The sequence below is a fragment of the Cherax quadricarinatus genome, chromosome 79, assembly GCF_038502225.1.
Source record: "Cherax quadricarinatus isolate ZL_2023a chromosome 79, ASM3850222v1, whole genome shotgun sequence".
NCBI lineage: Eukaryota > Metazoa > Arthropoda > Malacostraca > Decapoda > Parastacidae > Cherax > Cherax quadricarinatus.
This window is the reverse complement of record NC_091370.1, coordinates 7,205,194-7,277,282: the sequence shown is the minus strand read 5'-3', so window position 1 is coordinate 7,277,282 and position 72,089 is coordinate 7,205,194. Positions and strand designations below refer to the sequence as shown.

General features: G+C 39.3%; 4 protein-coding genes across 4 annotated transcripts; 1 reads left to right on the top strand and 3 right to left on the bottom strand.

The window, feature by feature from the left end:
- Positions 1 to 23,392: 23,392 nt before the first annotated feature.
- On the bottom strand, positions 23,393 to 24,509 carry LOC128702638 (uncharacterized). The gene is made up of 2 exons (XM_053796974.2): positions 24,368 to 24,509; positions 23,393 to 24,258 (listed from the first exon to the last, which is right to left on the bottom strand). Exons 1-2 carry the CDS (start codon positions 24,422 to 24,424, stop codon positions 23,449 to 23,451), a joined length of 867 nt encoding a protein of 288 aa, XP_053652949.2. The 5' UTR covers positions 24,425 to 24,509; the 3' UTR covers positions 23,393 to 23,448.
- A 2,311-nt stretch (positions 24,510 to 26,820) lies between these two features.
- On the top strand, positions 26,821 to 50,174 carry LOC128702787 (keratin, type II cytoskeletal 2 epidermal-like). Its single transcript, XM_070101811.1, has 9 exons — positions 26,821 to 26,843; positions 26,951 to 27,535; positions 27,848 to 27,978; positions 29,869 to 30,059; positions 32,186 to 32,305; positions 37,031 to 37,141; positions 42,524 to 42,691; positions 49,363 to 49,421; positions 49,576 to 50,174. The coding sequence occupies exons 1-9, from the start codon at positions 26,832 to 26,834 to the stop codon at positions 50,092 to 50,094; spliced, it is 1,896 nt and encodes a 631-aa protein (XP_069957912.1). The 5' UTR covers positions 26,821 to 26,831; the 3' UTR covers positions 50,095 to 50,174.
- LOC128702762 (neuropeptide-like protein 33) lies at positions 34,038 to 45,276 on the bottom strand. The gene is made up of 2 exons (XM_070101870.1): positions 45,143 to 45,276; positions 34,038 to 34,379 (listed from the first exon to the last, which is right to left on the bottom strand). Exons 1-2 carry the CDS (start codon positions 45,203 to 45,205, stop codon positions 34,107 to 34,109), a joined length of 336 nt encoding a protein of 111 aa, XP_069957971.1. The 5' UTR covers positions 45,206 to 45,276; the 3' UTR covers positions 34,038 to 34,106.
- LOC138855057 (glycine-rich protein-like) lies at positions 38,322 to 39,167 on the bottom strand. Its single transcript, XM_070101869.1, has 2 exons — positions 39,012 to 39,167; positions 38,322 to 38,773 (listed from the first exon to the last, which is right to left on the bottom strand). The coding sequence occupies exons 1-2, from the start codon at positions 39,021 to 39,023 to the stop codon at positions 38,417 to 38,419; spliced, it is 369 nt and encodes a 122-aa protein (XP_069957970.1). The 5' UTR covers positions 39,024 to 39,167; the 3' UTR covers positions 38,322 to 38,416.
- Positions 50,175 to 72,089: the final 21,915 nt, after the last annotated feature.

Sequence of the window (72,089 nt, the reverse complement as noted above, 5' to 3'; positions counted from 1 at the left end):
ACGTCTGATCACAATTGCAATGAGTTAGTAATGAAAATATTAGCTTTGTTTACAGTGAACAAAGTCAGGGTATTTTTCCAGAATGGTTTGTAATTTACCACTGTGGATAAAATACTTTGACATATCTTGAACATTTCTGAGTGAGTTGTCTCCGAATTCATTAATTTTATCGCACTCCAGTATATAATGATGCAAGGTGTGACAATAGTCCATCTGGCAAAGGTTACATTTCGTTTGGTCTACATCTGGTGGTGGTGATTTAACCTGCCAAAGACACTTGTAACCCAGCTATGTAGCATTGCAGTTGAACACACAGCTTTTCCACTCAAAACAGAATAAAAATATTATAGGTTCATTCTTTGTTTAATATTCAACACTCATTTTCCTTTTTGACGAAATCAGTGTACAAAGAATACTCACACTTCACGGGTTATATGTCCAGTGATAAAAAGTGTTTACTGACGCTGGTCTTAGTCATATGATGACTGGACACTGGAGCTTTTGGTCATCTGACCGAGGCTTTCCGCTGGCTTACCGGTCCACCCCTTTAAAACTTATCGTTTTGATTATAACCATTTAGTTATTTTCGCATAGGAAGAGTTAAAACCGTAAGTCATACAGATCCTGAGGACTGGAAGGTATTCAGGCTTAAGCAGAAAGGAAAGAGTACTTTCCAATTTCATGGATCAATGTCCAATCAGAAGCAAAAAGGTACCTCTATGAAAGGGAAAAAAAGGTAAACAAAATATGTAAATATACACATAAGTAGGTCTGAAATGTAAACCGCCATTAATTTACAAGGTAATGGCTGTTATCCTACCTCAGTTCATGTCAAGGTATAACCAAGCCCGGTGGCCTGGTGGCTAAAGCTCCCGCTTCATACACGGAGGGCCCGGGTTCGATTCCCGGCTGGTGGAAACATTTCGACACGTTTCCTTACACCTGTTGTCCTGTTCACCTAGCAGCAAATAGGTACCTGGGTGTTAGTCGACTAGTGTGGGTCGCATCCTGGGGGACAAGATTAAGGACCCCAATGGAAATAAGTTAGACAGTCCTCGATGACGCACTGACTTTCTTGGGTTATCCTGGGTGGCTAACCCTCCGGGGTTAAAAATCCGAACGAAATCTTATCTTATCTTCTTCCTATGATGCAGCTCACAGCACTCGACTAACTCCAAAGTATGTAATTCTAGGGCCAGAAGGGTAACAAGTATAAGGAGATTTTTCCCAGGATGCGACTTAATAATCAACTAATACCCGACAAACAAAACAATACATAGTGACTACTAGGTGAAGACAATCACCAGCAGTAGGCGTATCCAAACTTGTGCATACGTTCCTGCCCAGGATGGTATTCAAAACAGTCAACTAACATCAAGGTACTTTTTATTGCTAGGTAAATAGAGGCAGCAAGTGTAAGAAGGTTTGACAAGGCTGTAACCCACAGTAGTCAATTAATACAAAAGGTATTATTTACTGGTAGGGGAACAGGGGCAGCAGGTGTACGAGAACTGCCTTCGTAAGATACTACCTATAGTAGTCAACTAAAAATCAAGTTCTTGTTTACTGATTGTTAAATACTGCATTAATTACTATCATATTTCTTCGTCCTAGGTTGTTCCTTACGTCAGGATTGGTTGGTTGGCTTGGTGAGTTTAAAGCTAATCGGCCTTACGAGAGTCATCAAGGCAATATATAACCTATTCACCACTAGCCAAGAATACTTAACATTAAAATAGCACAAATAGACTGAGAGACCAACACCTCTTGGTGTATATCATTTTCGCCAGGATTAATTGGTTGGTTATTTGGGCTTAAAGCCTATCGATTGTAATCGATAGGCTGTGTAATTACTCAGGGGTCATCAAGCTGCATGTGAATCTGTTAACCACCAGTCAAGAATATTTTATCTCCCGAAAAATAAGGATTAAATTGTCAGTGTATATACAACACTGGGAGACATAGATCTTCCTGGGTATGTGAGTGTGTTAGTGCTGCTACTGCCGGTGCTTCAGATCTCCCAACAGGATCAGCAAAAAATTCTAAATTCGGCATGAAATTCTCAAGACATTTCTCAAGTTAATAAATACTATTTAAATCGTTGTTGCATATAAGGCTGTTAGTTAGGTGGACGAGATTGACATCTCGAAAACATAAAGAACGAGATTCTTATATTTTTTTATCTATTAAACAGTCACACTTACACAAACTCTCGGACAGGGTGTCTATCGAACACCTTCCTAATAGAAACATGTATTTTTCCAGGAGAATCTGCTTTGTTTCTAAGAGCTGGTATATATATGTACATGGATAACCACCCCAGGTAGATCTGTTTGTGACTTGAAAAAGCCCACTGTGTGGGCGAAACGTAGTCAATAAAGGATCACATTATACTGCATATGTGTTTATATTTCCACCCCACATATAGCCAAAAAAAAGAAGGAAAAGAATAAAAAGGCAGAGTACCGTGACTAGTGTGGCTAGTTAATGGTACAGTCGGACCGAAACGTCGTTATAAGTTTCATTCTCCCTTGTGTGGGTTGTTGTTGTTAAGTTTCATTCTCCCTTGTGCTGGTTATTGTTAAGTTTCATTCTCCCTTGTGCGGGTTATTGTTAAGTTTCATTCTCCCTTGTGCTGGTTATTGTCAAGTTTCATTCTCCCTTGTGCTGGTTATTGTCAAGTTTCATTCTCCCTTGTGCTGGTTATTGTCAAGTTTCATTCTTCCTTGTGTGGGTTATTAAGTTTCATTCTCCCTTGTGCGGGTTATTGTTAAGTTTCATTCTCCTTTGTGTGGGTTATTGTTAAGTTTCGTTCTCCCTTGTGTGGGTTATTGTTGTTAAGTTTCATTCTCCCTTGTGTGGGTTATTGTTGTTAAGGAATACAAAACATTCAGTTGCAATTTGCTATATAGTTCAATACACCGTTTATAAAGCTTAATAATGACCTCCACAGCGAAGCGCATTTAAAATTTTGCACTCGTGGGTGACGATATATGTACGTACAACTGATGTGACGTGTGGTACAAAAAACACATCTCATCTGAATGTAGGTTTCGTAAGGCCTCTCATGTCATGTGTAGCGGTGCACACACTCCACTCCTTTAATTTCTTATACTGTATCAGTGATTATGTGCATTGCATATCACAAAGGCATTAGGCAATACTATAATGGATGGTAACGAATTCATAACCAAGGGTTAAGTTACCCGAAGTTCTCGCTACAGTGACACTGTCTCAGAGTTTGTTCCACTCACCTCTAACGTTATTCAAGTTCTTAAATGCATTTGAAACGAGTCTTGTCTCATAAGAATTTTGTTGTTGTTGATTTTAATGAGCGTCAGGAAGAAGGTATATATATGGTTTGTTCGTTTTTAATGTTTTCTGTTACTATGACTATACGATTGCAATAAAATATTTTAATAACAATAAGTAGCTTTTTAAATTTATATTTAGCAACAGCTTTTTTATTAATGAAAGAGTTACTCATGCTTATTTGCTTCATGTAATTTGTTTCACAAAAAGGTTTCTATGATTAAAAAGATTTTAAAAATTAGTGTATAGGGTATATACAATAAAGGGTTTATTTCCTTCAGTATATACTTGCTGAGAATTTAATTTAGTCCTTAATTTAGGGATAAAAATATTCTTGTGTGATGTTGAAAAGTTACTCTTAATCCTCGTGTAATTTATAGGTTTCTAAATCCCATTAACGAATCCCTTGTGTCACAGGATATATATCACAATTGCTTACTTTGGAAAAAAATACCAAACTCTGGGAATTTTGAGGCCAGTTCTTGACAAGTAAGTATTTTGGGAGTTTCTTTAAAAATGCTAAAAATCTGGAAATTTTTATCAATGAAGACGTAATTTATCGCATATCAGCATTATTGTAAATATATATATACTATATATATATATATATATATATATATATATATATATATATATATATATATATATATATATATATATATAAGATCACAGTAAACAGGTGATTTTAAAATATGCAAAACAACCACTGTGAAAGAGTAGTGAAAACCAAGCGCTTTCGTGACTACTCACATTGTCAAGGAACTTTGAAAGTAATACATCAGAGGAAGGCAATTAAAGGGCTTAGACTACACCTCACAGTCAACTCCCACAACAAAGAAACACCTGACGCGGGACAATACCGGACTCATAAGAAAAGAGGAACACTGCAGTAGGTCCACTGGTCCAACTAGACAGGTCCTCACGACATCCCACTAACAAATTATTCTACCCAAGAAATAAGGTTTATTATTTGTCCAATGTATTATTAAACTCTAACCAAATTTTATTAATTATAAATGAATCTAATTTATACAAACCTAAGGAAATATTCATATTATTTTCAAAACTGCTTTTTATGAAACAAGATTCAAGTCCATGGTTGACAGAAACATAATTATATATATATATATATATATATATATATATATATATATATATATATATATATATATATATATATATATATATATATATATATATATATATATATATATATATATATATATATATATATATATATATATATATATTTATTTATTAACACATCGGCCGTTTCTCACCAAGGCAGGGTGGCCCGAAAAACAAAAAGTTTCACGATCATTCACTATAATTGTCTTGCCAGAGGTGCGCTTACACTACAGTTATAAAACTGCAACATTAACACCCCTCCTTCAGAGTGCAGACACTGTACTTCCCATCCCCAGGACTCAAGTCCGGCCTGCCGATTTTCCTGAATCCCTTCATAATTACCCTGCTCACACTCCAACAACACGCCAAGTTCTAAAAACCATTTGTCTCCATTCGCTCCTATCTAACACGCTCACGCATGCTTGCTGGAAGTCCAAGCCCCTCGCACACAAAACCCTCCAGCCTTTCCTAGGCCGACCTCTACCCTGCCTTCCCTCCAATACAGATTTAAACACTTTCAAAGTCAATCTATTTCATTCCAGCCTCTCTACATGTCCGAACCACCTCAACAACCCCTCCTCAGCCCTCTGGATAATAGCTTTGGCAATCTCACACCTCCTAATTTCCAGACTACGAATTCCCTGCATTATATTCACACCACACATTACCTTCAGACACGACATCTCCACTGCCTCCAGCCTTCTCCTTGTTGCAACATTCACCACTCATGCTTCGCACCCATATAAGAGTGTTGGTATAACTATTCTCTCATACATTCCCCTCTTTGATTCCACGGACAAATTACTTTGTCTCCACAGACACCTAAGTGCACCACTCACCTTTCCCCCTCGTTAATTCTATGATTAACCTTATCCTTCATAGACCCATCTGCTAACACGTCCACTCCTAAATACCTGAAAACATTCACCTCCTCCATACTCACTTCCTCCAATCTGATATCCAATCTTTCGTTATCTAATTTATTTGTTATCCTTATCACCTTATTCGTTCCTATGTTCACTTTTAATTTTGTTCTCTTACATTCCCTACCAAACTCATCCACCAACCTCTGCAACTTCTTTTATATATATGTCGTGTCGAATAGGTAAAACTTGCAATTTTGGCTTAAATAACAACGCTCTTCTTGCCGAATAACACAAGCGAAAATTATGATTATAGTCATAATTTTTTAAAGGGGTGGACCAGTAAGCCAGCGGAAGGCCTCAGTCAGATGACCAAAAGCTCCAGCTGCAGGTCATCATATGACTAAGACTCATTTCAGGAAGCAATTGTCCTGTTTCCTGACAAACCTCATACCTCCCATTTATTTCATGATCATCAACATCAATATTCATCATAAAATCATTTGATCAATCAATCACTTTCTACTCTAAAGTCACGTGTTTTTCTAATTATTAACAGTCTAACAACGCATTACATATAGGTTGGACGGGTGTATGTGTGAGAGTGAGAGTGTTGTATCTGCCTAACTTTTTCTGTAATATTCATCAGGACAGAGTTCTGACTCGGGCCTTGATCTTCCGGCGACCCATTAGTTATACTACCTACCTAGCATGGGCCAGTAAGTTAACATGATTAATGGACTGAATGTATCATCTCTATTCTGAGGGACTGTTTACCCCAAACTACTTATCATCTTCCACCGTTCTTCTCTGCATTGAACTGATGAAGCCACTGGTAGGCTATATTACCCAAATGTTGCACAAGTGTTTCACACAATTTGTCGTTTTCTTAAACTTTTTATATAATAAAGCCTAATGCTCTTTGTTCTTATTTCGGTAATGAAGCAAGAAAGTTAAACTTAATAGCCTAAACTAATGAAGCAGAGTAAACAGTATTTAACCGTTAGTTTAATGTTTACAAGAGATACTCTCTGTCTTGATGTGAGTGTCGAATTTTGGATATCTCGCCATTCTTATTGAAATAATGTAAATATATATTAAAGATCCTCAGCCCTGAATTTTGTTATCACAGAAAAGGCAGATCTTAGATACTAAAACTATCTGACCCATTTTCTAATTTCTTCTGAAAAATTTACAGAACCCCCCCAAAAAATTGAGATGGAGATCTAGCTTTCCGCCAAGCCAGTTAGTAAGAGTCTACTGCACGGAAAACCACGGCTTTCTTCCTCATGGTGGAACAAGTATAGTGATACTGACATGTTTGATCAGTGTATAAGTGTCTGTATAATAATGAAAATTCTATACAATACCTACAAGATGAGTAAGACATGTGTACCAGTGGGATGCCCTTCTAATATGTCTGCTTCCGCACCAAACACCAGGATTATCAAAACTCACGTAGGCGAAACGTCTCACTAATAAAGGTCTACATTTTTCCTCATGTCATTTTACCAACTCAAAAAGGTTAACACTCCGCCCCAACACTAAAGTCACTCTTATACCTGTCATCGCATTTCCCTTAGCGAACACTTTTTCTTTAGTTCTTCCTCCAAGGTCTCGTGTTGACGTTGTTTATATAAGCTTGGCCAGGGAGAGGCAGTTTTTATGCTTTCATAACAGTTATCTATAGCCCGTCAGCAGGAAATGCCTTGAGACTAGTGAAGGGCTCTTGATCCAAGACATTGGAGCTACCCTTCGGATCAAACCTGGTTTCCTTATTATTAGTATAATAAAAATAATAATAATAATAATAATAATAATAATAATAATAATAATAATAATAATAATAATAATCTTTATTTCTACAAGTATATGTACAAGGTATATAGACATACTACTATACAGAAACCCCCTTGTTATGCAGAAAATTTCGGGTAAATTATGTTAATTTTGTCCCCAGGATGCGACCCACGTCAGTCGACTAACACCCAGGTACTTAAGGAAATTCGTCCTAATGTTTCCACCCATGGACTTCATTGTGTGAGTATATCCATAAGAAACCGCTTAAAGCGTACGGATCATATTACTTTGTTTTCCCAGACGCTGTATGACCCTTGCGCATTTATCGCTCCCATGTACATGTAATAATAATAATAATAATAATAATAATAATAATAATAATAATAATAATAATAATAATAATGTTCCCTAAACAGGCAGCAGGTGCCAATAATCGGTTGATTAAAAAATTATATAATGTAATAACATTCATAAACTTGGAGGTAAAATGTGACATATTTTAAAAAAAATTTGTTTACAAAAGACAAAAACAGCGGCGAGTGGCTGCCAAAATGTTGTAATCCTTGAGTTTTTGCCTTTTTTGTTGTGCGAACTTAAATCTGTCAATATACTGACTCACAACCGAGGTACCCGGGTCTGAGACTGGGGCGGGTGGAGACTTTGGGTGTATGTTGTCCCTATTGATCTAGCATTAAGTAGGTACCTAGTATTACCCTGTAAATTATTATTATTATTATTATTATTATTATTATTATTATTATTATAGTAAACTGTTATTCATTGTGACAGAAAAATACTTTTGTTATGCAGTTATTATTATTTTTATTATATTTAAGAGGAAGCGTTAAACTCGGCGGGTCTGAAGAGGAAAAAGCCTGGCATCCCAGGTAGCAAGTCTGTCTGGCCTCATTTAGCGGATGGAGGTTCGATCCTCCAACACTCCGTGAGGTCAAAGGCCCACACGGGTTTAGCGCTTAACGTGAAGATCCGATAGATTTTTTTTTTTACGTTTTACAAAACAGCCAAAAATGTTGGGACTGATAATTTTCAGTCAGATTACTTAATAAAAAATGCTTGATCCATGGAATTTGAAGCTTCTCCTGCTCTTCGTCGGATCAAACCCGATTGCCTACCCTTACATTATTACTCCACTAGTTCAGTGACTGTATTATTATTATTATTATTATTATTATTATTATTATTATTATTATTATTATCATATTCATGGCGAGTGCCAAATCTGAATGGATCATACAGCGATAGGGGGGGAGGTAATCAGCTTTAATCCGAGGAAAGGGAGCGTATCTTATGCTCAAATCAAGATCCACTCATCAAGGCTCATTTCCCACACATGGGAAAATGGAATTCTTTAGCTCAAGTACTTTCACGCTTCTCAGTGCATCGTCAGATGTGCAATGTTGCAAGGGAGCAACCAAAGCAGGGAGAGAGGTCTCAGAGTAGCGTAGGTGTCACCGTCCACGGTTACCCTTAGACTGGGTTAATGGTCGGTGCCAACCCCACCCTACCATCATCCCCCTGCTCCCCATATGGGGTAGGAGGGTTTCTGAGATGTCAAGTATAAAATTATAAGATATAAAAAGCCAGCCATAACAAGTGGTCTTGAATCATTAACAAACTGCGGCATGGCTAGGGATCGATCCCGTGTTACTTTGGCCTGTCTCGTGTAAAGCTAGACAAAGTTCACGATGCTTTAACCACTGGATTGTTGCTCCAGTGGTTAGATCATCGTGAACTTAGTCTAGCTGTGATATAGAGCCTGAGGAATGGGAGATAATCTTCAGGGAAGAATAGTTTTGATTCCTTTAATCAAAAGCCCTTCACAAGCGTCATATGTTGTAAATGAAGCTGTTGTTTGTACTGATAGTGAGAACAGCACGAGGTGGTCCTGGTGCTCATAACAGTGTTCGTTAGAAACAACCACTGCTACTGTTAAAATCTGGGTCAGTGAACGCATCGATTCCTTAATGGTACGTCTGTTTGTGGGAATGCGTAATTATTCTATTTCTCATGTATAAGTCTGGCTCAGAGCCCCCTGACAAAGTATACGTACGGTAACATGAGCTTCATATCTCAAGCGAAACTTTACCTGAGTGTTTCTCCAGTGTTTAAATTTAGCATTTATTCCGCGAAAGTCCTCGTATCCTAGAAGTAGATATATTGTTTGGCTGTTATGAATGATTATTTTTACGGCGCTTCTGAAGACAGTGATCTGAATTCACAGCAAGTTGTAGTATTTACATTCTTAAAGTAAGAAATTCTTCAAGAAAATCGCTAACTACATGAGGATGTTCCTAAAGAGCAGATTATGTTAATTAGCACTTCAGTTTACACGCTAAAAGCTGTTATTCTATCTACTCTCATTTCAAAGCTAGTATCTATATAATGTATAGAGTTTACTTAAATCCATGCTTGGAATTAGAGTATTCTTGACTGGTGGTGAATAGATGACACGCAGCCTCAATGACCTTTGTGTATTTGATAGGCTTTAAACTCCATTAAGGAACCAATCAACCCAGGACGACCCCCAGAATATTCGAGTAACATTAAGGTACATGTTTTCTGCTAGGTAAACAGGTACAACAAGTGAAAGGTAATTTCCATAGCATGCTCAACCAGGGAATTTAGCCGTTTCTCTTCGGTTGTCAGACGAACAATCTACCATAAATATATAGCTAGCTATTTCTCTGATGAGATAAGAGGTTAAACGAAATCTTCGGATCTATTGTAGTTTTAGATTAGATTAACGAAATCGAATAAAATTCCACTGGGATGCTACAGCAGATTTAGGATTATACTCAGGAATTTCCTTTTCTTCTGCATTTTCTGAGATAATAACATTGCATTCTTGAATTCTGAGAAGACTCATTTCTTAAGCAAGAGGAAAAAACCTCGGCCTCTTATAAAAATTGCCAATGACGAAGTGACTGTAATTCAAACACGACAAGAGTTCCTGGTTCGGCAATAATTCTACACAAAGTGGTAGAACACGGCAGCTTTTGATTGTCATGCTCGTGGAGGATGACAGGAGTCAGAATAAGCAAGTTCATCATCATTGGAAAAGTTATTTTATTCGTCCTGAAACTGGTGTTAGTCATATTTTGATTTGCTCAGCGGATCCTTTGGTCATGGAGCCGAGGCCATCAACATGGAGGATTCTGACTCAGAGATCACTGGTCTCAGTAATATGTTCCACTATTAAGCCTTTTGAGGTCTTTACTTTCTACATAGTTTTCTGTCATTGGTTTACATATTTTACATTTTTTCTTTCGTTACCAACAATTGCTGTAAAAGACACAGCAATTAGAGATTATTATTTGGAAATAATAAATATGCTTTTGAGGTGACCAGCAAGGTACGCATTTGAACCAATACGTCAAGAATACTGCGGTAGGTATTGTCCTGGACGCACAGAAACGTCTAAAAATTCTTCTACAAATCATGGGTTAGTTGTGAAATGAGTCGCAATCGTCGGAATATATTTTACAGGCAGTGTTTCCTATGTATAACCCAACCAAAATATCTCATATTGTTTGCCTGGGTGATTGCTCACTCAGAGGCAGTGCTGGATAGGACACTCGTGGGCGGCGAGAGAGTGCAGACTCCCTTTGCTATCAAAGGCCTGAGCTTGCTACCATCTGCAGCTCATAAGACTGCCATCCCCACGAGCCCCTTTGAGGCGGGGTAGATGGCAGACCAGAGGCCTAGCTTCTCCCTACGAGCCCCGTGAGGGCGGGGAATGTGGCTAGGCCTGGGGACACTTGGTCCCAAAGATGAGGAGGTACTGTACCTCCTCCCATGGGAGACTTAAGTCTCGAGACACTCCCCAGATAGGGAGCCAAGGCCGGGTCACCACTACTTGGAAAAGACCCGGGCCGGGAGAATACCGGCGAATAAAAAAAAAAAAAAAAAAAAAAAAAAAAAAAACTTTGCGGCCCAATCCCTGGACCCATTATGTACCTCTGTATTCTTTTGACTACCGCCCGCGGAATGGGTATGGGGTGCATAATAAAGATATTAAATTAATTAATAAAATGAACAAGACGATCTTTAAGTTCAACTACTAAAATAACCTATAAAAATGTATAGTATAGAATTGTGGCGAAAACTCAACATTAGTAAAACAGCATTTTCTTAAACGATGATAACCCTGATCAGTAAGATATCGTTAGAATAATACATGATGCTCAGTACCAGTACGTAGGTAGTTTCCAAATGTTGATACCCAACACCGGTACGCCAGTCTTCGTTTTAATTTTAAAAAGGGTGGACCGATGAGCCATTGGAAGGCCTCGGCCAGATGACCAAAAGCTCCAGTGGCAGGTCATTATATGACTAAGACCCTTGTCAGAAAGCACTTGTTCTGTTTCCCGACGAATCTTACCTAACCTAACCTAACGACAGCTTTTTATTAATCATTAATTCCCAACATTGTTACGCTAGCATTTGTTAAATAATATCTGGCACCGGTACCCCAGCGTGCTTATAAAAATCGATTTATCAAATGAGTAAGATGCTCTTTCCCTGCTCCTCAAAGAGACAATATCAGTACCGATCTTCGAGAGACCATTCGCGTGCGTCGTGTGTGTGTAAAGCATCAAGGAGTTCCGTGTTCCACGGCTAGTGCAATTCGTGCGAATAAGGAAGTCACTCGGAATGCGTCTCGGCCGCACGACTTGTGTGAGACAGATTCGATCTGAATCATTTTGTCCATGATATATAAAGTCAGCCCCGCCCTAAACACTCCTTGTGTGGTGATGGAGATAGGGAAGGGAAGCTGACTGCGGCTGGGGTGAGAGAGAGAGAGAGAGAGAGAGAGAGAGAGAGAGAGAGAGAGAGAGAGAGAGAGAGAGAGAGAGAGAGAGAGAGAGAGAGAGAGAGGAGTAATGACTGTTGCTGTCTTGGGCATAATTACGTGAGTCAGTGCATGTTATCTACTTCCACATTGAACAAATGTAACACCACCTATGACTGCTACACCTCTCCTGCCATACGGTTTATAAGCTGCTTCTCCGCTCATCTGCCGTATTCTACTCAAGATTGATGGACTGAACACATCGACTCAAGGTTGAGGGACTGATTACCTCATTCTCCTCCTGTTCTTCAAGTTTCTCCTATATATGGACTGATGAAGCCACTGTGTGGCGAAACGTTTCCTCAATAAAGATACCCAAGAGTTGCACATGTGTCTAATTTATCAACATGTCGGTTCTCTGAACCATTCATCTACAAACCTGTCAGACACTGCAACTTCTTGGGATCTTAATACTTAGGAATTCTTCGCTTGCCTAATTCTTGGGCACAACCTACTTCCACATTGAACAACTGTAACACCACCTATGACTGCTACACCTCTCCTGCCATACGGTTTATAAGCTGCTTCTCCGCTCATCTGCCGTATTCTACTCAAGATTGATGGACTGAACACATCGACTCAAGGTTGAGGGACTGATTACCTCATTCTCCTCCTGTTCTTCAAGTTTCTCCTATGTATGGACTGATGAAGCCACTGTATGGCGAAACGTTTCCTCAATAAAGATACCCAAGAGTTGCACATGTGTCTAATTTATCACCTTACGGTGCATACTGGGCAAGTCTTATTCTCAAGTCTGTATTTGTTGAGGCAACTTTTTAAACTGCTCCAGTGACGCTGCTGAACACTGTCACTCATCCACAACTCTACTGGAGCTGGTGCTTTCTATATCTTTTTATAAGTTTAAATTTATATATTTTCGTACACTGTTGGGAGTTCTGCTTTGGTCAGATATTTTCAGCACTCTGTTCCCCTTTATTTATTCTTCCATTTGAACACAACCACTCAGATGGTAAATAAATGTTTACTAGTACATACAAATATACTGGAGAATTTTATTAGCAGATATTTCACTCTCCAGGACTGTAATCAGTACAATGTGGAGTACATAAAATTACAGAATATAGAGATGAAGGAAATCACAGAACGAGTGTGACTCAAACCTACGGAAGGCGAGTACCACAACTCGCTGGCCACTGAGTGTTAAGATTCGTTTGAAAGGGGTTCCAGACTCACCCGTTCTGTGATTAAAGAGTTGAAGGATAGCCAGATGCGGCGAAGACATGTGCAATATAAGTCAGATCACTGAGGGCAGTGTCATGTAAGAATAGCTTGGCCAACACTTTAGAGCTGCTGAAGCTTCTGGTATTTTGCACATTCTGCATTCCCAGGCAATATACCGATTGATCCTAGTCAACGACACCTGTAACAATCCTTTCCTTAAATAAGAAGTTTTATTTTATTTCATTAGTATTTCTATGTATGACACGTGTTATTATTTTCAAGATGGCATGTATATTTATGCTCACTGATCCTCGTGTTTAGGTTTCTCGCTAGACACGAGAATCAATTAGTCATCAAAGAGGAAGACCTGTGATAACATTCGCCTGCATCGCCTTAGCGATGTAGTTGTGCCAAATACAGTGAGATTTAGCACCTCAAAAGTATCGGTCAAGTTAATCCTGAATTTGAAAATGGTATACAGTACCGACAGGTTGATAAATAAGACATGAGCAACGGTGTACTCGACTGAAGAAGCCTACCGTGTACGCTTCTTTAGTCGGGTACACCGGTACCTAACTGTTGCACATGTCTTACTTATCAAGTCAATCCTGCAGGAAGCGACCATCAGTTGACCTGACATCTCATATTTCATTTGACCTCACTACATCTGACCTTCCTTAGACTGATTTTGTGCTTTGTATTGGGTTAGAAGAAACCTAGTGAGCAAAACATTTGCAAAATACTTCATATTTTGCACGTTTCTTCTTTGTGTATATATACCTAATATATGACGTCTATAAACAAATGAAACATATATTTATTAAGATGATACATTGTATAAAACGCTGAATGATATAAGGTAGTGTATTTTCCGGCATATAAGGCGCACTTTTTTTCCACAAGTCTTGAAAAATCACCCTGCGCCTTATATGCTCAACGTCAGGGTCAAGGGTAGGCTTTGGGTTACGCTGTAGAGTAACCCAAAGCCTACCCAAGCAGTTGTGACATTACTTTACAACTGCTTGGAAACATTGTCTTATATATCTCTTATGATCGTGCACCTTATATGCCGGAAAATACTGTATCATGCCTGGTAAAGTCCTTAGTTTTGCGAGGCATTTTAAAAAGATATACGTACGTGATATCTTAATTTTTAGTCCAAATTAATCTGAAAAAAGTGCAAAGAAGACTCAAATTCTCATACAAAAACAGAAGAATGGTCATATCTTCTTGACTAGTTACTTTCTATTAACCTATTAAATTGTTGCATTTATTGGGATGCGTGATATCATAAAGACTGGGCAGCGGTGGGCGTTGACCCTCGGAACGAGCACCAGGTAGATAGCGTAAACTTATGAAGATACTACTGTCCTCACATGTGAATGGAAAATAGCAATGTTAAATATTTTGCACTTTAGCACGATTCTGCTTTGTGAACATTAAAGATCGCAAATAAATCATGCCAACTTCTATTTACATTCACTACGTACTTATATTTACTATCCATCGTGTTTAATAATAGTTCATAATTCTGTAACTTTCCCATTTCAGATTTTGTGAAGAGGTTCAGAATCCCTCTGATACACCCATATTACAGAGGGCACATGAAATACCAGAATGAAGAATGGCAAACTTTTTTTTATTGCATGCAATTAACAATATATATATATATATATATATATATATATATATATATATATATATATATATATATATATATATATATATATATATATATACAATAAGATCACAGTAAACAGGCGATTTTAAAATATCTGAAGAACTCGTTAATTATGATTTACCATTGCCATTTCCTACCATCATTAAACTTATTAAACTTTGCATTGTTGATGCAAAATTTGTATTTAATTTGTATTAAATGATAAGTGGGGAAGTGGAAAAGAATCTTTCCTCCGTAAGCCATGCGTGTCGTATGAGGCGACTAAAATGCCGGGAGCAATGGGCTAGTAACCCCTTCTCCTGTAGACATTTACTAAAAAAGAGAAGAAGAAAAACTTTATAAAACTGGGATGCTTGAATGTGCGTGGATGTAGTGCGGATGACAAGAAACAGATGATTGCTGATGTTATGAATGAAAAGAAGTTGGATGTCCTGGCCCTAAGCGAAACAAAGCTGAAGGGGGTAGGGAAGTTTCGGTGGGGGGAAATAAATGGGATTAAATCTGGAGTATCTGAGAGAGTTAGAGCAAAGGAAGGGGTAGCAGTAATATTGAAGGATCAGTTATGGAAGGAGAAAAGAGAATATGAATGTGTAAATTCAAGAATTATGTGGATTAAAGTAAAGGTTGGATGCGAAAAGTGGGTCATAATAAGCGTGTATGCACCTGGAGAAGAGAGGAATGTAGAGGAGAGAGAGAGATTTTGAAAGATGTTAAGTGAATGTATAGGAGCCTTTGAACCAAGTGAGAGAGTAATTGTGGTAGGGGACGTGAATGCTAAAGTAGGAGAAACTTTTAGAGAGGGTGTCGTAGGTAAGTTTGGGGTGCCAGGTGTAAATGATAATGGGATCCCTTTGATTGAACTTTGTACAGAAAGGGGTTAGTTATAGGTAATACATATTTTAAGAAAAAGAGGATAAATAAGTATACATGAATGAGCCTCAAAACTCCATAAATGTATGCCAGATTTCCGACATTACCCTAACTCCGATAGATTTCGAAAAAGCCATTGACAACATGCCTATGCACTCAGCCCCGGGCCCAGACTCGTGGAACTCTGTTTTCATTAAGAACTGCAAGAAACCCCTCTCGTGTGCCCTAAGTACACTATGGAGGAGGACCTTGGACATGGGTGAAATTCCACAGTCACTTAAAACAACGGATATAGCCCCACTCCATAAAGGTGGCAGCAAAGCATTAGCTAAGAACTATAGACCAATAGCTCTGACGTCCCACATCATAAAAATCTTTGAAAGAGTGCTAAGAAGCAGGATTGCAAATCACCTGGATTCCCAAAATCTGCACAATCCAGGGCAACATGGGTTCAGGGCAGGTCGCTCCTGCCTCTCACAACTACTGGATCACCATGACATGGCCTTGGATGCACTGGAAGATAATCAGAATGCAGATGTAATATACACAGACTTTACAAAAGCATTTGACAAATGCGATCATGGCGTAATAGCCCATAAAATACGTGCTAAAGGAATAACTGGGAAAGTGGGGAGATGGATCTTCAACTTCCTAACAAATCGAACACAAAGAGTAGTGGTCAACAGAGTTAAATCGGAGGCTGCCATAGTGAAGAGCTCTGTTCCACAAGGCACAGTACTCGCCCCCATCTTATTCCTTATCCTCATATCAGACATAAACAGAGATATACACCACAGCACCGTATCATCCTTTGCGGATGATACTAGGATCTGCATGAGGCTGTCATCTGCTGAGGACGCGGTTAACCTCCAAGAAGATATAAACAAAGTTTTCCAGTGGGCAACGGTAAACAATATGATGCTCAATGAGGACAAATTCCAACTACTCCGTTATGGAAAACTGGAGGAGATAATAACTAGAACAGAGTATACTACTGACTCTGGCCATACAATAGAGCGGAAAAATAAGTAAGGGACCTGGGAGTAGTAATGTCTGAGGATCTCACTTTCAAGGATCACAACAGTGCCAAGATCGCACGTGCAAAGAAAATGATAGGATGGATAATGAGAACTTTCAAAACGAGAGATGCCAAGCCCATGATGATCCTTTTCAAATCACTTGTTCTCTCTAGGCTGGAATACTACTGTACATTAACATCTCCATTCAAAGCAGGTGAAATCGCAGATCTAGAGAGTGTACAGAGATCCTTTACTGCACGTATAAGTTCTGTCAAGCACCTTAACTACTGGGAACGCTTGGAAGCACTTGACTTGTACTCGTTGGAACGCAGGAGGGAGAGATATATCATAATCTACACTTGGAAAATCTTGGAAGGAATGGTCCCAAATCTGCACACAGAAATCACTCCCTACGAAAGTAAAAGACTGGGCAGGCGATGCAAAATGCCCCCAATAAAAAGTAGGGGCGCCATTGGTACACTAAGAGAAAACACCATAAGTGTCCGGGGCCCAAAACTGTTCAACAGCCTCCCATCAAGCATTAGGGGAATTGCCAATAAACCCCTGGCCGCCTTCAAGAGAGAGCTGGACAGATACCTAAAGTCAGTGCCGGATCAGCCGGGCTGTGGCTCGTACGTTGGACTGCGTGCGGCCAGCAGTAACAGCCTAGTTGATCAGGCCCTGATCCATCGGGAGGCCTGGTCATGGACCGGGCCGCGGGGGCGTTGATCCCCGGAATAACCTCCAGGTAACCTGCAGGTAAGATATGATGTAAGGTGAAATGACAGTAGTTTGTTGAATTATGTATTGGTAGATAAAAGACTGTTGAGTAGACTTCAGGATGTACATGTTTATAGAGGGGCCACAGATATATCAGATCACTTTCTAGTTGTAGCTACACTGAGAGTAAAAGGTAGATGGGATACAAGGAGAATAGAAGCATCAGGGAAGAGAGAGGTGAAGGTTTATAAACTAAAAGAGGAGGCAGTTAGGGTAAGATCTAAACAGCTATTGGAGGATAGATGGGCTAATGAGAGCATAGGCAATGGGGTCGAAGAGGTATGGGGTAGGTTTAAAAATGTAGTGTTAGAGTGTTCAGCAGAAGTTTGTGGTTACACGAAAGTGGGTGCGGGAGGGAAGAGGAGCGATTGGTGGAATGATGATGTAAAGAGAGTAGTAAGGTAGAAAAAGTTAGGATATGAGAAGTTTTTACAAAGTAGAAGTGATGCAAGGAGGGAAGAGTATATGGAGAAAAAGAGAGAGGTTAAGAGAGTGGTGAAGCAATGTAAAAAGAGAGCAAATGAGAGAGTGGGTGAGATGTTATCAACAAATTTTGTTGAAAATAAGAAAAAGTTTTGGAGTGAGATTAACAAGTTAAGGAAGCCTAGAGAACAAATGGATTTGTCAGTTAAAAATAGGAGAGGAGAGTTATTAAATGGAGAGTTAGAGGTATTGGGGAGATGGAGGGAATATTTTGAGGAATTGTTAAATGTTGATGAAGATAGGGAAGCTGTGATTTCGTGTATAGAGCAAGGAGGAATAACATCTTGTAGGAGTGAGGAAGAGCCAGTTGTGAGTGTGGGGGAAGTTCGTGAGGCAGTAAGTAAAATGAAAGGGGGTAAGGCAGCCGGGGTTGATGGGATAAAGATAGAAATGTTAAAAGCAGGTGGGGATACAGTTTTGGAGTGATTGGTGCAATTATTTAATAAATGTATGGAAGAGGGTAAGGTACCTAGGGATTGGCAGAGAGCATGCATAGTTCCTTTGTATAAAGGCAAAGGGGACAAAAGAGAGTGCAAAAATTATAGGGGGATAAGTCTGTTGAGTATACCTGGTAAAGTGTATGGTAGAGTTATTATTGAAAGAATTAAGAGTAAGACGGAGAATAGGATAGCAGATGAACAAGGAGGCTTTAGGAAAGGTAGGGGATGTGTGGACCAGGTGTTTACAGTGAAACATATAAGTGAACAGTATTTAGATAAGGCTAAAGAGGTCTTTGTGGCATTTATGGATTTGGAAAAGGCGTATGACAGGGTGGATAGGGGGGCAATGTGGCAGATGTTGCAAGTGTATGGTGTAGGAGGTAGGTTACTGAAAGCAGTGAAGAGTTTTTACGAGGATAGTGAGGCTCAAGTTAGAGTATGTAGGAAAGAGGGAAATTTTTTCCCAGTAAAAGTAGGCCTTAGACAAGGATGTGTGATGTCACCGTGGTTGTTTAATATATTTATAGATGGGGTTGTAAGAGAAGTAAATGCGAGGGTCTTGGCAAGAGGCGTGGAGTTAAAAGATAAAGAATCACACACAAAGTGGGAGTTGTCACAGCTGCTCTTTGCTGATGACACTGTGCTCTTGGGAGATTCTGAAGAGAAGTTGCAGAGATTGGTGGATGAATTTGGTAGGGTGTGCAAAAGAAGAAAATTAAAGGTGAATACAGGAAAGAGTAAGGTTATGAGGATAACAAAAAGATTAGGTGATGAAAGATTGAATATCAGATTGGAGGGAGAGAGTATGGAGGAGGTGAACGTATTCAGATATTTGGGAGTGGACGTGTCAGCGGATGGGTCTATGAAAGATGAGGTGAATCATAGAATTGATGAGGGAAAAACAGTGAGTGGTGCACTTAGGAGTCTGTGGAGACAAAGAACTTTGTCCTTGGAGGCAAAGAGGGGAATGTATGAGAGTATAGTTTTACCAACGCTCTTATATGGGTGTGAAGCGTGGGTGATGAATGTTGCAGCGAGGAGAAGGCTGGAGGCAGTGGAGATGTCATGTCTGAGGGCAATGTGTGGTGTGAATATAATGCAGAGAATTCGTAGTTTGGAATTTAGGAGGAGGTGCGGGATTACCAAAACTGTTGTCCAGAGGGCTGAGGAAGGGTTGTTGAGGTGGTTCGGACATGTAGAGAGAATGGAGCGAAACAGAATGACTTCAAGAGTGTATCAGTCTGTAGTGGAAGGAAGGCGGGGTAGGGGTCGGCCTAGGAAGGGTTGGAGGGAGGGGGTAAAGGAGGTTTTGTGTGCGAGGGGCTTGGACTTCCAGCAGGCATGCGTGAGCGTGTTTGATAGGAGTGAATGGAGACAAATGGTTTTTAATACTTGACGTGCTGTTGGAGTGTGAGCAAAGTAACATTTATGAAGGGATTCAGGGAAACCGGCAGGCCGGACTTGAGTCCTGGAGATGGGAAGTACAGTGCCTGCACTCTGAAGGAGGGGTGTTAATGTTGCAGTTTAAAAACTGTAGTGTAAAGCACCCTTCTGGCAAGACAGTGATGGAGTGAATGATGGTGAAAGTTTTTCTTTTTCGGGCCACCCTGCCTTGGTGGGAATCGGCCGGTGTGATAATAAAAAAAAAAAAATAACTGTTAACGTTTTTAGCGCAAAGTGGACAGATGTTATAGCAGTGAGTGAAGACAATATAAAGAGTGGGAAGGTTGGATTGAGATTAGATTGAATTAAGAGCTAAAGAAAGCGTTGCTATAATGTTAGCTGAATAATTATAAAGATAAAGGAAAGGAAAACTTGATTAATTTAATGGACTTAGCTGTTCTGAATAAATGAATAATGTGACATGTAGTTAATAGTCATTATTTTTTGAGTGTGGAAGCAAGATGAGTGTAGAGGAGAAAAACAAATACTGTACAGGGGAATTTTGAGCCTTGTGAGAGAATAATTTTTTTCAGCGTTGAGGAAATCATAGTGATAATGTGAAAGCCACTGTTGTTGGTGTAGTAGGAAAGTTTTGAGTGATGAATGTAAATAACAAACTAAGACATTTAAATGAGTAATACTCATTTATTTAATAGTAGGCAAAATGCGTTTTAAGAAAAGTAAAAAAAAAAAGATACAGAATATGTTACATTACCTTAGCTGGAACAATTCACAACTAGAAACACGGAAGAGGAACCTTCAGACGACGGTCTGGTCTTACCTGAACCTTTACCAAGTTATAGCTGAGAGAAAACATTGGTAGAAAACAAGAAGACAGGTCAGTTTGAGAAGTGAAAAGCCAGAAGACGAGTCAAGCGAAAACAATTCAGAAAACAGCTTAGGTGAATAAAAATTAAGAAAAGAGATCAGGAGAATTACGAAAATCAAGGTCAGGTTAATTCAGGTTAATTCTACTAAGAACGACAAGGATCAACTGCAACAAAACAATGGTAAAGATTCACGACTCGGTAAATCGTAATAACACGAATGTATATAAATCAAAGAATGGGGATTCGAACCCATAGCAAACCAGTCTTAGAAATAGCAAGCCAGGTCTCTAATCATTGCAACATGCTAGCCTAATAATATTCGCCCAACAAGGCGTATTTTTATACATTAAGAAGGTTAGCATGGGCTCCATTGTGACCATATATAGAAGAGGTAATATGAATCTCACACTAAAATGACCGTGGCAAGATCGAGTTGAAATTCTTTCAAAGCAGTTATCAATGACTCGCAAAATCGTATTAACACAATTCTAAACAACCCAGAGAACGGGAAGAGTTCGAACCTATTGCAAGTCAGTCCTAAAACCAACGGGTCAGTATTCCAACCACTGTACCATGCTTACCTAATACGATACATCTCCATCCAGGTGTTATTCTATACACATGAAAGGTCAACAAGGTAGTGATTATATCACTGGCATGCTAGTGTTGGGCCTGGTTCGAATTCTGTCCAATCTATGAATTAAGATTCAAGTTGTTGGTAATGTTGTGAGCGAGGTCCGATTCAACACCAGAACACTTTATAAATGTTAGAAGACGGAGAGATATTTTTGTCAGTAGATTAGCTTAATGGATGTTTAACTTGGGAGAAAAAAGTGCTGTTAGTGAAAGCCTTGCACTAACAATCCTTTAATGAATTTAACGATTTTTTCTTTAGCTTTTGTTAATTTATTTTTCTTTTTGTAAAGCTAATGCTTCATCCAATAAATGTTTCTGTCACTTTACGACTTCGTCGATCACTTGCAATAAAAAGAAGAGAAATTATAATGCTGAATACAATGGGAATACTGACACATTTTAAGTGATAAAGACACAGACAGTAAAGGAAAAAATAATATAAAGAAGAGGATATAAATTTTATACTGAAAACATCATGTCAAAGCAAAACTCAAAGCAATAGAATCAAGTTCAATAAATGCTTATTTATAAAGGACATAGAAAACACGTTTTGCAATTAGACATAGTATACAGACTTGATAATAAGTGAGTAGTATTGTATGTGATTAGAGTATAGATTAAGTCGACTGCAGTTGATCACTTAATTAAGATATAAAAATATATATTCAATGACAAACTTTAAATCCAATGGAGTTTAGTCAAGGGAATGTGTGTTGTATAAGTTTAATTTACAGAAGTAGAGAGTAGCTCCATTCTTTGGATAAGGAGCCTCTTGCTGGCATCAGTAAATGTATGTAAGACATATGAAAGTGTTAGGTACTTTTATTATGAAATGTTTTGCTTACACAGTAGATTTCTTCAGTCGAATGCAGAGGTGACAAATATGGAGACAGAAGAAGCAGTAGAGAGGTTAAGATACTATCAGTCCAACAAGCTTTGAAGCAGTTTTGAGCTGGTCAGTCCATGTGTAGAATAGAGGATGAATGTGGGTGTATGACTGATCAGTTAATTATCAAGTGAAGTAATTAATTGAATCCAGTCCAAGAAACCTGCCATCCCATTCCCAGATAACTGGATTGCTTACTTCCGATTCCACACAGGGTAGTGCATGCCGGTATAGTTGTATCTCTGGTGAACTGAAGGCCAGTGGAAGGTCTTTCATACGTGGGCAGTGCTCAATAACATACATAAAAATTTACATTGAATAGCACCGTCAACAAGCACTTACAGTCGTGAAGTGTGGGGTCTGCAGGTTAACTTCAGTTATGAACACCACGAGATACGTCTTGAGTCAACGATCTACTCCCGGCTTAGCAGACGAGAGACAGCGCCGAGTTGTTACGTTATGTGTCAGTGAAGGGTGGTCTTATTCACGGTGTAATGTAATTAGCGAATGTTAGTGTGCTGCACTGTACTAGGCTAGAATAGGTTAAGTCGCCCTCTTTAACTAGGCTTGTTATAAAAACTCCAGCTCTAAGGGACATTCTGTTACTTGCCATCTTACCTTCCCATGATTTCATTGTCAGGTTTCATCATTAAAGTAGTCTCATAATTTATAGTTGGTAGAAGAATGTGATAATGTCAGATGTAGACATATATATATCATGATATGGCCTACCCACGATTGTCATGATACAATCCTCCCACGTCTGAATTTGGTGAGAAAATGGCATATTAATGCTTGATTTTTCCACAGTCCTCAGCCTGGAGATATTCTCACCTTCATAGCCTGGAACAATGCTATAGGCTGAGGTGACTAACCTCCTCAAACTACTTCATCAGGATTGATGGACTTATCAAATGTGACTTACTTGGTATTATATACCAATTCAAAAGTGGTATTACATACCATTTTTAAATTGGTCAGTGAACCTCTCTTCAGGAAGTCTATCCCATAGTTTTTATTCTTGTAATTATCCATTTCTACTGTATTTGTCCTGGTCTGAGACAGAGCCATGAAGACAATTTTATACAGAATTATAAAGAGATCACAGATTAAAATGAATGTTTCTTATGTGCATTGTTGGTATCTTAAAGGAACATTGAAATAAATTATTGTGAAAATGTGCTTTATTATGTGCTTTATACTGAGACAAAAAAATAAAAAATTATCGTCCATATCCACCGAAGCTACGACCAAATCCTCCAAAGCCACCACCTATTCCTCCGATCCCACCATAACGCCTGTATCCAGGCTCAGGATCTGCCTCAGCACTCCTCTTTCCATAGTGGTGAAGGCGGCCAACGCCTGTGAATCTTCCAAAGCCACCACTTAATCCACTAATCCCTCCATAATGCCTAAATCCAGGCTCAGGATCTGCCTCAGCATTCCTCTTTCCATAGTGGTGAACACGGCCAGCACCACTGAATCCTCCAAAGCCACCACCAATCCCTCCATAATGCCTAAATCCAGGGTCAGGATCTGCCTCAGCACTCCTTTTTCCATAGTGGTGAACACGGCCAGCACAACTGAATCCTACAAAGCCACCACCAATCCCACCATAATGCCTAAATCCAGGCTCAGGATCTGCCTCAGCACTCCTTTTTCCATAGTGGTGAACGCGGCTAACACCACCGATTCCTCCAAAGCTACCACCAATCCCACCATAATGCCTAAATCCAGGCACAGGATCTGCCTCAGCACTCCTCTTTCCATAGTGGTGAACGCGGCCAACGCCTGTGAATCTTCTAAAGCCCCCACCTAATCCGCCAATCCCACCATAACGCCTAAAGCCAGGCTCAGGATCTGCATCAGCCAGAGCCTCTGCCACAGCACTTCTCTTGCCACGGTAGCCACCAAGTCTTCTGTTGAATCCTCCACCATGACCTCCAAAGTTGCCCCGGAAACCTGGGTCAGCTTCCGGAAGAGGTTCAGCACTACCAGTGGCTGCAAGGATGACAAGGGCTGCTGCTGCTGCCTGTATGGGAAAATATTCTTTTTTAGTATAATTTACACATGTGACAATGCTTGAAAATAACAGAGTCACGAGGAGAAATAAAAATAAAAAAAACTAGTGTAAGACTTACCAAGACCTTCATGCTGGTCAGCTTCAGCGTGAACTGTACTGTGAGGAAAAATGACATTCCTTTATACCCCCCTGGAGCTGCGAGACGCTCGCCTTCAGGCTGCACTGGGCATGACGTATGAAGGTCTTATGAAGAAATCCTTCTCGACAGCATTAGGACGATATGCATGACTTTTCTGAAAGATTTTAAGCCGATCGACTGTACGAAGTCCATTAAGTCTGTATATCCAGTAAACACAACCAATTAGAAATACTTTAATCTGTAAGAAATGTTTTAAAATAAGATTTCCTTGTACACTCATAGAAAACTGTCTGCGAACTGTATATATCCATTTCCGAATATGACTCCAGTTTATTGGAAATAAATTATATTTTTGAATAAAACATAATGGAAGGAAAATTTTATACAAGTTTTATGCCTTCTTAGCTATATAAATTTTGCAGTGTAATACAAATGTGTACTTTTAATACATACTTCCAATGTGATCTGCTTCTCAGCATAAAATTAACTTGGTACATAATTTTTTATTGCATAGGTATAACCAGCTTATATCTCGCAATCCGTGTAACAGAGGTTCTGATTTTTTTGGTCATATTTTTTTGTTCCTGAACAACGTGCATGTATGACCAGTTGTTTATTCTTGTGTGTATGAATTTACGAGCTTATGAACAAGTATCACAACTGTCAGTAGATTTTGGCTTCTGTCTGATTATTTTCTGTGGACTCTCTTTGCCATCTTCCTCTTTTTTGTTGATAATTAAAATGCAAGTAGTAGTTAGAAGCTTAATTTAAGACAACGTTTCGACTGCCCAGTAGGCTTTTTCAAGACTGATAGAATGTGCTGTTGAAAATGGTATAAATACCGACATGCTGAAGATTCAGACACGTGTGCAACAGTTGGGTATTTTTACTGATGAAACTCTACGCCTACATAGTAGGCTTCTTCAGTCAAATACAAAGGGACCAATAGAAATGAAATAATACTGTCAGACGCTGCAGCACAACTGTATCTTGGTACAGAGGTCATCTTCCATTCTTCATCGCTTATCTACTAGTTATGAGTGAGGAAAATTGGATTCCAGATGGACCTGCCTTCTTACTTCCACTAGTGGATCCCGTCCCTTACAACGTCGTCGAGATCTCCCTCCTGCTTCATCTTCATACCGTTCCAGACCATGGAGCTAAACTCTTCTCCAGGCTGAGGGACTGACCATCTCAAGGCTGATGGACTGGTTGCATCATCTTCATTTCATTTCTTCTGGTCCTTTTATATTTGACTGAGGAAGCCCACTGTGTAGGCGAAACGTTTCATTAATAAAGATGACCAACTGTTGCACGTGTGTCTTAATCTTCAACTGATAGAATGTGCCTGGTTGTAGTACAACATATAGCAATTAGGTGATAGAATTAGGTGATAATATAAAAGTACAGTGAATATAGAGGAGCAGTACAGTCGGTCGAGGAAACTCTCGACTGGTCAATAGCAATACACTGGTTCAACAAAAGATGCCGTCGTGAACCATGCACTACTAAGCGCACTAATACCACTGCTGTTACCACTAACACCCAATGCCACGGCACTTCTCTATATGTTGTTACATATCAATTTTAACTAAGGTGGACATGTAGGCCGTCTGCGGTTCCCCTCTATTCAGTATTTGCTTGACTAGTGTATACATACCTGACTGTTGGTATATATTAACAACAGGTACATTCTATCAGGCTTAGCATGCTGTGCAGGCTAAGCGTCGTCTTAAATAATGTTTCCAAATACTGCTTGAGTGTCTATGAACCACAAAAAAATAAAAGAAATGGCAAAGAGAGTGCGCAAAAAAATCAAAACAAACAGAAACCAGAAACTACTTACATTTAAGACGCATGTTCATAAGTTCGTAAATTCACTTACAAGAATAAACAGCTGTCTTATATTCTCATTGTTAAAGAACAAGACAATATATAAAAATAGAACTGTTATATTGATTTTGGAGTCTGAGCTGGTCATGGTTATTTAGTAAGAAATTAAGTGCCAAGCAGACTTTATGCTGAGAAGCAGCAGAACGTATTTTAAATATGCATTAAAAGGACATGTATATATGACACTGCAAATTTATATAGCTTATATAGCATACAACTAGTATAAAAATTTTCTTCCGTTATGTTTTACCTAAAAAATATTAAGAAGAACTGGCGTCATGTTTGGAAATGGATATATACAGTACACTGATTGCTTCCTGTCTAATTAATTGATTACAGATGAAATCCAGACTTAATGGTCCTTGTACAGGCTTAAAATCTTCCAAATCAACCATGTATTTCGTCCTAATATTGTTGAGAAAAATTTCTTCGTAAGACCTTGAATATGTCATGTCCAGAGCTGCCTGGAGGTGAATGTCACGCAGCTCTAGGGGGTATAAAAGGAGCGTCAATTTTTCACACCACACAGTTCACGCTGAAGTTCACCAGCATGAAGGTCTTGGTACGTTTTACACTAGTTTTATTCTCATTTTTCCTTATAAATATTTAATCTTCAGACAATATCTCATGTGCATCCTTTACACTAAATAAGAACATTTCTCCATATAGGTAGCAGCAGCAGTCCTTGTCTTACTTGCAGCCACTGGTAGTGCTGAACCTTTCCCGGAAGCTGACCCAGGTTTCCGTGGCAACTTTGGAGGTCATGGTGGAGGATTCAACAGAAGATTTGGTGGCTACCGTGGCAAGAGAAGTGCTGTGGCAGAGGCTCTGGCTGATGCAGATCCTGAGCCTGGCTTTAGGCATTATGGTGGGATTGGTGGTGGCTTTGGAGGATTCACAGTCGTTGGCCGCATTCACCACTATGGAAAAAGGAGTGCTGAGGCAGATCCTGAGCCTGGATTTAGGCGTTATAGTGGGATTGGTGGGATTGGTGGTGGCTTTGGAGGATTCAGTGGTCCTGGCCGCGTTCACCACTATGGAAAAAGGAGTGCTGAAGCAGATCCTGAGCCTGGATTTAGGCGTTATAGCGGGATTGGAGGGATTGGTGGTGGCTTTGGAGAATTCAGTGGTGCTGGCCGCGTTCACCAGTATGGAAAAAGGAGTGCTGAGGCAGATCCTGACCCTGGATTTAGGCGTTATGGAGGGATTGGAGGGATTGGTGGTGGCTTTGGAAGACTCGGTGGTGCTGGCCACGTTCACCACTTTGGATAAAGGAGTGCTGAGGCAGATCCTGAACCTGGATACAGGCGTTATGGAGGGATCAGGGTAACAGGTGGTGGCTTTGGAGAATTTAATCGTAGCTTCGGTGGATATGGACGATAATTTTTTGTCTCAGTATCACTCTGATGAATTCTTATTGAAAAGTTCATAATAAAGCACATTTCCTAAACAAATTATTTCAATGTTCCTTTAAGACACCCAACAATGCACAAAAGGAATACTCATTTTAATCTGAGATATCTCTCTATAATTCTGTATAAAATTGTCTTCATGTCTCTGTCTCAGACCAGGACAAATACAGTAGAAATGGATAATTACAAGAATAAGAACTATGGGAAAGACTTCCTGAAAAGAGGTTCACTGACCAATTTAAAAGTGGTATGTAATACACTTTTTAAATTGGTATGTAATACCACGTAAGTCACATTTGATAAGTCCATCAACCCTGATGAAGTGGTTTGAGAAGGTTAGTCACCTCAGCCTAGAGATGCGTTCAACTTTATGGTCTGGAACATTGCTGAAGGTTATGAAGGTGAGAGCATCTCCAGGCTGAGGACTGACCACCTCACAACTACTTCAAAGCTTGTTGAACTGATCACATCGTCTTTACCTCACCACGACTTCTTCTGTCTCAGTATTAGTCAACTCTGCAGTTGAGTGAAGAAATCAACTGTGTAGGCTAATCATTTTTGAATAAAAATACCTAGCACTTGCATATTTCTTACATACTTTCATTGATGCCAGCGGAAAGCTCCTCATCCAAGAAATGGAGCTACCTTCTACTTCTGTAGAGGGTAGCTCCCTCTACTTCTGTAGAGGGTAGCTCCCTCTACTTCTGTAGAGGGTAGCTCCCTCTACTTCTGTAGAGGGTAGCTCCCTCTACTTCTGTAGAGGGTAGCTCCCTTTACTTCTGTAGAGGGTAGCTCCCTCTACTTCTGTAGAGGGTAGCTCCCTCTACTTCTGTAGAGGGTAGCTCCCTTTACTTCTGTAGAGGGTAGCTCCCTCTACTTCTGTAGAGGGTAGGACCTTCTACTTCTGTAGAGGGTAGCTCCTTCTACTTCTGTAGAGGGTAGCTACCTCTTCTTCTGTAGAGGAACTCCATTTCCTAAACTCCAATGGATTTAGAGCTTGTCATATTATTAAAGAAGGCACTAACATACATAGAGAGAATTACCGAAGTCGACTTTATGTAAACACTAGACAAGGGGAAAAAATATTAACTTCTGCTAACTTCATTACACTCTCGTGTTATCTATCTTGCGTATTTCATCACAATTCTAAATTCTGTGAAAAAAAAGTTAGCATCGTTCTATGCCTAAAGCGCTTGAAGAAAGCCGTGGTTGCCTTTTTTCACTGCATTTCACAAAATGATAAAAAAAAAATTTAATTTGGGTTGCCTGAATGTGTTTGGGTGCACAATGTTTATTAAGAAAGAATCGTGTGTTTACTTTCTGGACGAAAGGAAGTTGGATGTGTTACCAGTGACTGATTGGAAGATAAGAGAAGTAAAAGAGATGGAATGGAAAGGAATTAAAAATATTAAGAAGTAAAGAAACTCGCAATAATATTTGCTCAACTTCTGCGGTAAGAAAAAAATGAGTATAAGTGGTAAATGTAGTATAAAACCGATTATAATGAAAGTGTTTCAGTGTGTGAGGTTGTAAGAGTGATGGGGAGAAAGATAAAATTATAGATGTAAAGTGACTAAGACAACTCATGCAGTCAGAAGAAACTTGTAACAGATTATTTCTATCCTGAAGAGGAAGAACCAAGTGAGGATGCGAATATTTACTTCGATATTAATAATTATTATTAATATTAATATTATTAATATTAATATTATTAATATTAATAATAATTAATATTAATAATTATGCAGAAGGTGTGGTAGGAAAGTTAGGGGTGTTAAATATGTACCATGACATTAAATTATTATTATGTTTAGAAACGTTTAGTAAGAGGCTATACACGTTTCCAGAAGAAAATTTTTAATATATAAAGAATAGCAGTTTAAACTCACTTTGAAGAGGAAATCTTAGACAACGTTGAATGTCCGTACTGGATCATTATCAAGAGGAAGCCTTAGACAACGTTGTATGTCCGTACTGGATCATTATCACGTTATAAATGAGAGAATGATAAGCTAGAAATTCAGAAGTCAAGTAGGTACACAGTTTAGGAGGATATCAGAAGAAAAGTAAAATGTAAATGATAGTTTAGGTGAAGAATTTCAGGAGAGCTTCAAAAAAGAAGTAAAGGTGAATAAAATGTTCAAAAACAGGTTAGGAGTAAAATTATTGTTATAGTTATGAGGATGAGTCAAACTACTGGAGGTCACACAGCACCCGGGAAAGGGGAAGCAATCAGCCACGAGCCATGGAAAGGAAGGGTTGCTCACATTCCTTGTATAAAGAGTCGTCCCTTGAAGCTAGGCATCCATTCGAAGTAACATGTGAAGAAAAGATACGATTAGAAAATAAAGGTCAGGTTAAGCCAGGTCAGCAATTGACTATGTATAGAGAAAGGTAAGCAAGAGTAAAAACAGAACAATCCTAAAGATTTATATCAATAATGTTGAGTATAAGGGCCGACTCAACAAGATGGTCTCTGTGAAGGCTAGAAAAGGAATAGATAATGATGGCAGAGGATCAGTTTACAGGATGACACTAACCTTGAGTAAGACATGAAATATACGTTCTTAGTGTCTGCTTGGCACTTAAAATGCTTTAAATGATATTAATGAATTTCTCAGTTTCTCTCTTTCATTTATAGATATTTTGCATTGCTAAGAGCAAGTACCAGGAGTTGCAGTGTGAATTAAAGACTTTAGCGTAAGTGAGTCACAGGGGTGTTACGAAGTACTTTTTCAGTCTCAGGGTAGTAGATGTTGAAGTGGTTGGTGGGAAACTCCATACACGTTTTCAATTGTATGTATGATAAGGCTCAATAGGTCAGAAACCAGTAATGTCGGTCGATGAAACTTGAGAGTCGGGGCCAGGAGCTAAGCCTGGGTGACCCTCGAGTCCAGCAAACACAAATCTGTGAGTGAATGCTCTTCAGCTTCCCTCCTGCCATAAAATTATACAATTCCGTCAAATTAAAGTGCAAAATTAGCCACTAAATAAAGTACATATATTGAAAGTCTTGAGAGTTGACGACCAGTGTTAAGAGGATAAATAGAGCAAATTTTGTCTTTTTTTTTTTTTTGCTATAAATGAGGACTAGATGAGAAACGATTATAACATATAAAATATCTAAAGTAACTGATAGGTCAGACCTTCTCTATCCTACTCGATACTACTAACAACCTAAGCCGATACTACTGACCACCTAAACCGATACTACTTACAACCTAAACCGATACTTACAACCTAAACCGATACTACTGACAACCTTAACCGATACTACTGACAACCTAAACCGATATTACTGACCACCTAAACCGATACTACTGACCACCTAAACCGATACTACTGACCACCTAAACCGATACTACTGACAACCTAAACCGATGCTACTGACCACCTAAACCGATACTACTGACCACCTAAACCGATACTACTGACCACCTAAACCGATACTACTGACCACCTAAACCGATACTACTGACAACCTAAACCGATATTACTGACCACCTAAACCGATATTACTGACCACCTAAACCGATACTACTGACAACCTAAATCGATGCTACTGACCACCTAAACCGATACTACTGACCACCTAAACCGATACTACTGACCACCTAAACCGATACTACTGACCACCTAAACCGATACTACTGACCACCTAAACCGATACTACTGGCAACCTAAACAGATACTACTGACAACCTGTTACAAAAAACGCGATATCTAATAATGATAGAGATCTCCAGTGAATACTGGAAAGGACTGCCATTCTAGCATCCAGCCTGTTACTGGGTTTTTATAACATGTAGTCAGTATCCTGGTCCAATTATCCATTAATAAGTTTATTAATAAAGATAAAGTTGTCTAGGTGGCCAATATCAAAGTAAATCAAAGTAATCAATTTAATATAATATAGGATACAAGTTCCTATACTTCTCTCGTGTACAGTAGTATTGTGCTGAAGGCACATCTCTTTATGGCTTTTAAGTACTGTCTGGTACATTGTCAGCTTTTAAGAACATAATACTAATACGTATATACAAGCGAGTATGTGTGTAAGTGTGTAAGTGCTCTAAGTAGTTCACTGTCTCAAGACTCGACTAGACTTAACCAGTGACTGATTGAAAGTTCTCACATAAACTAACTTCTTGACCAACCTGGCAATCAGAACAGCTTGCTTGAACAGTAAAACGACTGATTCGCCGAACAGGAATATAACAAGCAGCAGCAACACAGAATCAGGAACAAGGAGATAATATAACGACACTAAGTAGGGACCATCAGCAGATCCTCCACAAAAGTCACAAAACTCCCATACTACTGAATCTAAGTTCAGCATAAGAAAATCCCCGACTGTAACAGTACACAGATACCAGCACAAATTAGGTCAGAAGCTACAGCTCAGGACCTGAGTTTCTCAGAGTATCTATGCAACACATAACCTCAGTACAACGTCGAAAATCACTAAGTCTAGGCCATGTTCTGTGAACAGTTACACAGAACCAACAACAAGAAAGCGACAGAGACGATGTTCCAACAAGGGCCAGCAAGGGAGAGCTGGAGAGGCACGTCTTGTTGGAATCATCGTCAACCAAAAAGAGAGCGAGCGAAGGTAAGACAATCTCCTCACCCAGGTGAGGTGTGATCACCCCACCCTGATCACGTGACTCTCCGAGGACTGCTGCTGCCCAGCAACTACAGAGAAGCCAGCAGCGAAACAAGCAGAGTGGTAGTTAGACAAGGCCGTCAGCTACTTAACACTCTCGAGCAATGAACACTGAATAATATATAAATGTTACATCCTACCTAATAATATAACTAAGTCAAATAATAAAATAAAGCAATAAATTTATGATTTAGCAAATATTGCAAATATCAGCAATATAAAATTATATGAACAAGTAATATACATTATATACATTGTGACCCATTCAGGGGTCGCAATACAACCTAAACCGATACTACTGACAACCTAAACCAATACTACTGACAACCTAAGCCGATACTGCTGACCACTTAAACCAATACTACTGACAACCTAAACCGATACTACTGACCACCTAGACCACTTCTACAGACCATCAAAACCGTTAGTACCTACTATCTTACCTCCCATCCTAGGCACTGCTTTATCTCTACGAGTTTCGAGCCAGTGACTAATATTAATTCACAACTGCAATTTTGCACTTGAGTCTACTAACCATTTTGATTATTCATTTCACTGGTCACCAGCATATATATTCTTTATATTGATATGCTCCTTATATGATCATGTTTCATTTGTCAATGTCATTGATAATGTGCACTTGTTATTTGTAGATATAATTGTTGGATAGGAAAAGCATTGTGTTAAACATGACTCACGAAATCGTAATGACACGATTGCAAACAAACCATACGCGGGTGGGGTTAGAACCCGCGGTTAGAAAGTCATAAAACTCCAGACCGACACGTTTGCCACTGAGCCAGCTAGCCACGATAAGATTCATTCAACTAGGTATATTTACACAAGATGGGAAGGTTAGGATAGGCACCACTGTGACAACAAATGCAAGTTTTTACAGACGAATCTCCAGCTAGCGTGGCCGTGACGAACTCTAGCTCAAGTCCCCCCAAAGCCGTCAACATGACGGCTTTGTATACGCAGTAAGGGTTATAAATGTTACTGCGAGGATGAGGTTGGAGGTAGTGAGGTAGTGTTTGATGATAATGTTGGGTGCGAATATTATGCTGAGAATTCGGGGCATTGGGAGTAGAAGTGTGGGGTTACCAAAAGTATTATTCAGAGGGCTAAAAGGGTAATACTTAAGTGGTGTGGACATTTAGAGAGGACTGAAAATATTATAGAATGACTAGGAGGATGTATAAATGTTTGTTGGAGGGAAGGAGGGGAAGGGGTCAACTCAGGAAGGGTTGGAGGAGTATAAGTGATTTAGAGTGCTAGTTGCCTTGTATGAAAAAATAAACTTTTATGAAGGGATTCAGAGAAACCAGTAGGCCGATCTTGAGTCCTGGAGGTTGATAGTAGTGTCTCTTATCTGACGTAGGAGGTGGGAGGGGGGTGTTACAATTCAGAGATCATTCGAACTTATGTCAGCACACTGCGGAAGACAGCGACCGAATGAGTGAAGGTGAAAGTGATTCCTGTACTTCGGGTCACCCTACCTCGCTGGAAGACGGCTGATATGTTAAGAACAGAAGTACGCCCAGGTGGAGCACACGTTTCTCATTTACAGGTAATCTATATTCAGTTAAAATGCGTATATTGGAGGTTCGGGCGATGAAAATAATTGTTTTTATTATATCGAAGGCAATTTTTTTTCACAGGAATAATAAATTACATATGAAAATGATTGCTATTATATTTATCATATTTTAAAGTAATATTGGAAATAAAACGAAGTTATGTATGTTCAGCCGTAGTATCCGTAGCCTCCATATCCTCCTCTGAAGCCTCCGAAGCCACTAAAGCCTCCATAGCCTCCAAAGCTACCGAAACTTAGACCACCAAAGTAGCTGGGGTTGGCATCAGCGCTCCTTTTTCCCCTATAAAATCCATAGGGAAGATATCCTCCACCATAGACTCCGTAGCCTCCAAAACGTCCCAGGTAACCAGGTTCGGCATCTGGGGAAGGTGAAGCAGATGTGGCAGCCAAGCAGAAGGCAGCCATAACGGCAACAATGACCTGTTGGACAAATAAATATTAACAGACGTGCACCTAACATGAACAGTGAAATATAGGAAATTTTCCATACAGTATTTAATATTTTGCTAGTTTTTAGAAAATTATACTTTCCAGATCAAGAGTTTCAAAATATTGATGTATTTTACCAAAATGACCACTATGAATTTAATTTATAAATAACCCGATATTTTTTTTCAGAATATAAGTGACTAAGAGAGCAGGGAGCAACTCACGAAGGTCTTCATTGTTCTGGTGATTCTCAGTGTCGACTGTGTCTAACTTGCAGTTGGCTCCTTTTACACCCTTCAGAAGAGGCACACCCCACACCGTCTTAGTGCTCACGTATTTTCATGGTCACCTGACCGTGAAAATACGTGTGCATAACAAGTTTCGCATAGTAAGTGATGTAGTGGTATAATTTTGTTTGCCTTTTTAATCCCGTTCAATTAGATTGATGAAATATATTTTTACTTGAACATATTTAGAGACTGTCTAGAAGACTGTTCCCGAGGCTCAAAAAATTTGAGCTACGCTGATGGATTAAATGATCTGAATATAAAATAACGGAGAGAGTGAAGTGTCTTAAGAGATATAATTATTACGTACAAGATACTTAGAGACATTTGCACAATATTAAACTGCAGACGATTTAACTTGAGAGTGAACTTAGCACGCACAAAAATATGACGAAGTGCGAAGGAATTCTGACGTACTGAAAATACTGTGAATAAGTCGAACAAGATAAATAAGAAAACATAGTGGAAGAAAATTCCATATTTTTAATTAAACAATAAATATGGTAGACCACGATAAACAGGAGAGTGAGATTAAAGTAGTTAGAATATAGATTATATATAAAGAAAACACAATCGAAGATAACTTGTGAGTTCATAGCGAAAGCGTGTAGCCCACACCTGAACAAACATGTAAGAAAAATTTAGAAGATCGACTGGGTTATCACTAGATTGGTCCTATTTTTAAGAGGGAACTCAATAAATTCTTCAAATGAGGTCCTGATTAGCCGGACTGTGGTGCATACGTTGGGCTGGAGCACCACCAGACAGACCGATCAGGTCAGCAACCTAGGGAGAGGCTGGTCTGGGACCGGGCCACAAGAGGCGAAGTAAATGGAGAGAGGTGAAGGAAATATCCCGAGAATGATTTAGAAATTAATGGTTACCTACTGCCACGTTAATCAAGGAAAAACTACCTGCAGAAGAAAGTTTTCCTGGAACGTTTCGCACTGTGAAGAAATCTACAGCGTCGGTTTTTTTCTTTAAGGAATTTGATGGGTATGAAGGAGGCGAGTTTTAGCAGGTTAGAGTGGAGTAAGTGGAGGCGAGTGTTAGCAGGTTAGAATGGAGTAAGTGGAGGAGAGTGTTAGCAGATTAGAGTGGAGTAAGTGGAGGTAAGTGTTAGCAGGTTAGAGTGGAGTAAGTGGACTCGAGTGTTAACAGGTTAGAGTGGAGTAAGTGGACTCGAGTGTTAGCAGGTTAGAGTGGAGTAAGTGGAGGCGAGTGTTAGCAGGCTAGAGTGGAGTAAGTGGAGGCGAGTGTTAGCAGGTTAGAGTGGAGTAAGTGGAGGCGAGTGTTAGCAGGTTAGAGTGGAGTAAGTGGAGGCGAGTGTTAGCAGATAAGAGTGGAGTAAGTGGAGGTGAGTGTTAGCAGGTTAGAGTGGAGTAAGTGGGAGCGAGTGTTAGCAGGTTAGGGTGGAATAAGTGGAAGCGAGTGTTAGCAAGTTAGAGTGGAGCAAGTGGAGGTGAGTGTTAGCAGGTTAGAGTGGAGTAAGTGGAGGCGATTGTTAGCAGGTTAGAGTGGGGTAAGTGGGAGCGAGTGTTAGCAGGTTAGAGTGGGGTAAGTGGAGGCAAGTGTTAGCAGGTTAGAGTGGAGTAAGTGGAGGCGAGTGTTAGCAGGTTAGAGTGGAGTAAGTGGAGGCGAGTGTTAGCAGGTTAGAGTGGAGTAAGTGGAGGCGAGTGTTAGCAGGTTAGAGTGGAGTAAGTGGAGGGGAGTGTTAGCAGGTTAGAGTGGAGTAAGTGGAGGGGAGTGTTAGCAGGTTAAAGTGGAGTAAGTGGAGGCAAGTGTTAGCAGATTAAGGCGGAATAAGTGGAGGCAAGTGTTAACAGGTTAGGAGGAATAAATGGAGGTAAATGTTAGCAGGTTAAAGTGGAGTAAGTGGAGGTAAGTGTTAGCAGGTTAGAGTAGAGACAAATGGTATTGCTAATATATGATATTCAAGCCATGAGTAAGCAAAGTGATATAAATAAAAAAATGATTCAGAAAAATAGATGGATCTGAGTTCTGAGAGGAATAAAAAAAATAAATTGTGAAGTTGTTACGGTTTGGTGAGTCACTGAAGCGTTATGTTCATGATGTTTCTGAAGGAAAGCTGGAAAAATGAGTAATGGAGAATACATGTCATTCTCCTGGTTAGCCTTCCCGAGACGTCACTGGTACTGATACCTGCTGCTGCACTCACTACGGTGAAGGAATTAACAAAGTTTTAGTTCGCCTCTTCTGATTTCTTTCAGATCGTCAACAGTAATATTAAACTACACAAATAACAGTGTTTAATAATAACACACACATATGGAGACAGGAAGTCAGGAAGTTAATTTTCTGAGTTTCTACATTTTGAAATTGTGCCATATTCAGCATTTTTGCAGTCGCGTGCATTGAGGACTAAGAGGTTACTTTCTTCGGTACAGAGAATGTGTCCAGAAGACGACACTTCAGAGGAAGTTAATTTGAACATCCAAGAGGCAGGTGATTGGCACTCCCCCACATTAGCCAAACTTAGAAATTGCTTTTATAATATACGAGGTGAAAGGCTAAAAACCGATGGTGTTTAAGATTAGAGAGACCAGAACAATGGAACCATAGATAAAAGGTAAATGTTTATGGGAGCCGCAGAGATGCGAAGAAATTCTTCAGTGTAGATTGGATAACCTTTGAAGAAGTTGTGGAAACAAACTTCATTCATAAACTCAGAACTATATATAATAGATGAGAAGTGGCTAGGGATCAGTTGCTTAGAAGGTTATGAGTTTAACTACTTATCTTTGAATAAATAAAAATGAATAAATGAAATTATACATCCTGTTTACTCTAACCCCTTTATAAGTTAATTTTAAGGCTGTCTGAAAAACTTTGCATAACAAGACTTTTTATGAAGTAGATTATATATGTTAATTACTCCCATGTCAACTGCATACTCTACTCTGCTTTATAGAAATAAAGTTGCTTGTGCGTTTGTTCTCATTTCCGTCTTCTTGATATATCTCACATATGATCATCTTATGTGTAATGGTATTTATGTCGTGAAGGAAGAGAAGCATTGTGTGTATAAGGTTAGTTGATATACCTTTTATAACCAGTACGAATTATGAAATGCCAGGAGAACGGTAGGACTTTGGATTAGTTAAGTTTGGTACGGGGAAGGATAAGGCAGATGCAGTTCCGTCAAGAGATCTTTTTCCGACTGTTAATGTACCTACCTGGAAGGGGTAAGTATTTACGGACGCTGATTGTTAGTCTCAGGAAGCTTACTATCAGGAACAATGAGTGAAATATGTGAATGGTGGTAGTTGTATTATTTAATTTATTTTCAATTAAGGGTCGTAAAGAGAGATCTGGCCTTATAATTTCGATCCTCGATCTTGAAATTGTTACATGTGTTTTGGTCGCTTACATGTTTATATGTTGGGGAAAATAATATTTGTTCTAGTTCCTTTTTTCAAAATAACACAGGATATATACCCTGAGGGGTTTAAATTTAAAAGCGTATATATACTGAGAGTTTAATATATTCTTTAAAATAAGTATTAAAGTATTCTTGTCTGTTGGTGAAGATTACGTGTAGTCAGTAGGTTTTTAAAGCCCATTAACCATCTAGCCTTTTAAAATATTTACTTTCATTTATTAAAGATGATAACTTTTATGGAGGAACAATAAAAGTTTTTTAAAAAATGCTTGCTATTATATTTATCATGTTTTATATCGACATTGGAAACAGAATAGAGAGTTGTCAGTTATGTGTGTTCAGCCTCCGTATCCATAGCCTCCGTATCCTCTCCCGAAGCCTCCGAAGCCACCATAGCCTCCAAAGCCACCAAAGCCACCGTAGCCTCCGTAGCCCAGACCACCTAAGTAACCGGGATCAGCTTCAGGCTTAGCGTCGGCCTTAGGGCTGGCATCAGCGCTCCTTTTTCCCCGATAAAATCCATAGGGAGAATATCCACCACCATAGCCTCCGTAGCCTCCGTAGCCACCATAGCCTCCGTAGCCACCATAGCCCCCAAAGCCTCCAAAACCTCCCAGGAAACCAGGCTCAGCATCTGGGGAAGGTGCAGCGCTGGTGGTAGCCAAGCAGAGGGCGGCCAGGACGGCAACAATAACCTGTTGGATGACATAAATGACAATTTACTTGTGATTGTAATTAACAGATATGGATTAAAGTTAAGCAGTGTATTAAAGAAAATTCTATATGCAATGTTTAATATATTGCTAACCCTCAGAAAATTATCGTATTTTATAGTTTCAAAAGTATTCAGGTCCAGCTTCCATATTTGCCAGCAACAATTAACCACAACAACTCTTTGAATATAGGAGGCCACGAGAGAAAAGAGTAACTTACCAAGGTCTTCATTGTTCCGGTGGTTCTCAGCGTCGACTGTGGCTAGTATGTAGTTGGTTCCTTCTTTTATACTTCTCAGGAGAGGGGCACGCCCACACAGTCTCAGTGATCACGTATTATGAAGGTCAGATAACTATTAATAAAACATAGCAAGTTTAGCATAGCAAGTACACGTTGCAAGGTATCAAAGGTGAACGTGTTACATCCGTCGATTATGCAAATATGTAACACTGAATTTTCTCTGCGTCTACCAACACCTTCAAAAGACCCCTGAGGTGAAAATCCATCGGAGTGAAGTGAGGCTTTTAACCAGCTACTCCACAGGTCCTCCACGATGTATCCAGTGACCATATGGTATCCGACATAGGGGACACTATGTTTACAAGACGAAGTGTATATCTTAGTGTATATATGCTGTATTTACTAGAATCACTATTTTAGGGATTAGAATAAACTCCAGCAGCACCAAATCAAGCTGGTTAAAAAAAAGCTTAAGCTTCAAATAATTGTCGCCAAATTAGTACAAGTAATGAATGGCAGAGGAGATTTAACTTGAGAGTGAACTTAGCATGCACAAAAATATGACGAAGTGCGAAGGAATTCAGACGTACTGAAAATACTGTGAATAAGTCGAATAAGATAAATAAGAAAACATAGAGGAAGAAAATTCCATATTTTTAATAAAACAATAAATATGGTAGACCACGTTAATCAGCAGTTTACGTTAAGAAATTGGAAAGGAGAGTAAGATCAAAGGAGTTAGAATATAGATTATATATATAGAAAAAACAATCGAAGTTAACTTGTGAGTTCATAGCGAAAGCGTGTAGCCCACACCTGAACAAACATGTAAGAAAAATTTAGAAGATCGACTGGGTTATCACTAGATTGGTCCTATTTTTAAGAGGGAACTCAATAAATTCTTCAAATGAGGTCCTGATTAGCCGGACTGTGGTGCATACGTTGGTCTGCAGCACCACCAGACAGACCTTTCAGGGCAGCAACCTAGGGAGAGGCTGGTCTGGGACCGGGCCACAAGAGGCCAGGTAAATGGAGAGAGGTGAAGGAAATATCCCGAGAATGATTTAGAAGTTAATGGTTACCTACTGCCACGTTAATCAAGGAAAAACTACCTGCAGTAGAAAGTTTTCCTGGGACGTTTCTCACTGTGAAGAAATCTACAGCGTCCGTTTTTCTTTAAGGAATGGGATGGGTGTGAAGAAGGCGAGTGTTAACAGGCTAGAGTGGAGTAAGTGGAGGCGAGTGTTAGCAGGTTAGAGTGGAGTAAGTGGAGGAGAGTGTTAGCAGGTTAGAGTGGAGTAAGTGGAGGAGAGTGTCAGCAGGTTAGAGTGGAGTAAATGGAGGCGAGTGTTAGCAGGTTAGAGTGGAGTAAGTGGAGGTGAGTGTTAGCAGGTTAGAGTGGAGTAAGTGGAGGTAAGTGTTAGCAGGTTAGAGTGGAGTAAGTGGAGGCGAGTGTTAGCAAGCTAGAGTGGAGTAAGTGGAGGCGAGTGTTGGCAGGTTAGAGTGGAGTAAATGGAGGCGAGTGTTAGCAGGTTAGAGTGGAATAAGTGGAAGCGAGTGTTCGCAGGTTAGAGTGGAGTAAGTGGAGGTGAGTGTTAGCAGGTTAGAGTGGAGTAAGTGGAGGCGAGTATTAGCAGGTTAGAGTGGAGTAAGTGGAGGCGAGTGTTAGCAGGTTAGAGTGGAGTAAGTGGAAGCGAGTGTTAGCATAACGGTTAGAGTGGAATAAGTGGAAGCGAGTGTTAGCAGGTTAGAGTGGAGTAAGTGGACTCGAGTGTTAGCAGGTTAGAGTTGAATAAGTGGAAGCGAGTGTTAGCAGGTTAGAGTCTAGTAAGTGGACTCGAGTGTTAGCAGGTTAGAGTGGAGTAAGTGGAGGTGAGTGTTAGCAGGTTAGAGTGGAGTAAGTGGAGGCAAGTGAAAGCAGGTTAGAGTGGAGTAAGTGGATGCAAGTGTTAGCAGGTTAGAGTGGAGTAAGTGGACGCGAGTGTTAGCAGGTTAGAGTGAAGTGGACGCGAGTGTTAGCAGGTTAAAGTGTAGTAAGTGGAGACAAGTGATATCAGGTTAAAGTGGATTAAGTGGAGGCAAGTGTTAGCAGGTTAAAGAGGAATAAATGGAGGTAAGTGTTAGCAGGTTAAAGTGGAGTAAGTGAAGGTAAGTGTTAGCAGGTTAAAGTGGAGGCAAGTGTTAGCAGGTTAAAGTGGAGTAAGTGCAGGGGAGTGTTACCATGTTAAAGAGGAGTAAGTGGAGGCAAGTGATAGCAGGTTGAAGAGAAATAAATTGAGGCAAGTGTTAGCAGGTTAAAGTGAAGTAAGTGGAGGCAAGTGATAGCTGGTTAAAGAGGAATAAATATAGACAAATGTTAGCAAGTTAAAGTGGAGTAAATGGAGGGGAGTGATAGCAGGTTAAAGAGGAATAAATGGAGGCAAGTGTTAGCAAGTTAAAGTGGAGTAAGTGGAGGGGAGTGATAGCAGGTTAAAGAGGAATAAATGGAGGTAAGTGTTAACAGGCTAAAGTGGAGTAAGTGGAGGGGAGTGTTAGCAGGTTAAAGAGGAGTAAGTGGAAACAAGTGTTAGCAGGTTAAAGTGGAGTAAGTGGAAGAAAGTGTTAACAGGTTAAGAGGTTAGGAGGTTAAGTGGAGTAAGTGGAGGTAAGTGTTAGCAGGTTAGAGTGGAGTAAGTGGAGGCGAGTGTTAGCAGGTTAGAGTGGAGTAAGTGGAGGCGAGTGTTAGCAGGTTAGAGTGGAGTAAGTGGAGGCGAGTGTTAGCAGGTTAGACTGCAGTAAGTGGAGGCGAGTGTTAGCAGGTTAGAGTGGAGTAAGTGGAGGGGAGTGTTAGCAGGTTAGAGTGGAGTAAGTGGAGGGGAGTGTTAGCAGGTTAAAGTGGAGTAAGTGGAGGCAAGTGTTAGCAGATTAAGGCGGAATAAGTGGAGGCAAGTGTTAACAGGTTAGGAGGAATAAATGGAGGTAAATGTTAGCAGGTTAAAGTGGAGTAAGTGGAGGTAAGTGTTAGCAGGTTAGAGTAGAGACAAATGGTATTGCTAATATATGATATTCAAGCCATGAGTAAGCAAAGTGATATAAATAAAAAAATGATTCAGAAAAATAGATGGATCTGAGTTCTGAGAGGAATAAAAAAAATAAATTGTGAAGTTGTTACGGTTTGGTGAGTCACTGAAGCGTTATGTTCATGATGTTTCTGAAGGAAAGCTGGAAAAATGAGTAATGGAGAATACATGTCATTCTCCTGGTTAGCCTTCCCGAGACGTCACTGGTACTGATACCTGCTGCTGCACTCACTACGGTGAAGGAATTAACAAAGTTTTAGTTCGCCTCTTCTGATTTCTTTAGATCTTCAACGATAAAATTAAACTACATGAATAACTAAAAAATTGTAATGGATACCTGTCAGTGTTTAATAATAACACACACATATGGAGACAGAAACTCAGGAAATTAATTTTCTGAGTTTCTACATTTTCAAATTGTGCCACATTCAGCATTTTTGCAGTCGCGTGCACTGAGGACTAAGAGGTTACTTTCTTCGGTACAGAGAATGTGTCTAGAAGACGACACTTCAGAGGAATTTAATTTGAACATCCAAGAGGCAGATGATTGGGACTCCCCCACATTAGCCAAACTTAGAAATTGCTTTTATAACATACGAGGTGAAAGAAAGGCTACAAACCAATTGTGTTTAAGATTAGAGAGATCAGAACAATGGAATCATAGATAAAAGGTAAATGTTTATGGGAGCCGCAGAGATGCGAAGAAATTCTTCAGTGTAGATTGGATAACCTTTGAAGAAGTTGTGGAAACAAACTTCATTCATAAACTGAGAACTATATATAATAGATGACAAGTGGCTACGGATCAGTTGCTTAGAAGGTTATGAGTTTATCTACTTATCTTTGAATAAATAAAAATGAATAAATGAAAGTATACATTCTGTTTACTCTAACCCCATTATAAGTTAATTTTAAGGCTGTCTGAAATAGTTTGCATAATAAGGCTTTTTATAAAGTAGATTATATATGTTAATTACTCCCATGTCAATTGCATACTGTACTCCGCTTTATAGAAATAAAGTTGCTTGTGCGTTTGTTCTCATTTCCGTCTTCTTGATATATCTCACATATGATCATCTTATGTGTAATGGTATTTATGTCGTGAAGGAAGAGAAGCATTGTGTGTATAAGGTTAGTTGATATACCTTGTATAACCAGTACGAATTATGAAATGCCAGGAGAACGGTAGGACTTTGGATTAGTTAAGTTTGATACGGGGAAGGATAAGGCAGATGCAGTTCCGTCAAGAGATCTTTTTCCGACTGTTAATGTACCTACCTGGAAGGGGTAAGTATTTACGGACGCTGATTGTTAGTCTCAGGAAGCTCACTATCAGGAACAATGAGTGAAATATGTGAATGGTGGTAGTTGCATTATTTAATTTATTTTCAATTAAGGGTCGTAAAGAGAGATCTGGCCTTATAATTTCGATCCTCGATCTTGAAATTGTTACATGTGTTTTGGTCGCTTACATGTTTATATGTTGGGGAAAATAATATTTGTTCTAGTTCCTTTTTTCAAAATAACACAGGATATATACCCTGAGGGGTTTAAATTTAAAAGCGTATATATACTGAGAGTTTAATATATTCTATAAAATAAGTATTAAAGTATTCTTGTCTGTTGGTGAAGATTACGTTTAGTCAGTAGGTTTTTAAAGCCCATTAACCAACTAGCCTTTTAAAATATTTACTTTCATTTATTAAAGATGATAACTTTTATGGGGGAACAATAAAAGTTCTTTAAAAAATGCTTGCTATTATATTTATCATGTTTTATGTCGACATTGGAAACAGAATAGAGAGTTGTCAGTTATGTGTGTTCAGCCTCTGTATCCATCGCCTCCGTATCCTCTCCCGAAGCCTCCGAAGCCACCATAGCCTCCAAAGCCACCAAAGCCACCGTAACCTCCGTAGCCCAGACCACCTAAGTAACTGGGATCAGCTTCAGGCTTAGCGTCGGCCTTAGGGCTGGCATCAGCGCTCCTTTTTCCCCGATAAAATCCATAGGGAGAATATCCACCACCATAGCCTCCGTAGCCTCCGTAGCCTCCGTAGCCTCCGTAGCCTCCTTAGCCTCCGTAGCCACCATAGCCCCCAAAGCCTCCAAAACCTCCCAGGAAACCAGGCTCAGCATCTGGGGAAGGTGCAGTGCTGGTGGCAGCCAAGTAGAGGGCGGCCAGGACGGCAACAATAACCTGTTGGATGACATAAATGACAATTTACTTGGGATTATAATTAACAGATATTTAGTATAGTTAAGCAGTGTATTAAAGAAAATTCTATATGCAATGTTTAATATGTTGTTAATCCTGAGGAAATTATCGTATTTTATAGTTTCAAAAGTATTCAGGTCCAGCTTCCATATTTGCCAGCAACAATTAACCACAGCAACTCTTTGAATATAGGAGACCACGAGAAAAAAGAGTAACTTACCAAGGTCTTCATTGTTCCGGTGGTTCTCAGCGTCGACTGTGGCTAGTATGTAGTTTGTTCCTTTTTTATACTTCTCAGGAGAGGGGCACGCCCACACAGTCTCAGTGATCACGTATTATGAAGGTCAGATAACTATTAATAAGTTTAGCATAGTAAGTACACGGCGCAAGGTATCAAAGGTGAACGTGTCACATCCGTCGATTATGCGAATGTGTAAAACTGAATTTTCTCTGCGTCTACCAACACCTTCAAAAGACCCCTGAGGTGAAAATCCATCGGAGTGAAGTGAGGCTTTTACCCGGCTACTCCATAGGTCCTCCACGTTGTATCCAGTGACCATATGGTTTCCGACATACCGGATACTTTGTTTACAAAACGAAGTGTATATCTTAGTGTATACATGTTGTATTTACTTGAATCACTATTTTAGTGATTAGAATAAACTCCAGCAGCACCAAATCAAGCTGGTAAAAAAAAGCTTAAGATTCAAATAATTGTCACTATATTAGTACAAGAAATGACTGCGAGAGGAGACTTAAGGTACTCTTAGCAGAGTTCATAGCAAACACTGTGTACACCTAGATGAATACACAGACACACACACACATACACATACCAGCGAAGAGGCGGGGCCAGGAGGTGTGAATCGATCCATGGCGCCCCAAAAGGGTGAGTACATCTAGGTGACTACCCCCACACACAAAAGCACACACAAAAGAAACTAATTCTGACGTCCCTTGAAGAGAGGAGGCTGTAGAGAAAGATAATGATGCATAAAATATTTAGACTAACTGATAGTACCGATAAGGACTGATTATTTATAACTCGAAAGCAAGTACATGGCGACATCAGTGAAGGTTAAAACGACACGAGTAACAGGGATGTTAGGAAGTACTTTTTCAGTCTCAGGGTAGTGAGGAATTGGAATCAATTGGATGTAGAGGTGGCTGAGGTACATTTCACACAATTCCTTAACTGTATGTATGACAAAGATTCACTAGGTCAGAAACCAGTAGTGTCGGTCAATGAAACTTAAGATTTGGGTCCAGGAGCTAAGCCTGGGCCACCCTCCACTCCAACAAACACAAATTTGTGAGTACCTGTTCTTCCGCTTCCTTCTTGCTGAAAATGATACACTTCCGTTAAATTAAAGTATAAAATTAGCCACCAGAACAAAATCCTCCAGTTACACCCACGACGGTTCAAGGAACATTACATTAACATTACAAGTAAAGCGAATTTTGTCGTTTTCGGGTTTTTATCTATAAGAGAGGGGAAATATTGATTTATTTTTTAAGTGTTTGCTAATTATGAGTCAGTTGTATTTCCTAGTACTTGTTTGTTTAAATTCTTAATTGTTACAGAAAACAAATGACTGATAATGATCAGATGTTCAAAGCCGCTGTCCTGTCAGCCTAAACCACTACTACTACTATCGTAAACCTTAACTACTGCTAACTACCTTAAACCACTACTACTGCTAACTACCTTAAACTACTACTACTGCTAACTACCTTAAACCACTACTACTGCTAACTACCTTAAACCACTACTACTGCTGATTACCTAAAACAACTACTACTGCTAACTACCTTAAACCACTACTTCTGTTAACTACCTTAAACCATTATTACTAACTACCTTAAACCACCACTACTGCTATCTTATATCACTACTACTGACTACCTAAACCAGTACAAATGGCCACCTAAACCACTGAAACTATCCATCTACTCCACTTCTGCTAATCACCTAAACTACTACTACTGACCACCTAAACCACTACTACTGACCACCTAAACCACTACTACTGACCACCTAAACCACTACTACTGACCACCTAAACCACTACTACTGACCACCTAAACCACTACTACTGACCACCTAAACCACTATTACTGACCAACTGAACCACTATTACTGACCAACTAAGCCACTACTACTGACCACTTAAACCACTATTACTGACCAACTGAACCACTATTACTGACCAACTAAACCACTACTACTGACCACCTAAACCACTACTACTGACCACCTAAACCACTATTACTGACCAACTGAACCACTATTACTGACCAACTAAGCCACTACTACTGACCACTTAAACCACTATTACTGACCAACTGAACCACTATTACTGACCAACTAAGCCACTACTACTGACCACTTAAACCACTACTATTGTACTATTGACCATCTACACTACTACTCCTGACTACTTTTATATAAATAATGCTTCACTATCCTCTTAATTAAGAACAATGAGTTCAGTTGAAAGTGTCACTGTCAGTGTCAATCACAATATCACTATCAACTTATGTGATAACATCGGTGTTAATATGTGTCAATATCTATATTTATCCTAGGTAGAAGGTTGGTAGACAGCAACCACCCAGGGAGGTACTACCGTCCTGCCAAGTGAGTGTAAAACGGAAGCCTGTAATTGTTTTACATGATGGTAGGATTGCTGGTGTCTTTTTTTTCTGTCTCATAAACATGCAAGATTTCAGGTACATCTTGCTACTTCTACTTACACTTAGGTCACACTACACATACATGTACAAGCATATATATACATACCCCTCTGGGTTTTCTTCTATTTTCTTTCTAGTTCTTGTTCATGTTTATTTCCTCTTATCTCCATGGGGAAGTGGAACAGAATTCTTCCTTCGTAAGCCATGCGTGTTGTAAGAGGCGACTAAAATGCCGGGAGCAAGGTGCTAGTAACCCCTTCTCCTGTACATATTACTAAATTTAAAAGGCGAAACTTTCGTTTTTTCTTTTGGGCCATCCTGCCTCGGTGGGATACGGCTGGTGCGTTGAAAGAAAGAAGAAAGATCTATATTTATGTCAATCATAATATCAGTGTCAACATATGCGTCGATATGTGTCAAAATAATTAATATGAATACATTCACGGGAAAGTGCTAGTGTTACGAAATGCTTATAACAATAATCATAATTTTTAAAAGGGTGGACTGGTAAGCCAGCAGAAGACCTCGGTCAGATGACCAGAAGCTCCAGTGGCGGGTCATCATATGACTAAGACCCGCATCAGGAAACACTTGTCCTGCTTCCTGACAAACATTACCTAACCGCAGAGACCATACAATACCTAGGAAATGTGGGGTAATAAGGTCTGAAGCAGGAAAAGAGAAGACAGATCCAGTCCCTTGAATCATGAGCTATTCATCAGTATCAAGGTACCGTCCTTGGAGAGCAGACACTCTGAATACAGATGAAAAAATATTATAAATTTCTCGTTAAATGCTGTACGTTGGTGGCGGTCACCGCCTTGACTCTTGGTGGTTACTACCTTAACCCAAATTACCCATTGTTATATACACTGTATAAATGTTTATATTTAACACCTGGGTTGGTTCCTCATCAAAACAGGGTGACCGAATGATACACACACACACGCTTTTCTTTTTTCCAGATGTATGCGAACATTACTTTCCAACCGACGACACTACAGTTGTTAATGGTAAGGTGATCCTGACACACTGAGGAAAAGGACACTGGTGTACACTGCAGGGTAGTTGTTAAAGGAAAACAGTCTGGGTGAAACATATATATATATATATATATATATATATATATATATATATATATATATATATATATGGTGCCGAATAAGTAAAATTGGTCAGTGAGCAAGAACTCATTTAAAATTTAGTCCTGTCTAAAATTTTCTCTTAAATGTTTAAAAATAGATTTTTTCATTTATGTTAATGTAAAAATTAATAATTTTGTACCAAAAGAACCTTAGAAAATTTACCTAACCTTATTATAACAAGCAGAATTTAATTTTGCCTAACGCAACTAAATATATATATATATGTATATATATAATATATATATGTATATATATAATATATATATGTATATATATATATATAATATATATATGTATATATATATATATTATATATATATATATATACATATATATATTATATATATATATATACATATATATATATATATATATATATATATATTATATATATATATATATATATATATATATATATATTTATATATATATATATATATATATGTATATATGTATATATATATATATAATATATATATGTATATATATATATTATATATATATATATATATACATATATATATTATATATATATACATATATATATTATATATATACATATATATATTATATATATATATATGTATATATATATATATATATATATATATATATATAAATATATATATATATATATATATATATTATATATATATATATATGTATATATATATATATATTTAAATGTATATATTTATGTATATATATATATATATGTATATATATATATATATATATATATATATATATATATATATATATAAAATGTATAAATATATATTATATATATATATATATATATATATATATATATATATATATATATATATATATATATATATATATATATATATATATATAAAATGTATAAATATATATATATATAAAATGTATAAATATATATATATATGTATGTATATATATATATATATATATATATATATATATATATATATATATATATATATATATATATATATATATATATATATATATATATATTCACACAGGTACAGATCCAGAGAATTAAATTCTTTTACCGCCATTCTTCCTGCTTCACCCCTACAACTGGCAACATATAATTAAAAAAAATATTCTTTCACAACGCTAATTATACGAAACCTAAAAAACAGAGAATAGTTATTGTTGTGTGGCCTTGAAAACATGCGAGTACTGAGTGGCTGTGGGTGTTTCTCCTACGGGTATAAAAGTAGGAGCCACCTCAAGCAGGCCACAGTCGACGCTGAGAACCACCAGAATAATGGAGAATTTGGTGAGGTTTCACTTATTCTCTTATTTTCTTAAGTTTACCAGAGCCTTGACGAAATTGGAGAGGTATCCCTTACGCTCTTAGTTTAAAATATAAGTGTTTTGAAGCTCTAGATCATAAGAAATTAAGTTAACAACTACGTACTTTAATTCAACAGGTCACTGCTGCCATCCTGGCTGCCTTCTGCTTGGCTGCCACCAGCGCTGCACCTTCCCCAGATGCCGAGCCTGGTTACTTAGGAGGTTTCGGAGGCTTTGGAGGCTTTGGTGGCTACGGAGGCTATGGAGGCTACGGTGGCTATGGTGGTTATTCTCCCTATGGATTTTATCGGGGAAAAAGGAGCGCTGATGCCAGCCCTAAGGCCGTTGCTAAGCCTGAAGCTGATCCCGGTTTCTTAGGAGGTTTGGGCTACGGAGGCTACGGAGGTTTTGGAGGCTATGGAGACTATGGAGGCTATGGAGGCTACGGTGGCTATGGTGGTTATTCTCCCTATGGATTTTATCGGGGAAAAAGGAGCGCTGATGCCAGCCCTAAGGCCGTCGCTAAGCCTGAAGCTGATCCCGGTTTCTTAGGTGGTCTGGGCTACGGAGGCTACGGTGGTTTTGGAGGCTATGGTGGCTATGGTGGCTTTGGAGGCTTCAGGGGAGGATATGGAGGCTACGGATACTACGGCTGAACATCTGTATATATCAACACTTATTAATGTATTCTTACTATCAATCTCGATTGAAACCTTAAATAAATAGAGCAAACATATCAAGTATATTTATTTGATCCTTTTCAAGTTTTATCAAGGGTAAAGAACTGAGAATTTATATTTTTTTTCATAAAAAACTGTCTCAACAGAAAATCATTGAACTAGGAAGCCAGAGGTTATACTTCTGAATCATTTATCTAACCTGACATCAGTCTCACTGCTGAAAAACTCCTCTAACGAATTGGAAATATATCAGAGTTATCTTTTGAATAAGTTACAAAAAATATTTTTACAGTTCAATTAAAATATATATATATATATATATATATATATATATATATATATATATATATATATATATATATATATATATATATATATATATATATATATATATATATATATATATATATATATATATATATATATGTCGTGCCGAATATGTAAAACTGGCAAATTAGCAAGAACTCACTTAAAATTAAGTTCTTTCTAAAATTTTCTCTTATACATTTAAAGATATATTTTTTTCATTAATGTTAATGTAAAAAATTTATAATTTTGCACCAAAAGGAACTTAGAAAACTTACCTAACCTTATCATAACAAGCGCAATTTATTTTAGCCTAACCCAACTAAATATATTTTAGATTTGTTTACAATAATTTAATACTAAACAAACACAGTGGAATATATTTTTTTCGTTAGGTTCAGAATGATTTTGGCGAAATTATTGCATACACAAATTTTAGCTTGTCCTATATGGCAGGATGAGCGTTGCTTTTTAAGCCAAGATCGCAAGTTCTGCCTATTCGGCACGACATATATATATATATATATATATATATATATATATATATATATATATATATATATATATATATATATATATATATATATATATATATACATACATACAATAAATGGCTTCAGGAAGAAATCCAATTCGCAAATGGGCGAAATTATTTACAAATATTATCACAGTCCTCCAGCAGGATTCGAACCTGCTCACTCTGCATCTTAGATAAGTATGGGCGTCTAGCCGAAGATCTGTGCATATGGCAGCATTTGATGTAATAATTTTTCAGAAGCCTGGTGTTCCGGGGTATGAGAGTAACCGTCTAGCCTCAGCTAGGAGCCCATACTTATCTAGGATCTGCCTGTCTGGGTGTAGAGTGTATGTAGAGTGGGTGACAAGTGTATGTCACGTTGTTTGCAAGTGTAACAGAATGAAGAACATTCAAGTTTAATATCCAGAAGGCATTTATAAACAGTATGGGCCATACTGGTGGTGTGGGTAGGGGTGTACAGTTATAGAGGTTAGTGTACGTGTTGGGTAATACCTAAAGGATGGGCTTGTGCCAAGATAATGTAATATCAGGTATTATCATTAGCTTCATCCTAGATCGTAAAAGTCTGCAATAAGGGGTACATAGTAAAACGACCTTTACATAACCCAAACTGGTGAAGAGGTAGAGAGTTTCGGATTACTAAGTCATAATATGCTCTTGTTAACCAAGCGTTCCAGCAACTGAAAAATAGCGCTAGTAAGAGCGATGTGGAGACATTTTATATAATGTATACCTGAGGACCTGGGAAGTGCAGATATTTCTGCGAAGAGGTGGTGAGGATATATATTCTGTCTATACAGCGTGCCACAGGAGGAACACTAACTAAAACGGTATAGCGTGTTAAAGTGCAGGCTTGATGGAAATGAAAAGTAATGATAACTGAAAAAATGGTTGCCGTCCTGGAAATCACTATGGAAGTAAAACATAGAGGAAGATTATAAAAGAGAGAATACGGGTGCGGTTATCTGGATGTTTTTGGGTACCGGTGTTTAAGACATGTAGAGATAAAGCGAGGGAAAACTTAACTGATACCCACGAAAGTCGTAGCGAGATCTCGTCCTAGAGCAAATGGCGAGTGTTATAATCAATTACTAAAAGGTCTGGTATAAATAACGATGAAGTCAGAAAATGTGTTAGGTTAAGACAGTGATCGTATCGGGACGATACAACGCTCAGACCATGATCAAGACACTGGCTACAGTACAGTGCTTGATTCTTCAAGGGTTGTATGGTCCCGTGGGTTAGAGCGTCGTGGAATTTTCGCTGGCCATGAGGCAGGCTAAAACAACACGGGATCGAATCTTCGGCTAGTCGCAGTGTTGTTATTGATTAAATACCACTTGTTCAAGTATTTATATAAATGCATACATGCATATCATGAAATATCCTAAAATTAATGAAAATTCTAGGACATACAGAAATAAGCGTCTAAGTGCTTCACTTTTCAACTGCTGTCATGTCGAGTGTAGCATGAACCTCATGTGTAATGGAGAGGCAAAGTGCAAGTGAAAGACTCCAGATATTCTGGTGTGCGCAGACACGCATGCTAGGCTATTGAAAAAGCGCTACTGATCCTCAGTCTTCTCTTCTTGAAAGCTTGCAGTGGGCTTTTAAGAAGGCATTACAGTGTGACCAGGAAATCTTCTTATGAAATTAGTATATGACTACTCAGGTAAATAAGAGAGTCGCATGTAGTTTCTGATGCGAGGAATTTAGTTTTTAGTGGTGTCCTGTTGTTGTAGTCATGAATCTTGACAACGGTGTGTCTGTTTATTGTGGAGCATTTTACACGCACAAGTTACAAAAAATTTTGAGGTTAATTACAGTATGAATGTTCTACAAATAGGTTTCTCAATTTCATATAAAAATAAAAAATTTGAAAAGTTCGGCATTTTATTTCGGCGAGGATTTTAATGACTCAAAACTAGGACTTATTTTTACCAGTGGTCGTATAAAACGATTTTTTTGTAATGTTTATAGTGATATTTACATAGATTGAAAAAATGTCAAATTGAATACAGGTTCAAATGTAATTACTAAAGTAAATGAATGCCAAAAAAAAACGTGATATATGCAACACAGATCAGCAGTTTTTCGTTATACCAAGAGCAATTATAATAAAATTTTTAGGAAGTGGTATTTTCCTCATACAAAATGCAACTACAGAAGATAAATCTTTGAAATGACTTTAATTGCTTCACGTCACAATTTCAAAATCAAGTCGGTGGAGACAGGAAGCCTTGTAATCACTACTTTCCTCACCTTACTGTTTCTTCTGCTACTTTGTTAATCTGCTGAAGCCTCAATTGATGGCTGACATTTACAGCCCACTGTTTATTTTGCTTTGTTACGTCTTGTGTGTGTGGATGTTGGTTTGTGCTTCAGATCCTGAAACCTGCTCGGGTCCCAGAGTACAGATTTTCTTGTATCCTGAATTATCAAGTCAATTCAGACAGAGGAACAATAGCATTGTGAATGCACTAACATGGATAAAATCGAATGACATAGACTCATCCTGTGACAATGAAAATAAGTCACATGGTTTTGCTTATTTTAATACACGACCATTATCGAAGACAAAATTAATAAAGAATGAGTGAAATAAAAAGAGAAGTAGTTTCAGTCTTTATTTATTTAACACTGCAATGTGAGTTTCTGTTTTATTAACATGTTAATAAATTTGTTTTTTCAAAAACAACGCGAGTTCTATTAGTTAATAATAGTGATACAGTGAAAGAATGTATATAAGACACAATGTGGCTTATGACATTTTATTTTGAAGACGTTTCGTCAACCAAATATCACTATTTTATTTTAAGCCAATCATTAGTAGGCCCGTGTGGCTCTGATGAGATTATGATAAGTGTTTTGATTCAAGACATATAGACTGAACAGTCATTAAGGACACACTATAATATGTTAATTGCCTTCACTTCTACATGAATCTTCAACAGAATTAGAGGGTAAAATGTGCTCTACTTGTACAAACAATGAGCAGCACACCACTGTGTATACATTCCATGTGACATCACTATGAAATTAAATAAACTACAGTACATTTTTCTTTGATTCACACAACGTCAGGAGAAGACTGGAGGACTATGTACATGTTTAAATCACACGATATAACTATTTGTTTTAAATTCACCCCTGACAATTAGTTTATTAGGTTTGATGGCGATCCCCTCCCTCTTTCAGGGTGCAGGCTTTGTACTTCCTACCTAATTCCTTCATAATTGTTACCTACACAAGAAGATTATAGATTAGAATAAAATGAGGATGTGAGAATGGGGATAAATAAGTCTATGCGATTAGAGATGGGAATTTAGATTTATGTGATAGATTTGGGGAAGTGTTCAACAATTTGAGGGACTTTTGAAACACTTGAGGGAATAGTAGTTGTGGCAGACCAGTAAAGTTGTAGTGGAAGTGTGTGCTTGGTGAGAGAATAGCAGTACATTTAAAGTGCGATGAATAAACGAGTGGTACCATCCCTTATATTCTATATTCTATGTAGACTTCATTTAAAAACAAAATGCATTGACAGAAATACAATAGTAAGTAAAACAACATAGATAACACCTCAGAGCAACATCTCGAATACTTCGTCCAGTTCCCCGGCGGTGGACCGCGTGCTGAGAATGCTGCAGGCATTTCCCCGTCTGTATCGCAACACGGAGTCTCTGAAAGAGGAAGCTGGCCGCTCTGTGATCCTTGGTTTCTGTGATGAGTTCTTCACCCAGTTCTTTGAGGAACTTTAGAACACATTTGCCCCATGCTCCAAGGGTCTCCGACGATACTGGGATGAAGTCATAGCAAGGGGAGAGGCTTTCATGTTTGTAGATCTTCTGGGTCCCCCTGTAGCTGGTGGCTCCACCCCTTTCAACTTCAGAGTATGGCAAGTAGGTGTCTGCCAGTTTGGCGGCACAGGTGCAGTCCCAGGCAATCTTCTTACCATCCTTCCAAGGTAGCATAGTGGCTCAATCAGGACGCTTTTGACTTCCGTCAGACCTATGTACTCGGGGTTCCCGTTGAGCTGGGCAACGGGCTGTGGCGAGGCTTCTCTTTATGATGTCATTGACCTCCTTATGTCTAGAATACTTCCCTTCTGATATGTGATACACGAGACCATGAAGTCCGAATTGATCAGCCGTTGCCCTGCCGCAAATACACCTATGTTCGGTGAGTATGGAAGCGGCTAGGCGAAGAGCAACAACAATCCGAATGGCCTGTGGGTGGAGTCGAGTGCCCAGAGAGGAATGGGGAACAGCTTAAAGGAAATCTACATATATACATATATGTATTCTTCTTTCAACGCACTGGCCGTATCACACCGAGGCAAGGTGGCCCAAAAAGAAAAATAAGAGTTTCTCTTTATAAATTTAGTAATGTATACAGGAGAAAGGGTTACTAGTCTTTTGCTTCCGGCATTTTAGTAGCCTCTTACGACACGCCTGGCTTACGGAGGAAGAATTCTGTTCCACTTCCCCATGGAGATAAGAGGAAATAAACAAGAATAAGAACTAGTAAGAAAAGAGAAAATTCAGAGGGGTTTGTATATATGCTTGTACATGCATGTGTGTAGTGTGACACAAGTGTAAGTAAAAGTAGCAAGGCGTACCTGAAATTTTGCATGTTTATGAGACAGAAAAAAAAACCCACCAGCAACCTCACAAACTGTCGGTATTTTATACCATTTTAATATTCACTCTGTCAGAATTGCAACACAATATTATTTTGGTACAAAACAGAAAACACCTTGGACAATTTCTACAGGTGAGAATGGTTGGATGTGAGAGGGACTTGACCTCTCGTTGATTACATTCTTTCTTCTACTAGTGGCCTACATCTCACCTACTGACAGTATATAAGGCTATGGAACAAATACTTTTCTCCAGGCTGAGGAACTGACCACCTCAAAACTACGTCTTCAAGGGTTATGGACTGATTACATCGTCTTCACATCTCTTCTGCTTCTACCAACTTTTCTGTACTCAACTAAAGACGCCTACTGTGTAGACGAAACGTTTCGAAATAAAGATACGTAACTGTTGCATATGTGTCTTACCTAACAAACTGAAACTTTGTCTATGTATCCAGTTAAAAGGAAATTCTCAGTGCATCAAGTTATTAAAAGTTTGCCACTGGGGAACAAGTTAAAAATTTTAGATATCATGTTGTTTTAATAGTTTAAACATTCCCATTGTGCTTAGTAGAAAATGTAACACAACTTACTGCGTATGCTAAACATAATCCAAACATTATGTCACAAGTACTGTAAAGTATAAAGCACTGAAGACATGAAAAACCTGTTTTAAAATCACAAAAATGAATGTTACGATATAAGTTTATATAAATTTCAAGTTAACATAGACATTTCAGCAGTGTCTCTAGTATATTTCCAGGTGACAAATTGACAAGTAACCAGTCTCAGTCATTTGTATTGAGACATACTGGCCGACTATGGGTTGAGGGGACACCATGGATACACTCTGGTTTATAGCTCCTGGACCGATGAATGTTCCCAGCAGCATGTAGGAGGTAAAATTTCCTGTCTGCTGAGTAGTTCCAACCCTCACTTCGAAGTTGCGGAAGTAAGTTGCTGCAAAGGAATTGGCTTGGGCGAGTAAGTTAACTTTTGTAATGCTGACAGGGCGTTTCAAATTCACCAGGAACCACGCATTGCTTACTTTATAACCTACATTAGGGCAAGATGTTACGTGCCAATTGTAGACTCCGTCAACGAGGTAGCTGATTGGTCTGATGTGATAAAGTGGTGACGAGGTGATGGTAGCACCGAAGGCATACTCTGGGAGAAGGGAACGTCTTGTGTAGCAGACGCTGACGCTGACGTTGGTGTTTATTTGGCAGGAACCCGCAACGATGAGGTTGGTGAACTGGCACCGGAGGACTCCGTCATGGCACCAGGTCTCACACCATGAGAGAGGCGTACACGTCATGGCGCATTTCATGGGGTCCAGAGTTAAATTACTTTTCATAATGCTTGTTGAATTGAACCACAACGATTCCACGATGACCCGGCGATATAATAGAAGATCCAGCCCGACGGCATGATAGACCATCGCTGTGGAAAACAACAACACGAGGTTCATTTTGAAAGTAATGCAGTGCAGCGTCTGTTGACTTGGTCTCCCAGTGGCAGTCAAATGCGTTGTAAAATGCTCAACTATCTCTTTATTGTCAAAAGGAGCAACAAGAGTTTGCAGTTTCTGTGATCAAGGAACCTGATGCCAGATAATAATTCAGCAAGTCAAATCGGGTCAACCTCAATTGTCAGAAGAGGTGTGTGAGACCCAAAGTTAGTATCAGACCAAGTATTTATCACAGCAGGTGTTATCAGTAAGCAGTTGGTTCTACAACTGAGGACTCGGCACACCTCGACGGTGTCGCCAGCAGCACTGTCTACTCTGCGCATAGCTGGTTAGATAGTTAATTCAATACGTCACCTCAGTGGTGCCAGCTGCTGACGAAAAGTGTGTGAAGTGAACAAGGAATTCACTGGTTTGTGTACATAACCGAACTCTTGCTACTACCCCGCTGATCCTTAAGATATCTGGAATTAAAACAAATTAAATGCATTCCGGATTCCCATAAAATATTTCATATTACTCGTCTGTCATTATTATTGAACTGATTAATTTTCTAGGCGGTTTGTGTGTTGAGCTTGAGTAAATATTCGGATCTACATAATATAACGTCAGGGTCAATGACTCAAAGGATATTGTAGTTTTTGGTTAATGTGACCCTATTTGGAGTAACACTCAGCACTGTCTTTGGTGTGAGGACAAGGGAATGTCTGGAAAACTTGGATGCCTGGGTCATAGGCAGTGACCGCTGCTAACATTTCCCAGTTCAGTGTGTGGTGGATCTGAGGTCATTTTGAATGGGGACCCCAATAAGAGGCTGTAAAGCAGTGGGCTAATAAGTTCTTGACCCAAGTTCGATTCTCTGTCACCCAAAGTGGGCATCTTGTGCCCTTGTTCCACTTTATGTACCATATCTTCGCACTTAATTTAGAAATGTTAAGGGCTCGTGTTAAACGTTGAGATCTTTTAGTCTTATCAAAATTCTAGTGATACTGCTGATTTGTATTACCTGGAGTTTACCTGGAGTTCAGGGAAATATTTCGCCGCTCTTGGCGAAATAAATCCTTTAATAATGTCCTGAATTGTACACAAGTGTGCTTTTCCACACGTTTAACCAAGCATCACCGATGCTTGATTGCCTTCTTGAGGCGAAGTATTTCAGAATAATTACTTGCGCCATTTTATCATGAAGAAAGCGAAGAGATGGTGCAAGAGTAATTATTCCAGCAGTGCTAAAGGCATGTAGAAACATATAATTCCAGTGTCAGTCCCAGGCTATCATCAAGGGAAAATAACTGAAGGTTGGCCATGAATACCACTAGCTCAAGAAAATATCTTCATCGAAACAATGAAGATTTTATCGCCAAATGCACAATCCGAATGATATTTTTTACATTCCTTCTGAATAAATGTGGAATGTGTTTTCCATATGCTCGTTGCTCATCAACTTCTCTGAAGAGAAGTTGCAATATGTGAGGAGACTCGGAGCATGTTAAAAAGAAGAAAAGATAAAAGTGAAAAGAGAAAAAACTGAGATGATGCGAGTAAGAGTGATTTCTTGTAATGAAAGCAAGGACTTTCACTGGAGAGAGTATGCAGAAAGTGAATGTATATAGAGATTTGGGAGTAGATGATTCAGCGGATGGGTAGATGAAAGTCGAAGTGAATTACAGAAATAATCATAGAGAAAGAATAGTTTGGAATGTTCAGGCCTCTGTTGAAAGATGTTTATCAGTAGGCCATAAAGAAGGAAATATGCCAAGGAATGTTGGTAACAACATTACTATGTGGGTGCGAGTTATGATCTTTAAACGCAGCAGCGTGAAGACTGGTGGCAATGGAGGTACAGCGTTTGAGATCAATAAGGTGTTTAGAATATAAAAAACGATATGTGGGTATGAAAAGAAAAAAAAATAGAGAGCAGGGAAAATGTTATGTCAATGATATTTTCATTTAAGAAGGATGGAACAAAATAGCTTAGCCAAGAGGGTGGAGTAACGAAGGGGATGTCTTAGGACACAGGAGAATCATTTTATGTTGGTGAAAGACTAACGTCATTCGAGACGCACAGGTCCACACACGAACGAACGCACGCAAGCAAAAGCTGGTAATAACAGTGAGAAATTCGTGCCACAACGCCAGGTTGAGCAAAAACCTTACAAGCCTTTCTATCGAGAAATGCAATTATTCTTATTATTCTGAAATTTATTTTTTGCCACTTGTAGTAGGTAAAGTTATAATTAATTGTGTCGATGCAGGAACCGTATAAAAGTTAACAATTCATATGTCTCTGTAAGGGAGAGGAATAATTTGATTGTTCCTTTGATGTATAGAAAATTCTGAGTTGATTATATAAAAATGGTCCACCTCCAGTGGTAGTGTTGGGATCCATAGCCTCGTAGAAGCAAATATATAATTCTGTGAATGCTGCTCGAGAAAATGATTGCTTCTCATAAACGGACTCGCGAGTAGCACTGATGATCGAGGCTCCTCCACTCATTCCACTGAATAATCCACGGGGATTTATCGCTTCACATTAACAATAATAATGGTAATAATAATAATAATAATAATAATAATAATAATAATAATAATAATAATAATAATAATAATAATAATAATAATAACAATAATAATAATAATAGTTACTCTGTGTTAAAACCAGACCCCTTGATGTTGTGGAGGACAAGTTGGACACCAAAAAGAGCTGAACTCCAGAATTATATTTATATAATTATTAAACTCATGGGAAAGCGTCAAATCCATACGAGTCATCGAGCGCCTGGGAAAATGGAGGGTAATCTGGTTCCATAAACATAGGTGAGGTCAAGTCTAAGTCTTGTAATCAAGAGCCCTCATGGTGTCAACAAGCCTCAAGTCTTGTAATCAAAAGCCCTTAACGGTGTCAACAAGCCTCGCATGAGGGGACCTTTAAGGATATAAATAACCAGTTAGTCGGACTTATGACCTGGAGGTGTTAAGTACAGTGCCCGCACTCTAAAGGAAGGGCTTAGGATATTTGCTGTTTAGAGTGACATCTAAACTACCGTACATGCGCGCCTCTGGCAAGACAGTGATAGTGTGAATGACGGAGAAAGTGTTTCTTCTTCTGGTCACCCTGCCTTGTTGGGAGACGGCCATCGTATTATAAAAACATTCAATAAAGAATAATTATGGTAATTTCATTCTTGAACTTTTTAAAATATTTTTGAAATCGTTTATTTATAAGCGACAATTCCTTGGTTGTTTTCTGTAAGAGTCAATAAGCCATCATTTACAAATAATCCAGTAACCGTTCTAGTGGATGAACTGATAATTTGAAATTTACATTATAGAGACACATTTAAACACACCAATGTTTTATGAATAGAGTTTCAATTTAAACACGCTGAGTATTATGAATAAAGTCTTAATTTTTTAAATGTTTATAGGAGAAAAGGAGACTGAGGATCAAGCCTCCACCACTTGCACTGAAAGACCCACATGGGTTTTAGCACTTACCATGAATTATTTATTTATTAATTTATAGGAGAGAAATAGTAAATTTAATAATGATAAGTTTTCACTTGAAACTGACTTGACACATATTGTTAGAAAAGATTAGAGAAGAGTACAGTACAGTACAGTACAGTACAGTACAGTACAGTACAGTACAATAGAAAGTTACAGTACAATAGATAAAATAAATCACAACCCACAAATTTCAGGGCATTCCTATCCTTCCTGGATCATCTAGCCATGAGTAGTGTATTGGTTAATGGTGTATCGTATTCAGCGAAGTCCTAAAGCTGTGTAGATAGAATTGTACTTTAAGAGAGGTTCAGTCCTTAGTAGAAGAAATGGAGACAGGGGCTCTGAAGATAAGAGTATGGTAGGGTAAAGCATCTAAAGGAAAACAGTGTCTGTACTAAGGTTCAAGTGTATTACGACTGCTGCAGTAAACGGCAAAGAAAAAGCTTTTCAGTATCAGCATGCCTAATACATTCTTCCCTTTCTCTTAGTTCGTCAGAGAGTGAGCAACCAGGTTTACAAATATATTTAGACGGCAACATAAACAAAGCAGAGAATGTGACCATAAATATTTAGTGGCAAGACAAGTGCATGTCACGTTGTTTACAAGTGTAACAGAATGAAGAACATTGAATTTTAATATTCAAAAGGTATTTATAACCAGTATGGGTCATACTGAGGCTGTGGATTAGTCTACGTGATGGTTAATGCCTAAGAGATGAGCTTGTGCCAAGATAATGTAATATCAGGTATTATCATTAGCTTTATCCTAGATCGAAAAAGACTGCAATGAAGGGTAAAACGACCTTTACATAACCCAAACTGGTGAAGAGGTAGAGAGTTTCGGATTACTAAGTCATAATAAGCTCTTGTTAACCAAGCGTTCCAGCAACTTAAAAATAGCGCTAGTAAGAGCGATGTGGAGACATTTTATATAATGTATACCTGAGGACCTGGGAAGTGCAGATATTTCTGCGAAGAGGTGGTGAGGATATATATCCTGTCTATACAGCGTGCCACAGGAGGAACACTAACTAAAACAGTATAGCGTGTTAAAGTGCAGGCTTGATGGAAATGAAAAGTAATGATAACTGAGAAAATGGGTGCCGCCCTGGAAATCACTATGGAAGCAAAACGTGGAGAAAAATTATAAAAGAGAGAATACGGGTGCGGTTATCTGGATGTGTTTGGGTACCAGTGTTTAAGACATGTAGAGATAAAGCGAGGGAAAACTTGATACCCACGAAAGTCTTAGCGAGATCTCGTCCTAGAGCAAATGGCGAGTGTTATAATCAATTACTAAAAGGTCAGGTATAAGTAACGATGAAGTCAGAAAATGTATGTTAGATTAAGACAGTGATCGTATCGGGACGATACAAAGCTCAGACCATGATCAAGACACTGTCTGCAGTACAGTGCTTGATTCTTGTAGGATTGCATGGCTCCATGGGCTAGAGATGTGGAATTTTCACTCACCGTGAGGCGGGCTAAAACAACACGGGATCAAATCCTCGGCTGCTTGCAGTGTTGTTATTAACTACAACTTGTTCGTGGTTACAATACGGTATATACTACTCGTGGAGGTTAGTACACCAAAAGGGGAGGAGGATGAAATTAGCTCTGAAGCACCCACACCATCGTATGTTCTCTGATCACGGTACAACCCCTAGCTCTGCTGGGTGCGTGATTCTTGTAGGGTTGTATGGTCCCATGGGTTAGAGCGTCGTGGAATTTTCGCTCACCATGAAGCGGGCTAAAACAACACCGGATCGAATTCTCGGCTATTCGCAGTGTTTCTATTGAATAAATACCACTTGTTCGTGTATTTATATAAATGCAAACATATACATCGCGTAATATCCTAAAATTAATGAAAGTTCGAGGACTTTAGCATGCAGAAATAAGCGTCAAAGTGCTTCACTTTTCAACTGCTGCCATGTCGAGTGTACCGCCTCACGTGTAGTGGAGAGGCAAAGTACAAGTGAAAGACTCCAGATATTCCGGTGTGTGCAGAATAATGATCTAATGATCCTCAGTCTCGTCTTCTTGAAAGCTTGCAGTGGACTTTTAAGAAGGCATTACAGTGTGACCAGGAAATATTCTTATGAAATTATATGGTATATAAGAGAGTCGCATGTAGTTTCTGATGCAAGGAAGTTAGATTTTAGTGCTGTCCTGTTGTTTTAGTTACGAATCTTGACGACGGGGAGCATTTTACACGCACATGTTACAAAAAACTTTGAAGTTGATTGCAGTATGAATGTTTTACAGACAGGTTTCTCATTTTCATATTAAAATGTCTAAAGTTCGGCATTTTATTTCGGCGAGGATTTTAATGACTCAAAACTAGGACTTATTTTTACCAGTGGTAGCATAAAACGATTTTTTTTTGTAATGTTTATAGTGATATTTACAAAGATTGAAAAAATAAAAGGATATATATGTAAAAAATTAATTACTAAAGTAAATGAATGCAAAATATACGAGATATATACAACACAGATCAGCAGTTTTTCGTAATACCAAGGGCAATAAAAATAACAATTTGGGGAAGTGGTATTTTCCTTATACAAAATGCAGCCACAAGATAAACCTTTGAATTGACTTTAATTGCTTCATGACCCAATTTGAATATCAAGTCAGTGGAGAGAAGAACATGTCTAGTCTCTGGCTAGAAATTATCCTTGTCTAGGACATGTTTAGTCAGTGACCAGTCTCTTACCCACTAGACCAGACTTCTCACGACCTTACGAGGGCCGCTGTCAGGTGCAACAGTGAGGGGAAAAAACAAAACTGACTTCATTCATTCATTAGGGATTTGCCGGTACTTCCGGCCCGGGTCTTCTCCAGATGGTGACCCGGGTTGGGGGTGACAAAACTGACGCCGTGGAAGGAAGCCTTGTAACCGCTAGTTTCTTCTGCATCTTTATTAACCTGCTGAAGATAAGATAAGATTTCGTTCGGATTTTTAACCCCGGAGGGTTAGCCACCCAGGATAACCCAAGAAAGTCAGTGCGTCATCGAGGACTGTCTAACTTATTTCCATTGGGGTCCTTAATCTTGTCCCCCAGGATGCGACCCACACCAGTCGACTAACACCCAGGTACCTATTTGCTGCTAGGTGAACAGGACAATAGGTGTAAGGAAACGTGTCGGAATTTCCACCCGCCGGGAATCGAACCCGGGCCCTCCGTGTGTGAAGCGGGAGCTTTAGCCACCAGGCCACCGGGCCTCAGTTGAAGGATGATGTTTACAGCTCTCTGTTTATTTTGCTTTATTACGTCGTGTGTGTGTGTGTGTGTGTGTGTGTGTGTGTGTGTGTGTCCTCACCTAGTAGTACTCACCTAGTTGTGGCTGCAAGGGTCGAGTAACAGCTCCTGGCCCCACCTCTTCAACTGGGCGCTTCCCAGTCACTCTTTTCGCTCCTTGAGGTTTATCACACCTCTTCTTAAGGCTATGTATGGATCCTGCCTCCACTACATCGCTACCCAGGCTATTCCACTTCCTGACAACTTTGTGACTGAAGAAATACTTCCTAACATCCCTGTGGTTCATCTGAGTCTTCAACTTCCAACTCTGACCCCTTGTTGCTGTGTCCCATCTCTGGTGTCTCTGGTGTCTCTCTTGTCTTCCAGTGTAGTCAGGTCGATTTCCGTTAACCTCTCTTCGTAGGACATTCCTCTTAGCTCCGGGACTAGTCTTGTTGCAAACCTTTGCACTTTCTCTAGTTTCCTTACATGTTTGGCTAGGTCGGGATTCCAAACTGGCGCTGCATATTCCAGTATGGGCCTAACGTACACAGTGTACAGGGTCCTGAATGACTCCTTATTTAGATGTCGGAATGCTGTTCTTAGGTTTGCCAGGCGCCCGTATGCTGAGGCAGTTATTTGGTTGATGTGCGCCTCAGGAGATGTGCCTGATGTTATACACACACCAAGATCCTTTTCCTTGAGTGAGGTTTGTAGGCTCTGGCCCCCTAGGCTGTACTCCGTCTGTGGTCTTCTTTGTCCTTCACCAATCTTCATGACTTTGCACTTGGTGGGGTTGAACTCCAGGTGCCAGTTGCTGGACTAGGCCTGCAGTCTGTCCTGATCCCTCTGTAGTTCTGCCTGGTCCTCGTCCGATTGAATTCTTCTCATCAACTTCACATCATTTGCAAACAAAGACACTTCGGAGTCTGTTCCTCCCGTTATGTCGTTCACAAATACCAGAAACAGCACCGGTCCTAGGACTGATCCCTGTGGGACCCCGCTAGTTACAGGCACCCACTCTGACACCTCGCCACGTACCATGACTCGCTGTTGTCTTCCTGACAGGTATTCCCCGATCCATTGTAGTGCCTTCTCTGTTATCCCTGCCTGGTCCTCCAGTTTCCTCACTAATCTCTTGTGTGGAACTGTGTCAAACGCCTTCTTACAGTCCAAAAAAATGCAATCTACCCACCCCTCTCTCTCTTGTCTTACTGCCGTCACCCTATCAGAGAACTCCAGTAGGTTTGTGACGCAGGTTTTTCCGTCATTGAAACCTTGTTGGCTGTTGTTGATAAGCTCATTCCTCTCTAGATGCTCCACCACTTTTCTGATAATTTTCTCCATGACCTTGCATACTATACACGTCAGTGACACTGGTCTGTAGTTTAATGCTTCGTGTCTGTCTCCTATTTTAAAAATTGGGACTACATTTGCTGTCTTTCATACTTCCAGTAGTCGTCCTGTTTCGATAGATGTGTTGAAGATAGTTGTAAGTGGTACACAAAGCGCCTCTGCTCCCTCTCTCAGGACGAATGGAGAGATGTTATCCGACCCTATTGCCTTTGAGGTATCTAGCTCGCTTAACAGCCTCTTCACTTCTTCCTCGGTTGCATGTATTGTGTGCAACATTTGGTGTATCCCACCTCTCTGCCTTTCTGGAGGCCCTTCTGTCTCCTCTGTGAACACTTCTTTGAATATCATGTTGAGCTCCTCACATACTTCGCGGTCGTTTTTTTGTGACCTCCCTCCTTCCTTCCTCAGCCTGATTACCTGGTCCTTGACTGTTGTTTTCCTCCTGATGTGGCTGTACAACAGCTTTGGGTCAGATTTGGCTTTCGCTGCTATGTCATTCTCATATTGCCTTTGGGCCTCCCGTCTTACCTGTGCACATTCATTTCTGGCACTACGACTGGTCTCCTTATTCTCCTGGGTCCTTTGCCTTCTACATTTCTTCCGCTCCCTAGCACACTTGGTTCTGACCTCCCTGCACCTTTGGGTAAACCACGGGGTCATCCTGGCTTTTTCATTATTCCTGTTACCCTTGGGTACAAACCTCTCCTCAGCTTCCTTGCATATTGTTGTCACATATTCCATCATCTCGTCCAGTGACTTCCCTGTCAGTTCTCTGTCTCACTGAACCCCGTGCAGGAAGTTCTTCATGCTTGCGTAGTTTCTTGAAGTTTGGCTTCATTCATCCGGCCCTTCCTGCTTCCCCCTCCACTTGAAACTCTATGTATTCGAAGCTTAAAACCAAATGATCACCGACCCCCAGGGGTCTTTCATATGTGATGTCCTCAATATCTGCACTACTCAAGGTGAATACTAGGTCCAGTCTCACTGGTTCATCCTCTCCTCTCTCTGGTAGTGTGCCTTACTTGTTGGTACAGGAGGTTTCCCAGTACCATCTCCATCACCTTATCCCTCCTAGTTTCTTGGCCCCCATGTGGCTCAAAGTTCTTCCAAACGATTTCCTTGTGGTTGAAGTCACCCAAGATCAGTAGCTTTGCCCTGCTCGCATGAGCCCTTCTGGCCACCTCAGCCAGTGTGTCAACTATTGCTCTATTACTCTCATCATACTCTTGCCTTGTCATCCTGCTGTTCTGTGGTGGGTTATACATAACTGCAATTACCACCTTGGGACCTCGGGATTGAAGCGTTATTACTGTGTAAACTCTTGCTTCTCCTCTGTCTCCTATCTTCAGCTCATCAAAATACCATCTTTTTTGATCAGCAGTGCCACTCTTCCAAATCCTCTGTTCCCTATGTCTTTCCTCAGGATCTGATATCCCGTTGGAAAGATGGCATCTGTTATCATCCCTGTGAGTTTGTGTGAATGTGTGTGTGTGTGTGTGTGTGTGTGTGTGTGTGTGTGTGTGTGTGTGTGTGTGTGTGTGTGTACTCACCTAGTTGTGGTTGCAGGGGTTGATTCATAGCTCCTGGCCCCGCTTTTTCACTGGTCGCTACTGGGTCACTCTCCCTGAACCATGAGCTTGATCATACTTCTGCTTAAAGCTGTGTATGGATCCTATCTCCACTACATCGCTTGCCAAACTATTCCACTTCCTAACAACTCTGTGGCTGAAGAAATACTTCCTAACATCCCTTTGACTCATCTGAGTCTTCAGCTTCCAACTGTGGCCCCTTGTTTCTTTGTCCCATCTCTGGAACATCCTGTCTCTGTCCGCCTTGTCTATTCCACGCAGTATTTTGTATGTCGCTATCATGTCTCCCGTGACCCTCCTGTCCTACAGTGCCGTCAGACCGATTTCCCTTAACCTTTCTTCGTAGGACATTCCCTTTAACTCTGGAACCAGCCTTTTTGCCAACCTTTGCACTTTCCTTAATTTCTTGACGTGTTTGGCCAGGTGTGGGTTCCAAACTGGTGCTGCGTTCTCCAGTATGGGCCTGACGTACACAGTGTATAGAGTCTTGAACGATTTCTTACTGAGGTACAGGAACGCTATTCTCAGGTTTGCCAGGTGCCCATATGCCGCAGCAGTTATCTGGTTAATGTGTGCTACTGGCGAAGCACTCAGTATTATACTCACCCTTAGATCTTTCTCCTTGAGTGAGGTTTGCAGTCTTTGGCCACCTAGCCTATACTCTGTCTGCGGTCTACTTTGCCCTTCTCCGATCTTCATGACTTTGCATTTGGCGAGGTTAAATTCTAGGAGCCAGTTGCTGGACCATGCGTCCAGCCTGTCCAAGTCTCTTTGTAGACCTGTCTGGTCTTCATCTGATTTAATTCTCTTCATTAGCTTCACATCATCTGCAAACAGGGACACTTCTGTCATGTCGTTCACCTATACGAAGAATAGCACTGGTCCCAGGACTGACCCCTGTGGGACCCAGCTCGTCACAGGCGCCCACTGTGATACCTCATCACGGACCATGACTCGCTGTTGCCTCCCTGTTATGTATTCTCTGATCCAGTGCAGTGCCCTTCCTGTTATATGTGCCTGATCCTCTAGCTTCTGTACTAATCTCTTGTGAAGAATTGTGTCGAAGGCCTTCTTGCAGTCCAAGAAAATGCAATCAACCTATCCCTCCCTCTCATGTCTTACTCCAGTTACCTTGTCATAAAACTCTAGTAGGTTTGTGACACAGGATTTGCCTTCCATGAATCCTTGCTGGCTGTCATTTGTAACCTTGTTCCACTCCAGGTGCTCCACCACTCTCCTCCTGATAATCTTCTCCATGACTTTACATACTATACACGTCAGTGACACTGGTCTATAGTTTAGTGCTTCATTTCCGCCTCATTTCTTAAAGATTGGGACTACATTTGCCATCTTCCATACCTCAGGTAGTTGCCCAGTTTCAAGGGATACGTTGAAGATTGTGGTTAGTAGCACACACAGTGTCTCTGCTCCCTCTCTAAGGACCCACTGAAAGATGTTGTTCGGTCCCACAGTTTTTAAGGTAACAAGGTCACTTAGGAACTTCTTCACCTCCTCCAGGGTTGTGTGTATTTCATCCAACACAACACTTGTTGGTATATCCCTTGTTGGTGAACCCCACTGTTATGTCTTCCCGTTGTCCTTTCAGCCTCCACTGTAAATACTTCCTGAAATCTCATGTTGAGCTCCTCACATACTCATACTTCTGGGTCATTTCTTGTGAACTCCCCACCTTTCCTCAGCCTGATTACCTTGTCCTTGACTGTTGTCGTCCTCCTAATATGGCAGTAAAGCAGTTTCGGGTCAGTCTGTGTGTGTGTGTGTGTGTGTGTGTGTGTGTGTGTTAGTTTGTGCTTCAGATCCTGAAACTTCCTCGTGTCCCAGAGTGTAGATGCTCTTGTATCTTGAATTATCAAGTCAATTCAGACAGAGAATCAACAGCATTGTGAATGCACTAACACGGATGAAATCGAATGACACAGACTCGAACCGTGACAATGAAATTAAATCACATGGTTTAGCTTATTTTAATATAAGACCATTGTTGAAGTTTAAATTAATAAAGAATACTTGAAATAAAAATAATTTAAGTTTTTATTGATTTTACATTGCAGAGAATGAGTTTGTTTTTATTAACATGTTAATAGATCTGCTTCTTCAACAACGAGGAGAGTTCTCATGTTAGCTAAAAATACAGTGATGCAGTGAGAAAATGCGAGACACACACAACATGGCTTATGCCATTTTATTATGAAGACGTTTCGACCGTCTGGAGTTTACCTGGAGTTTACCTGGAGAGAGTTTCGGGGGTCAACGCCCCCGCGGCCCGGTCTGTGACCAGGCCTCCTGGTGGATCAGCCCCTGATCAACCAGGCTGTTGCTGCTGGCTGCACGCAAACCAACGTACGAGCCACAGCCCGGCTGATCAGGAACTGACTTTAGGTGCTTGTCCAGTGCCAGCTTGAAGACTGCCAGGGGTCTGTTGGTAATCCCCCTTATGTGTGCTGGGAGGCAGTTGAACAGTCTCGGGCCCCTGACACTTATTGTATGGTCTCTTAACGTGCTAGTGACACCCCTGCTTTTCATTGGGGGGATGGTGCATCGTCTGCCAAGTCTTTTGCTTTCGTAGTGAGTGATTTTCGTGTGCAAGTTCGGTACTAGTCCCTCTAGGATTTTCCAGGTGTATATAATCATGTATCTCTCCCTCCTGCGTTCCAGGGAATACAGGTTTAGAAACCTCAAGCGCTCCCAGTAATTGAGGTGTTTTATCTCCGTTATGCGCGCCGTGAAAGTTCTCTGTACATTTTCTAGGTCGGCAATTTCACCTGCCTTGAAAGGTGCTGTTAGAGTGCAGCAATATTCCAGCCAATATTTCACGCTTATAATTAGTACATCCGTGTGGCCTTAAAGAGATTAGGTTACGTGTTTTCGTTTAAGTCCTAAAGATTAAGAAAATCATTAAGAACACGCTATTCTATGATAATTGCCTTAACGTCTATATAAATCTTCAACAGAATTAGAGGGTAAAATGTACTCTACTTGTACAAACAATGAGCAGCACACCAATGTGTATACATTCCATGTGACATCACTATGAAATTAAATAAATTACAGTAAATTTGCTTAGATTTACACAACGTCAGAATAAGACAGGAGAACCATATACATGTTTAAATGACACGATATTAGTATGTTTTATATTCACCCTGACAATTAGTTTATTATGTTTGATGGCGATCACCTCCCTCTTTCACAATACAGCCATTGTATTTCCCACCTAATCTCTTCCTAAACGTTACCTACAAAAGAAGTTTAAAGATTAGAATACAAGGAGAATGTGAGAAAGGGGTTAACTAAGTCTTCATGCTACTAGAGGTAAGAGGAGTTTAGAGGTATGTGATAGATTTGGGGAAGTGTTCAACAGTTTGAGGGAATTTTGATCAGTTGAAGGAATAATAGTTGTGGGAGACTAGTAATGTTGTAATGTAAGTGTGTGCTGGAGAGAAAATAGCAGGTGTATTTGAAGTAAGATGGATAAATGACAGTGGTGTAGCTCTAACTGAATTATGTATAGAAACAAGTCTGGAAAGAGGTAACTATTATTTGGAAAATGCGAAGATAAAACAAATAAGGTTATATGTATGCATATATATATATATATATATATATATATATATATATATATATATATATATATATATATATGTATAGTGCCGAATATGTAAAACTGGTCAATTAGCAAGAATTCATTTAAAATTAAGTCCTTTCTAAAATTTTCTCTTATACGTTTAAAGATATATTTTTTTCAGTAATGTTAGTGTACAATTTTTTAATTTGGCACCAAAAGAATCTTAGAAAACTTACCTAACCTTATTATAACAAGAACAATTTATTTTCGCCTAACCCAACTAAATATATTTTAGATTTGTTTACAGTAATTTAATACTAAACAAACAGTGAAATATTTTTTTTTCGTTAGATTCAGAATGATTTTGGCGAAATTATTGCATACACAAATTTTCGCTTATCCTATATGGCAAGATGAGCGTTGCTATTTAAGCCAAGATCGCAAGTTTTACATATTCGAATAAAGAATACATAAATAAATAAATAAAGAATAAATAAAGAATAAATAAGGAATGAATAAAGGGGATGTAAATAGCGTGCTGAAAATTTCCAGCCAAGACAGGACTCGCAGTAATGGTCTCAAGATGGAAAAATTCAGATTCAGGAAGGATATAGGAAAGCACTGGTTTGGTAATAGAGTTGTGGATGTGTGGAACAAACTCCCGAGTACAGTTATTCAGGCTAAAACGTTCTGTAGTTTTAAAAAAAGGTTAGATAAATACATGAGTGGGTGTGGGTGGGTGTGAGTTGGACCTGACTAGCTTGTGCTGCTGGGTCTGGTGCAGTGCTCCATCCTTGAGTGGAGATGACCAGACTGGGTGGTTCATTGGGCTAATCTGGGGGGGAGGACATTAGTCTAATCTGGGGGGGGACATGGACCTGCTCCGCATGGGTCAGTAGGCCTATTGCAGTGTTCCTTCTTTATGTTCTTATGTTCTTATATGGACTTTAGTAAGGCTTTCGATAGAGTTCCACATCAGAGGCTATTGAAAAAAACTTAAGGCACACGGAATAGGAGGAGATTTTTTTCCTGAGCTGAGGCATGGTTGAGAAATAGGCAGCAGAGAGTTTGCATAAATGGGGAGAAATCGGAATGAGGGCACGTCACAAGCGGTGTTCTACAGGGGTCAGTGTTGGACCCGTTGTTGTTCACAATCTAAATAAACGACATAGATGAAGAAATGAATAGCGACATAAGCAAATTTGCTGATGACACCAAAATAGGCCGTCCAATTCATTCTAATGAGGACATTAGAGCACTCCAGGATGATTTGAATAGACTGATGCAATTTTCGGAGAAGTGGCAGATGCAGTTTTATATAGACAAATGCAAAGTTCTAAATGTTGAACAGTAAAAAACCATGCCACATATAAACTAAATAATGTAGATCTTAATATTACGGATTGCGAGAAAGATTTAGGAGTTCTGGTTAGTAGTAATCTGAAACCAAGGCAACTGTGGATAAGTGTTCGCAATAAAGCGAACAGAATCCTTGGCTTCATAGCAAGAAGTATAAATAATAGGAGTCCTCAGGTTGTTCTTCAACTCTATATATCCTTGGTTAGGCCTCATTTAGATTATGCTGTGCAGTTTTGGTCACCGTATTACAGAATGGATATAAATGCTCTGGAAAACGTACAAAGGAGGATGACAAAGTTGATCCCATGTATCAGAAATCTTCCCTTTGAGGATAGACTGAGGACCCTGAATCTGCACTCTCTAGAAAGGCGT

What these genes read in the sequence shown, in the direction of transcription:
- LOC128702638 (XM_053796974.2), bottom strand. Translation starts at nt 24,424, where the DNA reads ATGTCATTTTTCCTCACAGTACAGTTCACGCTGAAGCTGACCAGCATG. An exon ending in TGACCAGCATGAAGGTCTTG is followed by an intron (nt 24,259 to 24,367) that starts GTAAGTCTTACA and finishes TTTCCCATACAG; the next exon opens with GCAGCAGCAGCAGCCCTTGT.
- LOC128702787 (XM_070101811.1), top strand. An exon ending in TTTGAACATCCAAGAGGCAG is followed by an intron (nt 37,142 to 42,523) that starts GTGATTGGCACT and finishes TGCCACATTCAG; the next exon opens with CATTTTTGCAGTCGCGTGCA. An exon ending in CCAGAATAATGGAGAATTTG is followed by an intron (nt 49,422 to 49,575) that starts GTGAGGTTTCAC and finishes TTAATTCAACAG; the next exon opens with GTCACTGCTGCCATCCTGGC.
- LOC128702762 (XM_070101870.1), bottom strand. Translation starts at nt 45,205, where the DNA reads ATGTACTCACCCTTTTGGGGCGCCATGGATCGATTCACACCTCCTGGC. An exon ending in CTGGCCCCGCCTCTTCGCTG is followed by an intron (nt 34,380 to 45,142) that starts GTATGTGTATGT and finishes TTTGTCCAACAG; the next exon opens with GTCATTGTTGCCGTTATGGC.